The sequence below is a fragment of the Eulemur rufifrons genome, chromosome 19 (genome assembly GCF_041146395.1).
Source record: "Eulemur rufifrons isolate Redbay chromosome 19, OSU_ERuf_1, whole genome shotgun sequence".
Lineage (NCBI taxonomy): Eukaryota > Metazoa > Chordata > Mammalia > Primates > Lemuridae > Eulemur > Eulemur rufifrons.
Genome location: NC_091001.1, coordinates 51,594,155 through 51,666,243, shown reverse-complemented (window position 1 = coordinate 51,666,243; position 72,089 = coordinate 51,594,155).

Genomic DNA, 72,089 nt, shown 5'->3' with positions numbered 1-72,089 from the left:
TGGAGTTCCCTTAAGTAGGAAGAAGAGAGTATCAAACAGCATTTGAATAACTAACAATCATTACAATGGGATATAATCCTAGAGAACTGTTTATTAAATTTACTCTCTCCTCACCATCCCATTTTTTATTAAAATCTATGTAGAACATAAATAATAAGGTGTTCTGTGAGTTATGAGAGTGGGTTTCTTATTCTCACTCATTCAAAAACTATTACAAATTCATAAGGGTTATGCAACTTCAGGGATAATTTTGTATCTAATTCTTTTAAAAGAGAATATTTGGAAACTTCAGTAATTTGTAATCTGTGACTAACTTGTCTCAAACATGACAACCACTTTTCATATATTTTAGTTCCATGACATTGGAGTTGCTAAATAAGTCATTCTTCCTTTGCCAGCTATTTCTATGTAGTCTCTCCATTTTGAGTCATTTATAACTTGTATGCTCATATAAAACAGAAATATGTAATTAATATTTAAATTAGACTTTGGAGGGCTTTGACTAGTAAAATTAATTTGTAGACTATATTTGTACAAATTATATAAAATCTCTGATTTTCAGTTTCCTCACTTGTAAAATTAGGATAATGATACTGTTATGCCTACCTCAGCATATTTAAAAGGATTGATACATGATTATAATTTGTAAATTACCAAGTGTTACATAAATGCAAATTATTATTGATATAAAAATTAGCTTTTAAGCCTACTCATACTTCTGAAGAAACATGTATATTGATAAAAACTTTCCAAAGGGATATTTGATATTTTCCTCTTTAACCAAATAATACACTAATAATAATTTATTTTATAAAATTCACATGACTACGTAAACATATTTAGAACAAGTATGCTCTTCATGGGAAAAAGTCAACCAAATAATAAATCATGGCATATCTATATGATAAAAAAACTGCAGATTTTTACAATACTGATTATCATGATTATTACCATTGTGCATATGCTTATACAATAACATGAAGCTACTATAAACAGTTTTATCTCAAATTTGTTGCAAACATACAAAAAGAATATATGGACTATGTTAAACTGTTGAAAGTTCTTCCTCCTGTGTGTGCTAAATTATGAGTGTTTTCAAGTTTTCATATTTTAGGCATTTATAATTTTATACAATTAGCATGTTTTAACTTTAAATATGGAGAGAGGAAACATATCCTTTGAAAATGTTTTTTATGGTATCTTTTCAAAAACATTTGGAAAAGTCACTAAACAAATGGACTGCTATAACATTTAACAATCAAAAAGAAAACTTGATAGAGAGATAATCTGATTAACAAATTTTACATTGTTTACATTCAATTTACATTGAATACATTATAGTATTCAAATGTCTAATTTTTAACAACCACAAAAAATTTCAAAATATAAAAACCTGAAAAAAAATGACCAATGAAAGAAACAAAATAAATGGACAGAAAAGATCCCTGAGGAAGCCCAGCCCTGTGTATTACAAGACAAAAGATTCTGAAACAATTTTCTTAAGTACGTTCAAAGAAATAAAGGAAAATATGAACAAAGAACTAAAAGAAATCAAGGATATGAAGTAGAAATAAAAGGAAAATATCAGCAAAGAGATATAAATTGTACAAAAGTACCAAATATAAATATCAAGCTGAAAAAAAGTGAAATTAAAAATTTACTAGAGGTGTTCAACAGCAAATAGAAACAGTCAGAAGATATTGTCATCAAATTAAGAACATAGCACAAATGAAATCATTATATCTGAGGAGCAGAAAGAAAAAGAATGAAGAAAAATGAACTGAGTCTAAGGGAAATGTGGGAAACCCTCAAGTAGACTAAAATATGTGTTATAGTATTTCCAGGAAAAGAGAGAGAAAAAAGAGAAGAGAATCTATAAAGAACTCAAACAAATCAGCAAGTGAAAAATCAAACAGCCTCATAAAAATGTAGGCAGAAGATATGAACAGAAGCCCTTCAAAAGAAGATACATTAATGGCCAATAAACATATAAAAAATGCTCAACATCTCTAAAATCAGGGAAATGCAAATTAAAACCACAATGAGATAGCACCTAACTCCACTGAGAATGACTTTCATTAAAAAGTCCCACAACTGCAGATGCTGGCATGGATGTGGAGAGAAAGGAACACTTATACACTGCTTCTGAGACTGCAAACTAGTACAACTTCCATGGAAAGTAGTATGGAGACACCTCAAAGAACTAAAAGTATACCTACAATTTGATACAGCAATCCCATGACTGGGGATTTACCCAAAGGAAGAAAAGTCATTTTTATCAAAAAGACACTTGTGCTTGAATTTTTACTGTAGCACTCAATGCACAATTGCAAAGATGTGGAATCAACCCAAGTGCCCACCAACGCACAAGTGGATTAATAAAATGTGGTATATGCATATCATGGAATACTACTATGCCACAAAAAATGGTGAAATACATTTTGTAAAAAACTGCATGGAAGTGGAGACCATTCTTCTAGGTGAAGTATGGCAAGAATGGAAAAACAAACACCACACATACTTACTATTATATTGAAACTAATTGTTTAACACTCATGGGTACACATGAAAGTAAAACTCAACAGAAACCAAGTAGATATTAAGGGAGATGAGGAGGCAGGTAAATTCACACCTACCAGGTACAATGCACACTCTCTGGGTGATGGGCACACTTATAACTTTAACTCAAACTATATAAAAGCAATTCATGTAACCAAAACACTTATAACCTAATAATATTTTGAAATAAAAATTAAATAAAAATAAATTTTTTAAAAAAGTTTATTTGAATAAAAAAGATGGTCTAAACTTCCCAAAAATGATAAAAGACATTAATTCACATACCCAAGAAACTGAATGGGCTCCAAGAAGGGTAAACTCAAAGAATCCATAGTGCTAAACATTTAGTCAAACTATCAGAGCCCCAGGACAAAGAGAGACTCTTGAAATTAGCAAGAAAAAAGTGACTTATTACATACATGAGACCTTCAATAAGATTATCAGCTGCTATTTCATCAGAAACCATGGTGGCCAGATGGCAATAGGATAAGATATGTAAACCGCTGAAAGAACAGAAGAAACTGTCAACCAAGAATTCAATATCCAACAAAAGCCTCCTTCAAAAATAAAAAAATAAATTAAGACTTCCCCAGATAAACGACAGCTGAGTAATAGAATTACCACTAGACCACCCCTGAAAGAAATGCTAAAGGAAGCCCTTCAAGATGAAGTGATGGGACATTAGAGAGTGACTTGAAGCTACATGAAGATATAAAAATCTCCCCAAAAAATAACTACATGAGCAAACATAAAAGCCTGTATTATTGTATTTTTTGGTTTGTAACTCTACTTTTCATATACTATAGGATATAAAACAAATGTATTATATACACACACATATAAATTGATGTTATTTGGTACTTAATGTATAAAGATTTAATTTGTGACAGAAACAACATAAAGGGGAGATAGAGCTGTATAGGAGTTCTTTTTGTATGCTTTTGAAGATATTTGCTATCAATTTGGACTAGATTGCATTAATTGAGAATGTTAAATATAATCTCCATTGTAAGCAAAAGAACATATCTAAAAAAATGTACAGGGCAGAAGATGTGAAGGAATAGAAAATTGTTCCCTATTAAAAAATCAAGTAAACACAAAAGAAGGCAGTAACTAAGGAAATGAGAGGCAAAAAAAATTTATAATACATACAGGAAAAAGTAACTAAATGACAATTGTTAGTTATTTAGCTACATTTATCAGTAATTACTTTTTAGGTGAATAAATTAAACTGTCCCAATAAAAGAAAGAGATTGACAGAATTAATTTTAAAAAACACCACAAAAAGCAAAATCCAAAAACCTATATTATATGAATAAGAGGCTTAACTTAGATCCAAGACACAAGTAATTTTAAAGTCAAAGGATGAAGAAAGATATTTCACATAAGTAGTAACCACAAGAGATCTGGGTTGCTATACTAATATCAGAATAAAGAGACTATATCAAAATTGTTATAAGAGACAAGGAAAATAAGGGTCAAGAAGATATAAATTATGAATATATATACACAAAATGGAGCCATAAATATATGAAAATGCATTATTATAATACATTTTAATACATACTAAAATACATTATAAAGGGGAAAAGGCAATCCTACAATCACAATTGGAGACTTCAATATGCCAATTTCTTTTTCTTTTTTAATTTCAAAATATTAAGGGTTACAAATGTTTTTGTTACATAGATAGCTTTTATAAATCTTAAGTCAGAGCTATGAGTGTGTTCATCACCTGAATAGTGTTCATTGTAGCTGTTAGGTAGGTGTTTACCCTTTCTCTCCTGCACTCTCCCCCTTCTTGATTTCCAGTGACTTTTACTTCTCTCTGTGCCCATGTGTTCCCATTGATTACTGCAGATTGTTAGAGAGTATATGTGGTGTTTGAGTGATAGAATTGATATGTGGGATGCTATTCTGTTCATCATGGTGCATAGTACCTTATTGCTTTGTTTTCCCTCTTGTGGTATTGTTTTAAATGAGTGGTGAGCTTTAGCTTTGGGGTGATTTTACACTGGAGGGTATCTATTGCGTTGATCCATGTATAATGCAGTTCTGCATATATGCTGCAGGGCAAGTCTGGTCATGAGTAATTCCCTCGGTGTTCACTTGTCTGGAAAGGTCTTTATTTCTTTTTGATTTGTGAAACTTAGTTTTGCAGGATACAAAATTTTATGCTGGCAGTTGATTTGTTTAAGAAGACTGAACGTGGGTCTCCAATCCCTCTGGCTTGTAAGATCTCCATGAGAAGTCTGCAGTTAGTCTGATGGGTTTTCCTTTGTAAATTACTTGATGTTTTCCCCTCACAGCTCATAGGAGTTTCTTCTTTGTGTTTACTTTGGCCAGTCTGATGACTATATGTCTTGGTAATTCCCTCTTTGCAATGAATCTCCCAGGTGTTTGCTGAGCTTCTAGTAAGAACAGATAAGTTTTCCTCAATTATTCCCTCAAACAGGTTTTTCAGATCATGTGCTTTTTCTTCTTCACTCTCAGGGATGCCTATATATTTCATATTTGGCCATTTTACATAATCTCATATTTCTACTATGCTTTATTTGTTCCTTTGATTCTTTGTTCTTTATTTTTGACTGGCTAGGTTAATTGAAAAGAGTTGTCTTCAAGCTCTGAAATTGTTTCTTTTGCCTGGTCTAGTCTGTTATTTAAGCTTTCCACTATGTTTTGTATTTCCTTAAATGAATTTTTAATTTCCAGAAGGTCTACTTGTTTTTTTTTTAAATATGTTTATCCCTTTAGTAAATTTTTCATTCATTTCCATTTTTTTGTTGTTGCTTTCTTTGAGTTGATTTTCCATTTTCTCTTGGATTTACTTGAGCTTGCTTATAATCCATATTTGGAATTCTTTATCTGTCATTTCAAAATTTTAATTTTATTTGGGATTTATTACCAGAGAACTGATGTGCTCCATTAGGGGTGGCCTTTCACTCTGATTTTTCATACTTCTGGAGTACTTGTGCTGATTCCTTCTCATCTGAAGCAGCTGTTGCTTCTTCTTTTTGGATTTTCTATGGGACTTCTTTTCCTTTCTTGCTCTTAAGTATGTATCTGTAGCATATATAGGGTAAAGAACTTTGGTTTCCTTGTGGGTGATTGGATGGGCCTAAGTTCTGGATGGATGTCTTGGTTATAGTTATTCTTAGTGTGGGTGGTTTTCTCAGTTGCTAGTTGTTTGTAGGCTGTAGTGGTGGTCAGCAATGTGTTTGTGAAGATTCCCTGTCTCTTGTTGATGAGGGAGGATGCAGGTCTTTGAAATCCTTTCTCATTCCCAAGCCCTATGGTCTTCTTAAAAGTGTGAATCATATTAGGATGTCCAGTTTAATCTCTGAGACAGTAGGTAGCCATGCCCTGTATGATTGAGTCAGTAAATGTGATGAGATGTACAAGTTGTCCTCCTGTACAAGTAGGTGGTGTTGCTGGAAAAAACCAGCTGCAGTATTGTTTTCTGGGAACCATGACCAACTCCAATCTCTGAGGAGAAGCATTCAAATACCCCAGGAAGTGGACAGGGCCCTGAAACTTCCAGGTGTGTCCTTATTCTCCACCGTAGAAGAGGAGGATAAAGGAGTGATGCTGGGAGAGGCTAGGTTGGCTGATCTTGCCTCAGGCTCCACAAGGCAAGCACAATAGCTGCTCAGCAGGGGTTAAGGGTCCACTCCCAGGCCACTAGGGAAAGCCACCAGAGAGGGGCTAAAGTGGCCCCACCAGGCCAGAAAGTCTGCTCATGGTGGAGGGGCCATCTTAGATTCACAGAAGGGCTGTCTGGAGTGGGTTTCACTTTTCTCCCTCCTTTCCTTCCCTGAGGTCTCCTTCTCATGTCTGGTCACAGGCAGGATCTCAAACTAGCTGAGCTCACCAGAAATGGTACTATAATCTGGCAGCTTCCCTGTCTAAGATTCTACCCTGGAGCAAAAGCACAGCTTTCCTTTAGTGGGAGGGTTGCTTTGTGAGTATACTGTGGCTTGGACCCACACTGCACTCTTAGATCTCCCCACATGGGTTCCCTTTCCTCCCAAAATTAGTTCACAAATCTCCCCTCTGTACCCCTGAACAGCACAAACAAGTCTTGGGTGTTTGGGATTTGGCCTGTGGACCTGTCCTCTGGTCCCTCAAGTTCAATCCCTGACCATGCCAGGGAGAAGCATGCTGGTCTCGAGTTGCCCATGGAGTGCTCAAAGCAGGTTTAATATTCCACTGCTCTGGGGTATGCCCTGCTCTGCTGGAGCAGCCAGGTGAGCAGCACCAGGGTGAACCAGCAGGCAAAGAGCTCACAACCTGAGTGCCCTTTGGTCCACTGCTGGTCTTGAAGAGGAAAGATGTGAGTCCTACTCTTTGTGGGAACCTTTAATTAGTAGACGTACCAACAGAGGGGAAGCAGCTGCTCCTGACAGTCTCAGCTCAATCATCCTTTGTGTCACCTGTGCCATTCAGCAGCAGTGGGCAGTGGAGGAGAGGGGGAAGAAAATAGTCTGTATGGAGGAGAGGTGGCACTCTTGTCATTTCTATCTCTATGGCCAGAAGGCAGCTTGCTCAGAATGTCCAAGCTCTGGCATCACACAGATCCCTGGGACCTGCCGGCCCCAGTGGCTACTACAGTCTTGGCTGGAGTTGGGAAATGTTTGTTTGCGAACAAGTAATATGAAAACTAAAAGGCTGAAGCTCCCTGGGGAGAACAAAGGCATACAATGGGTGCAGAAGCAGTATGACATGCGCCTTCTCGCCTTGGGTCTGTGGTGATGGGAAGTGACCCCAAGGGGGCTGGCAGCCTGGTGCTTTGTTTTCAAGAAGCTGCCTGTTCACTGGCCACAGCAGCTTTTAGGTTTGTGAGGATAGAAAAATCTCTCTAGCAGCTTGGGAGCCTGCTGACTTCCAGAGATGTGAGGGAATGAGAAATAAAATCCCCACCTACCCTTTCCATGGTGCCCCAATTTTATCAGGGCTTGATCTCTGCTGATATCTTGCTCCTTCTTATTCTGCTCCACACTTTCTTCCAGTGGACTCTCTGGTAGGTTCTGTCACTTTTCCCTTAGAATTATATATTTTATCTATATACACACATACACACACACTATATATATACTATATATGGTATATTATATAGAGAGTATATAGTATAATATTGTATACATACTATTATACTATAAATATAGTATAATAAACAAAAAAAATCATACTTCCCAATTTCAAAACTTACTACAGTGCTACTCTAAGTAAAACAGTGTGGTACTGGCAAAAGGATAAACATATAAACCAGCAGAATAAAACAGAGTCCAGAAATCACCCCATATGACTACAGACAATTGATTCTTGACAAGAGTGCTAAGTCCATTTAGTGGGAAAAGTATAGTCTTTTCAGAAATGTGGTGAGGCAACTGGATTTTCACAAGCCAAGCAAGAAGTTTACCCTTTACCTTCTACCATATACAAATATTAACACTAAATGAATAAATGAGATAAATCTAAGAGCTGTTAATAAAACCATGAAACTCTTAGAAGAAAACATAGGAATAAATCTTCATGACTTTGAATCTGGCAACGTATTTTAAATATTATCCCAAAATTATGAATCATAAAAGAAAAATAGATAAATTGGACCTCATCCAAATTTAAATCTTTTGTTCATCAATGCACATTATCAAGAAAATAAAAACACGACTAACAGTTGAAAGAATTATTTGAAAATTATGTATCTGATGTCTTTTTATATTCAGAATATATGTAATCTCTATTAGTTTGCTAAGATTGTTATACCACATATTGGGTGGCTTAACAAAGAGATATTTATTTTCTAATAGTTTTGGAGAACAGTCCAAGATTTGGTGTCAACAGGTTTGGTTTTTCCTGAGGCCTCTCTTTGGTTTGTAGATGGCCACCTTCTGATTGTGTCTTTATGGTCTTTCCTCTGCACATGTGCATAAGAAGAGGTGTCTCTTCCTCTTTTTATGAGAAGACAAGTCATATTGGATTACAGTTTACCCTTATCACCTTATTTAACCTTCATTATTTCTTTAAAGGCCTTATCTCTAAATATAGTAACATTGAAGGTTAGTATGACATAAAAGGGTTTCAACATATGCATTTTGGGAAGACTCAATTAGTCTATAATGAATTCCTACAACTCAACAACAAAAAGTCAAACGGAATTAAAAAATTGGCAAAAGACTTGAATAAACATATTTCCAGGAAATATGTACAATGACCAATGAGCCCACAAAAAAGGCTCAAAAGTCCCTAGGGAAATATGCAAATCAAACTATAATAAGATGTCACTTAACACCAAGTAGGATGGATGTAATATTTTTTTTCAAGTGGTCAGTACAAGTATGACAAGGAAATGGAAATACTGAAATCCTCATGCATTGCTGGTGGAAATATACAATGGTGAAGCAGCTGTGGAATACAGTTTAGTGGTTTTTCATAAAGATAAACTTAGAATATATAAATGATCTAGCATTTCTCTTCCTAAGTACATACTCCAAAGAATTGAAAACAGGGACTCAAATAGATAATTGTATAGCAATGTTCATAGTAGCATTATTCACAAGAGCCAAAAGGTGGAAACAAACCAAATGACCGTCAACAGCTGAATGGATAAAAATATATAGTAAATACACACAATAAAATATTATTCAGCCATAAAAAAGGATAAAATTTGGATACATGTTACAACACAGATGAACCTTGACAACATTATGCTAAGTAAACTATCAGCCACAAATGAGCACATATTGTATGATCTTACTTATATGGAATAACTAGAATAGGCAAATTATAGAGAGCAGACTTGAGGTTACTAAGGACTGAGAGGTGGGGGAAGTGGAAAGTTACTATTTAATGGTTACAGAGTTTCTGTTTGGAATGACAAAAAAGTTTTGAAAATTGATAGCAGTGTTTGTACAACATTATGAAAGTAATTAATGCCACCAAATGTACACTTAAAATTTTTAAGATGACAACTTTTATGTCTCATATATTTTACTATAATAAAGAAGTTGTTTCAAGATATTTATATATCCCTCTGTGAAAATGCTCACTGTTTTCTTTTATCATGGTTTTTGTCTTTTAAAAATTATGTTATCACAGAATGTCATACAGAGAAAGAATGTATGTCATCTGCTCCAACTCCTGCATTTTACAGAAGTGGAAATTGAGCCCCAGATGGGCTTAATGCCGTAAATCATGCTACCATTTACCTGAAAGGAATGCTTTAGAATCAAGTTCTACTAATATGTTGGGCATTTCATTAACTAACAATTTATTACTTATTATGTAATGAATGATTCGTTTTTACTACAGGACTTCTAGAGTTTATCAATCAGATAAGGGTTATATAATTTTTTGGAAAAAGTCTAGGGTAGAATAAAGGAGTTTGCAGAAGGCTTGAAATAATACTTCATAAACAACTGCCTCCTTGGCACAGTGTGCAGCCCCGGGGTTAGGAGAGGACAGCAGGCAAGGAGTGAGAAATCCAATTAAGGAGCATGTATAGGAAACTGATGGATTGGGGCCTAAGGTGCACAACACTGGTCTTAGCAGCACTCAGACCTAATTCCTAGACCAACTCCCTTAGAGTCTAGGGTTGCTACAGCTTCAAACAATTCCTTCTGGGCTAATGATGTGGCCTGGAAGTCAGAGTTGAGCTGGATACTTGAACCAGGCAAATTAAGAAAGAAGTCAGTCCCAGTAACACCATGCATGCATGATCGATGCTGAAAAGGAATAGCCTGAATATTTAAGCTATTCCTGTGTTAAAAAGAAGTGAGACCAAATCATCTGTAACACAAGATCTTGGTGTCTGTCCTCTCTTTAATAACAACTCTGAAAAGTGCATGCTGGCTGCTATAAGCTGCTGAATAAATTGACATTCATAAGAACATTCAGTAAGAGTGCTGTGGAATATAGTTGTAGGAGTACTTAATTCAGATTCAGCAGGTCTAAACCCTAATTCAACTAATATCCTTAACCTATGTTGTGATTGAAGACAACAACAGTAAGACATCACTTTCTACCTCTAAAAACTTTCTCATTAGACACAGAGATAATTATACCAACATACCCCAGTAAGGTTTGAGACCCAAATGCTTGTAATGGTGTCTTTTAGGAAGTAGTCGTCAATAGTACCTACCTAAATGGCTGCCACTGTGTTGAAGAAATTATTTGTAAAATTCAGCAAGGTTATATAATGGAATTTTTAAGATGCATCTAGTAGTTGTGATTGGATTGACAAAATCTTACCCAACTTACAAATAGACTATATAAATCTCAAGTGCATTTTTGCATTTTCCGTGGCAAACTCAAGGACCAATATAAAAATGGAAAAATAAAATATTTACATTTGGTGATTGGAAAGGTTAGTTTTGGCTGATACCTGCCTTTGTATGGAGACTTTTGTGACACCCTGTAGATTTGCTGTGTAGGATAAGAGCTTGTGAAAGGCCTGCTCTATTGCTGGCAGAGTGAACATGAAATTCAGTTCTTTTACAAATCTCCATCTCTTTATCTACAAAATCAGGAAAACAATAGCTGTCTTGACTGTTGTGATGACAATGATGAGATAATCCACTTGAAAGCAAAGTTTTAAAGGATGTATAAATGGTGACTGACTGACCTGTCAGTGCCTACGATGTCCTTCTAGCCTAGTGAAGAAATCTATAGTGGGATGATATGGGTGGGAGTCCGAGATGGTAAATATTACTGTTAGATTTTAGTGTATTGGGAAGAACTTAAGACACAGAAAAAACCTAAGCCCATGGGCTGATTTAGAGTAACTTGAGGTAATTTTTGAATACATTTATTCCAAGTATACATGGTTGATTTTCAAGATTTATGCCATTGAATTTGGGCAGGGATCACTAGACTAGGAACTGTCTCTTGATTATTTATGTGCATTTTGTTCTTGATCTTCACTTGTAGGATAGCTAACTTACCTCACTTGGTCTCTTAGGCCCATACACCATGTCTTAAATCAGTCTGTACTTCTCTCTTTCCTAATGCCAACTGCATAAGCCTCCGCCAGGCAAGAGCTCCACAGACTTCCTTGATATGGATGAAAGTCAGGTCAAGTTCTGGTAGATTTCAGTTTTTCTCTCTTAGAAATTAGCTGGATGAATAGGGGAAGTATTCTTTGTTTTTCAGTTACCTACTGATTTTGTGTTTCCTAAACCTTCAGTTTACAACTGGAAAAGCAGTGTCAACTTGAAAAAGTTACTTAATCTTTCTATGTCTAATTTTCTTTATATGTAAAATGGGAATAATATAATAATAGTATTTACTTCATACAGTTGTTTTAAGTAGTAAATTGTTTATAATATAGCGTTAGAATAACATTTAGAACCTAGTAAGAACTACAGAAGTGTCAATAGTTATTATTACCAACCTGTGTACTTCCTGAGATATTCTCTTCTCCAATTGCAGCCACCTGTCTTTATACATTGTGTGTGTGTTTGTGTGTGTGCCTCTCTCTCAAAACCACTAGATACAAATAGGAAAAAAATCTACTTTTCAATAACTTATTTGAGAATAGCTTCATCAACCCTGACCAAATGAAGAAAGATAATGAAGGCTATTCAAAATCAGTGTGAATGTCAACACACTTAGACAGATGGCCAAACTGTCTTGTGAGATGCACAATGAACAAATCAATGAAACCTATTAGAAGGTACTTAGGAATAATAAATTGCAAAGGAATAAACAATACTTTAGCCATGGTTTGGCTCTGAGATCTTCAATTGAAGGTGTCAGAATTGGAAACTACCTGAATATTTCCTGTATAACTTAAGGCAAAATATACAAATTATTTTTGAAAGGTCAAAACTTCTCTGTGTGAACAAAGCGTCTTGGTCAATTTGCATGTTTAAGTGTTCTCCTCCATAAACTGGCCTGGGCATACAACAAGAACACATGTTTCTTTCTGCCAGTGTGGTTACCCTCTATCCCACCTCCTATTTATAGTTATAAGTGAGAAAACAATTATAAGTGAGAAAACATTGGATCAGAAGACCCAAACCATCAATATCACAGATGCATAAGCAACACAGAAAATTGTCCTGAGCTAGTGGCTGAGAAAAAAGCCACTATTTTATTTTAGCATTATATCATGTAGCTGTTTAACCCTAGTTTTTTTCTCATGTTGTTTACTGTTAGTATGCTTGTGATAAAGGATCTGTTTGAGTCTGGGGTAAATGGAGGACCTACTACAACATTAGCTGATTGGAAAAGACATAAATAGTCATTTGTATTTAACTGGTTAAAACCTTTAGGGAAAGTTTCATTTCAACAAGGAATAAAACTTATGTCATAGAAATGAAACTATAATGTTATTTATTGAGGCAACAGTGAGCAAATGGAGGACGAATTGGGGCTATAGAAGTCCAGCCACTTTCCCTGAAATCATATATTCTATTCAGGTAGCACTTTTCTTCCCAACATTAATGCTAGAGTCACCCTGGGTTTTGGACAAAAATGCTGTCAATCTATACATTGCCTTCTGGAATTTCGAATCCAATTAAACCATCTGTTGGTGCCCTGGAGCACACCCACCTACAAGTTTCTCAGCTAATGAGTTGCTCTGTGGTTTGAGTAAAAGAATTTCTCCACAAGGACCATCCCTTATCCAGTTAAAAAGCCTGTAAGAAATTGCTAGAGAAGAGAGAAGTACAAGAATATGTGCTTTTTATACAGTTAAAGAGTCAGTGTCAAACAAGTGTGTGAAAAGGGGATATGATCACTTCAGCAACTGGATGTTCTCTTCATGGTTTCTCTAAATTTACCACTCTTTAGGAAGAAATTAACTTAGTCCTGAAGTAATATCCTCCATTTAATCGAAGAAGTTGCCTTCTCTGACAGTAATGAAGAATATGCCACTATAAGCTATCTTCAAAAATGGTCAGATTCTGCTTACTGGTAAAAATTTACCTATGATCCTCCATAGGAACCAAGTGTATGATGGAGAAATGCTTTCCTCATGTTTCATATGTGTCAGGGACCTACTAATAGTTACTAATGTATTACAGTAACATATTACTGGGAGAAATTGTGAGGAAGAAGAGAGAGAAACAAAAAATAATGTGGAGAGAGAGAAAGAGAAGCAGAGAGGGAGAGGAAAAAAAGAGTAGAAAGAGAAGGGAGGTAAAAGTTAAAAAAAGGAAGTAGAAGAAACAAGAAGACTAAAAGAAATGAATCTCCCCTAAAATTGTTAATCGAAGCTTTTGTTATCCTAACAGTTTTAATATATTTGATCAGAAAACATTCACCTTACATTTAGTCTTAATAATAATGCAATTAATTATTCTATTGTACAGGACTGTTCAAGAACATCAACTCAAATGATATTTTTGCTGATCATGAATCAAAAAGATATTAAGCCAATATCCCTTCAATTTTTTTGATATTAATCCTATACTATAATAGAAATAAATTTTGACTTCTTTGTGCTAAGAAGATCTGATTACAGAATATAAATAAAAATAGCTAACATTTACTAAGTATTTATTAATATAGTATCCTATGAAGTATGTACTATAATCCCATTTTATAGATGATGAAATGAAGAATAGTGTGATTAAGGAATTGACCAAAGTTGACAATCTGGAAAGCAGTGGAATTGTGCTTTAAATCCTTATAGTCTGATTTAACTACTGTTTTATACTCTCTGCCTTAGGCTCATCAGCTATGTAATGTGTTTAAGATTATAATTGATTCTAGAGAATCCTTAATTAAACACCTCAAAATAGCCAAAACTCAGGTAAATCATGATTCCCTTCTTGTGGAATATGAGTTGCAAAAAACTTTAGGACATCATGTAAATGATCGGTTCTCAGAGGATATGCACTTTCTCCGGGGAATTCCTGGTGATCCTTGTGTTCATTTGTTACTTATGAGCAGAAGAACGGTAGCTGACGGGAACTGCTGTGAAGAAAAACAGGGGAAATATAGCTCCCTAATGATTCCGGGTGAGTGCAGGCCTCTGTGTTTATTAGCACTGTGTAAGAATAAGTGTCACAGACATAGTTTGTATCTCGTTTGTTCAAACCTGTTGAGAATTGAATATGATATGTAATTTATGCTATAGTCTAAGAATGAAAGTCTTTCTATTTTAACCTTTTCTCCCCAAAATTAATCCCTAATTTTTCCCCTTTGCTGTGGTCTAAATATTTATGTCCACCCCAAATGCATATGTTGAAACGAGCTCCCCAACATGACAGTGTTAAGAGGTGGGCCTTTGGGAGGTGATTAGGCCATGAAAGAAGAACCCTCATGAAAGGGATTAGTACCCGTTCTGGAAAAACTCTCAAAGTGTGTTTTTTCCAACTGCTCTCACACCACAACAATCATCAACACAGAAGAAGTCTTCTGTGACCAGAGGTGGGGGATTTATTCCCACCAACAAACAAGGAATCAGTTCTGCAGTGGATATACCTGGGTATCTTTCAATTCAATTCTGACACTGTCTACGTAGAGATAGTATCAGATCCTATAGGTTCAAGGCTCAGTTCCCAAGACTGACCCCTCTTCACACCAATCACAGTCTGGGCCTCCAGGACTTCTGACCAAATGTCTTCAAATTGGGGTTCCTCAACTCCCTCTTTGGGTTCAATTAATTTGACAGAGTGTCTCACAGAACTCAGGGAAACATTTATTACATTTACCAGTTTATTTATAAAGAATATTTTAAAGGATTTAAATCAACAGCCAAATGAAGAGATATATAGGGCAAGGTCTGGAAGGGTCCCGAGAGCAGGAGCTTCTTTCCCCAGGGAGTTGGGATGCACCATTTTCCTGACACTTATATAAGTTCTTATTTACCTTCCTGTCTGCCTGCTTGTGTTCAGCTCTCCAGAAGCTCTCCAAACCCTATCCCCTTGGATTTTTGTGGAGGCTTCATTACATAGACACAATTGATTAAAACATTGGGCATAGAAGATCAACTTGACCTTCAGCTCCTCTCCCTTCTCTGGAGGTTGGGTGGGGCTGAACATTTCGACCATCTAATCTTGCCTTTGTCTTTCCAGTGACTGGCCCCATCCTGAAGCTATCAATTAACATTAATATACAGAAACACAGTACTTTGGAGATTCCAAAGATTTTAGGTGTTGTATGCCAGGAAACAGGGATGAAGAGCAAATATGTATTTCACAATATTGTAGTACCCTTATAAAAGAGGATCCGGAGAATGACCTTGCCCCTTCCATCATGTGAGCATGCAGTGAGTAGGCACTGCCTACGCGGAACAGACCCTCACCAAACACCAAATATACCAGCTCCTTGATCTTGGACTTTCTAGCCTCCAGAATGGTGAAAATATTTTGTTTGTTGTTTATGAGCCACCCAGTCTATGATATTTTGTTATAGAAGCCCGAATGGGCTAGGACAACCTTTAAGCATATCTCACTGAGCATAATCTCTTGATGAGTAAATTAAAACTTATAAGCATCAATTATTTATGTGTGCTTGAATGTAGCTAGACTTCAGGATAATATAAAATATATTAAAATTACCATGTTTGAGAGTGGCACCTGTTTTTGATTAAAGGTAATAGGACCGGAACAGAATAGGTTAACTTTATAACTTATTTCAATGTGATAAATTACTCTCAAAATTTCTCACCTTACCACATAGACACAGGCACACAGACACACACACACACACACATGCACATATACACAGGTCATTTCAGTTTGGGTATCCTTCTTCCTTGTTCTTGCCTTGGACTTATTATGAGATGGTAGACATATGTAGAAAAACTCACTATGCAATCAGTTTTCGATAATGGTATGTGTATGTCAAAGTGACAGTGGTTTAAACCTTATAGTAAATTGTGTAACATTCACTCTATTCACTTTGATGTAATTATGTGGAAGTCAAGCAGAGGTTGTCTTTTCAAATTGCTTATTTACTCCAGAATTAGTCACTACAGCAAAACATTATCCAATATAAAGTTACATAATCTATCTCAGAGAGACTCTTCTCACTTAGATATTAATTTGAGGTAAGGGAAGAAGGAGACAGTATCTTACCTCCTAGGTGAGGCTCCATGTGGTCCTGGTGACATGGATGCTCACCGTCTCCTAGGAAGCAGCCTAGGCCATCACTGTAGATTAGATCCAGCACTAGAGTTTTCTTCACAGGAAGATCCGTACCCTCCTTCCAGAGCATTAGGAGAGTTGGTGGGTATCACTGGAGTAGGAGTAAATGTCACAGTGCTAGGAAAGTTCAGGGACTTTATTCTTAGAAAATGCAAATGTGTCGGTCTTAAATTAAAACAGTGCACGTGTTGACTCTGCTACCCACACCAATCTGGCTATAGGTTTTACCTATATGCAAATCATGCAGCCCTAACATGTTGATCTTGATCACTCCAAATAAGAGGCTGTTACGGATGGGTACTGATAAGGTGCTATGTCTGGGGCTGTAATTTATACTCACAGTTTGTGACACAAACACTCTGAAATGTGTAGAGGTCATTAAATCCCCACCACCCAAGTCCTGTTCTAGTTGATTGTTTTCTCTCTTCTATATTTTTGCCATTTTCTGCTTTTTCTTTTCCTCATTTTTTTTCAATAGATCTCAACATATTCTTTGAACCCTTTGCTCTCTTTTAAAAATCTCTAATTTTTCTTATACAACCTTCTTTTACATTATGTGACCATCACTTAGGTTATCCCTAAAAAAACTACAAAACAAACCAAAGTAGAACAAATAATAAAACCGACTAAACCTCTGATCCCAATAGATTATTTACAACTTAGTTACTTAGTTTGAAAATGTAGAGATGGCTCCATTTCTTATTGATATCTGTTTTTTTTCAATTATCATTGCTAAAGACATTTTTGTTTATTTTTGATGTTACAGATATTCACATTTAATACTTAAGTGTCCTCAGTAAGTAGATTGCTTGAGAGTTCCACTGTAGGAAAACCAACCTCATTTTCTGTGAAACCAAACTACATTTAGATACTGTTTGATTATTAATGGGGTTTTCAGGAAGAGTTTACCAAGCTGGAGCTGACAGTTGTCTATATTGTATAGTTTGTAGTATTTAAGGAAAGATTCTTCCACCAAAAATAAATAGATAAGTAAAAAAATACCATTCAGAAATTATATCATCAGTAATTTCTACACTGTGTATTACACATTACTCTTTGTGTACTCCTATTTTGAACTAAAAAGATAATCACTTCTCAATTGGCATAAGTTCACTGTTTTCCTCAAATCAAGAAGATTATAAACTGGATGAAAGTACTGGTGCATATCAAGGGAGGAAAGAAATAGAATCCAATTTGGGAACCAAAACGAGGTTCCAGATCATTAGATGCAATTCTCTCCATTTTGCAGACAAGGCAAATAAGGACAGGAGAAAGATGATTTGCTCTACCTCATTTATTTGTCCTGCCACATGCTCAGCATACATTACTTTCTTGGGCAAATCTCTGGGTTTTTACTACCCCAAATCCTAAATAGACTGTCCAAAATGAGAATTTTAATCTAATGACACAGTTGTCAACATCACCTGTACCCTCCAGGGCCAGTATTTTTAAAAATCTTTCTAAAATATTAAATTTATAACTATCTGAAAAAAACACATCACTTTAAATTTTTTCAGTACTGTAATTTATGTTGATCAGGTACTTCCACTTGCCTTTGAATGGGCTGATTTATTCCTAACCTATGACTACCACCATCTGCTACTTTTCCTTTCGTATAACCTATTTTTATCTTCAAAGCACCCTTGCCTTATATTCAACTCCTTGGTAAATATAAAGCAGCCACTGCCCTGTTGGCTATAACCCTGCTGCCTTATTCCCTAGCACCTAAAGAATCGTTGTGGTTGTTTTCATTACCTTTCATCTCTGCTGAAAATGAGAGAGTAGGAGGGGAGACAAGGTGATGGTTCCATCATAGGCTCTACTTCAAAAGAGCCTTGATCATGAAAGGAGGTGAGGACCATGCAAGCTGGCTTTCTCTTCATGTATACAATTAGCTTATAATTAAGTAATTTACTCTGTAAGTATTATGAAATCTGATGGCCTCTAAAGTTGGGTATATTCTTAACATAAATTTATTTCACATTTCATCCCACTTATAAAAAACTATATTGAGTTCATACCAGGGATCAGACATATTATAGGCTACAATGATAAAAAAAATTCAGTGCCTTCTGTCATAGACTTCATGACCTACTCTGTAGTCCAAATATGCAAACATTTTTAGTATATTAATATCTAATACATTGAAGGAGGAAAATATATTTTTTGAATTTTATGGATAGCATACAGTGAGACAAATATTAAGGAGCAAGAATAAAATGCATGCAAGTTCAGAGCAAGGAGTCAAACAGAGCCTATATGTTTTCTCTGTGTTTTTATTTTAATTCATTAAGATTCCTTCTGATCTAGGCACTCCCATACTCCCCTTCCCACCAACACACACACATAATCTTCACTCTACAGACAGAATTAAGCTGACCATTCTACCACTGGTCATTTCACTTCACAAATTTGTTTACAAACTTGTTTATAATCCACCCAGTGTCTTGAGTAGTTTAGTGCAAATGAAATACAACTGGTTATTTAGATGAATTAGCCTTTTCTTCCCAGATCTGTGTGGTTTATATATATTTTTTTTATTTTATTTTGTAGTGATGGGGTCTCACTATGTTGCCCAGGTTGGTCTTAAATTCCTGACCTCAAGCAATCATCCTTCCTCAACCTTATGTGTATGTGTATGTGTGGGGGGGATATTATTCATGGAGACACCTGTCTTTCCTGTAGAAAACTGATGATAATCAAGGTACCTTGGACTCATCACATTTACAGTCTTTGTCTTTCTATTTACAGAAATAAAATTTGGATTAAATTTATTTGTAGTATGCTAGGTAAGTCATAAATGGCAATCAGAGTTTGCAAACCTGTTTTCACTTCCTGGGTGTGAGACTCAGCAAACATAGAGTACAAAGGCTACATGAGAAAAATATCAAGGAGAGGAGTATACACAGCTTCACAATGCCTCTCTAGCCCCCCACAGATGTGCAATCAAATTTTGTATTCAGTGAAGCCCATGCAGAATAAGAAACTTACCAATGTAAAGGAACAAAGAAACCACAGGCTCTCTCTTTAATACAATTAGTTGGAATGGGAGGTGGGATCTACTTTCAACTAAGGCAATTTCTTATGTTGTCACACCACGAAAATAGATGTTTCTGCTGAGATTCAAAGACAATTGAAAAAAATATTCAAAGGAGATTTAAGAATTCACGCTTTCTAAACTCCTTATTCATATTGAAATTGAAGGTATAAAATGGTTGAAAGTTGGAGAGGTGGAGTGGACTTATTCTTCCCCTCATCTGAAACTTAGGGAAAGGGAACTTTAAGCAACCATCTGCAAAAATATGCAATTGACCATTTCAAGGAAACTGCAGCAATATGTGAGCATATTTTTCTGAGGAACGGACAAAAACAGAAGACAGACACACACAGAGCAAGAGAGTGCTAATTTAAATATCTATAAAATTCAGAGAGAGCCTTAGAAGGTTATACTAATAGTCATAGTTGGCAGGATGTGGAAGGAGTACTAGGTGACAAAAGTAAAAAGTTGACCACTTGACCCCTCGCTAAACTCAGTCTCCTCTTTAGCGTTTTATTTATCTAGGACAATGGAGAAGTTTGAACTATAAAGCAAGTTGTAATTTCAGATTATTCTGAGAAGACATTATATTTATTGAGTTGAGATAGTGTGGCTTCTATCTTAAAGTGACCAATATACCTGCATTACCTAAGCATGAGCACTAAAGGCATGGCATCTTATCAAGTTTTCATCCAGAGAATGAGGGAAACCAAGTGCCCCAATGGTATTCAAATGGATGGAAGGAAACTATGATGCATTCCTTATGGTTATATGCCATAAGTTGAGCTGCTTAAATGTAATAGTTATGTGTTTATTACTGCATCATTAAGCCTACACCAGGCTGGCCATAGTATAACAACACTTAGTATGACTAATTTATTGAAGAGTCGTAACTCATCACAGTTTTTAGTAAGAAGCTATTTTATTTTTCTACTAACTTTTTGGAAATTCTTCTCCATAACTGCTACCCACCCCCCATCCCCACCATTGATCTATTTTTAATTTTTTTTACTGGATTCCATGCCAGTCACTTCAGTTTATTCAAACCATGTCATTTCATTTTCAAAATCCAGCCCTTTTTATTTTAAAATATCATTTAAAACACATCTCCCCTCCCTGTATTGCAGGCCAGTCCTATCTGTGGCTTTAGCAGCTTTAGTAAGTAGATCTGGGTTCACATTTTAGAGCTTACCGTGAGTAGTTAGGTGATCTTGGTGTTTGTCCCTTAACAGTGAACCTATAAATTCTCTCCTGTAGAGGTCTGCATACATGTAATTGGTTTCTATAATAAGCAGGTTCTTCTTACTTTGCTTATTTTGTAACTTCTCACGCTAACATTGAGAAACCCAGATCCCATAATCCCATCCATTTGCCCAGGACTAAATTCCAATTATATACATAGTGTTTCATATTTATTAATCCCTACCCCATCAGATAATACCTTTGCTAACGACAGTACAGTGCTTATGTGTAGTCTCTTTTGTACTTAGTCTTTTAGCCTAAACTTATTTCCTAAATTGCTTAGGTGAGTAATGTTTTCCCATTTCCTTCTTCATATATTTGTAATACAGTATGAAGATTGTCATGGAGTGTCTGAAGCCAGTTGAAATTGTATCAACTTTGTGTTGCTTTCTTTTCAGGCTGACTGCCTGATATATGTTTTCTCAACTTTTCGGGTTGGTATTTTAACAACACTATATCTCACTGGAGAGAGCTCCATGATCTCACCAACATTCAGATTTCTTTCTCTTCTTATTTCAGGGAATTTTAATTTGATTATTATTGTGTAACATGTGCCTCACACTTCATTTGCCACAAAGTATTTATTAAAATTTAGGTATTAACTGATGGTGCTAATATATTAATATTTATCACATTTCATTTAAAGAATATTCTTTGTTTAATTGCATCAATTGATAAACTTCACATCTCTAATTTTGTCCTCCTTCTCATGATTGTGTCCTTCTTATGATTGTCCATTCATATTTATACTGCTTTTTGGCTGTTGCTATGGTTTGCATGTTTTGTCCTCTCTAAAATTCATGTGTTGGAAACAGTCTCCAATGCAACAGTGTTGGGAGGTGGGGCCTCACGGGAGATGTTTAGGTGATGAGGCCTCTGCCCTCATGAATGCATTAATGCCTTCATGAAAAGGAGCTTGTAGGAATGGGTTTTTTCTGCTCTTCTGCCAAGTGTGGACATAGCATTCCTCCCCTCCAGATGGTGCTCAAGGCACCATCCTGGAAGCTGGGCCCTTACCTGTCAGCACCTTGATCTTGGATGTCCCAAACTCTAGAACTGTGAGAAATAAATTTCTGTTCTTTATGATCCAGTCTCAAGTATTCTGTGATGCAGAATAAGAGAGATGTTCTCTGTGCCAAGGTGTTAACCTTCTGGCATGATGACTTAGTAGAAATGTCTATTGTTTTAATTAAGCAATGACTTAGTGAGAATTTGGGCAGCATTGTTTCCTGAATCCTTTGCATATTTTCAATGAAGTGACTCTTATGTTATGAGTCTCATAGCACCATACCTTTTCCAGATAGAACTAAAAGCTTACACGTTCTAGGGATGACATCAAATGTTCCTATATTTCACATTCAGAGACATCCATTGTCCACCTGAAATAGTCCCAATTGTCACTCATGGTTCTACTATAGGAGTGGCTACTATTGTGCTTATACAGGAATGTATTTATACTAAATATCATTGCTTATGTCATTAATGCAGTTGGGGTGATGTCCTCAGCAGTAAAGTAGCTCACATGGAATGACGGTTGTGAATGTCTTAGCACAATGTGTGGGAATCCTTCCTAAAAGGGCCAACAATAAATAAACTATCATCTGTCACAATGCTTCAGGGGAGACTTTCCTGTTTACATACCATCTCCTCTACTGACACTCTCAGTTTAATTGACTAAGGAATATTTTGAAAAGTTACCATAAAATTAGCATCTTAAATTACTCAGTGTATATATATCACATAATGTAATTATCCAAATATATTTTAGATAATTAGGCATTAATCTTTATTCAAGAAAACCAGCAGCAATCTTCCTTTAGAGCCCTATAAGCCCTTAACATATGGTGGAGGATATAGATAGTTTAAGAAAAGAAAAATAGGATGAATAAAATGAAAAAGAAGGAAGAAGCAAAGCATATTTTAAGAGGTACAGAAAGATCAGTTTAGCTGGAGTGAAGAACCCATTAAAAAAATAATAATAATAATCCAGCCAAGTACCATGGCTCATGTTTGTAATCCCAGCACTTTAGGAGGCCGAGGTAGGAGGACTGCTTGAGGCCAGGGGTTCAAGACCAGCCTGGGCAACATAACAAGATCCTATCTCTACAAAAAATTTAAAAATTAGCCAGGCATTGTGGTATGCACCTGTAGTCCTAGCTATTTGGAAGGCTGAGGAGGAAGGATCACTTGAGCCCAGGAGCTGGAGGCTATAATGAGCTATGATCTCACCACTGCATTCCAGCCTGGTTGACAAACAGAGACCTTTCTCTAGAAATAAATAAATAACTAATAAAAATTTTAAAAAATATGACTTATGAAAAGTTTTGTGATTTCTTTTTAAGAGATTGGAACCTCTTTTAATGGGCCAAAGTATCAGTACTATTTGGATCTCTGTGGTACTGAACTAATCTTGACACTGCTATGGATTTTCTGTTTGAATTCAACACCATCCCTGAAACAATTCTGAAACCAGCATATTATAACCATATTTTTTACAAAGTGATTTTAGTTTCATAATCTGACTTGATGCTTAAAACTCTGTTAAAAAATAGGTATGAAAGACTACTTCATTCCCAATTTTGGATGAGGGATATAAGGATCAGAGATTGGCCTGTGATAGCAGAATCCTAGAGAAATGGCCTTTTCTTCCAGGTCTCCCTGGCCAGCTGTCTCAATGCGGTTCCTAAATAATGGCTCCTCTCTTTGACTATCTTTTCCAAAAGATATTGTCATGACCACAGAGTATTTTCTGGGATGTGTTCTGGAAGATTTTCTGGAAAATTGGTTCCTATAATTTACTGCTCTGGATATTTGTGCTCATACCTCCTCCTCAGTCAATTATGACATAGAATCTTCATGTAAGCGATTTTCAGTAATATTGGAAAAACCACCCTATTCTAAAAAAGTACATCCTCATGCAGAACACTAGTTCATAATTGCTGAGCATTTAACATGTGCCAGTTATCTGCACTGAGTATGTTTTATAACAACCTATCCTGCCTTCCTGACCACTCTACACCACTTGCTGGAATTGCACAATTTCCTTCTCTTTAATTCAGTTTAGGGCAGTGTCCGTAATAAAATGGTAATACCATTAGGAGAGTTAACCTATTAAACATTGGCAATCATTTAAACATTTCCATGACCCTATCTTGAAAACAGATGTAGATAAAAGGCTGCAGAAGAGAGTATGAGTGCCCTGATTTAGCCTGATTTGTCCATGCCACTCTGCCCTCTAGCCTATTAGAGGAAAGTCAGGATGATGTTAATGTATGCTTGTGTAGAAATGCAAGACTGCTCCTTCCTCTCCACAATCTGTTCCAGCTGTAGCCCAATTAAATTCAACAGTTCACAGGTGTTCTGAGAAATGCTTTCAACATAAAATCTCAGTTGTCTTTAGGGCTCTTCACTCTTTTTAGTGCTCTTTAAATTTGAAATATTCTTCCAACAAAACAAACCACATTTGCAAATGAAGAACAAAAATACAACAGATGATGATGAAGATGCTAGTAATTATAAAAATATTATGAATTACAAAAGGAAAGATTCTTTTGCCACCAGCTGGAATCCCAATACATTTAACCTAAATATAAAGAAAAATAATATTGTATTGATTGAAGAGGATGAAGGATGAGAGTGGGATTTCCTGGTGTAATATGTATAAGGAAAGTAAAAAGGAAAATATAAGAATTTATACACCATCTTTTCTGCCATATTTAAAGCATCAGCTCCTCCTCCCCATATTTTCTGCATTTAAATACCTAGATTATTTACACACACACACACACACACACACACATTTCCACATCTGGCCAATGAATGCACCAAGAACACACTCTCTCTGAGTATTTTCTGCTTCAATCCAGAGGGGAAAAAATATGACAGCCAATGATTGTCCTTCCATTTAAAATTACAAAAGATGTTAACTCATTTCTAAGTGTTTTGGAATTATTACAGATAACTAAGGTCTGAATAACATGGAACAAAAAAAGTAGTGATTTTTACATTGTAGAAGTCTGCCTACTGAGTATACATATCCAGTATTTGAAGAAATCTTTGGTAAGGTCTGATTTTGGAAGATCATTGCCATGAAGGAACTTATGAAATACGAATTTTTCAGGAGTAAGCTAGGATTAAACCAATTCATTTACTCATTCATTCAACAAATATATAGTGAGTGCTTACTACATTTCAGGCATTGTTCTATAAGCTGGGCTGGGTCAATGAGCAACACAGACTAAAGATCTTGCCTTAGGGAATCTTCAGACAGGTAATAAACATTAAACATATCAACTAACTATCATCTAGTAGTAGATGATAGATACAGTAGGAAAAAAAGAAAGAAAAGGAAAATTCTAGCAGGGAGAGGGGAATCTGAAGTTCAAAAGGAGGGGTAAGGGTAGAAACGATGGGAAATGGCAAAAAGCAAACTTTGTCTACTTCATTTATCTCAGAAATGCTTGTGCTTTGGGGGTGAATCCTGCATTGAGTATAGACTTTTATTATTTCCTAAAATTGGGACAAGGAAACTACAAGTTTCATTTGGCGATTATGTTGATGATATTAATAATTAAACTTTCTTGAGCACTTAAAATGTGGCAAACACTGTGCTAAATCACTTTATGTGAATCATTTCATACAATGCTCACAAAAACTCTGTAAGATACTTAATGCAAGCCCATGGATTTGAAAGATCAGAAAAATATGGGTAAGAGAGGCAGAATAATTCACCTGTTTCCACACAGTGATGGAGCTGAGATTCAATCTGTGTCTTTAATCCCAAATCCATGCTATTAATTATCACTTATACAAACATGTTTTACATATTAGGCACATATCACAGGCCAGGAATTTTTTAAGTGCCTCAGAAATATTAGTTCATATGAATTCTTGAAAGAATTCTTTATATAATTAAATATTTTCCAAAAATTTCTGGTAGGCTGAACAATAGCTCTGAAAATACACATGTCCTAATCCCCAAACCTGTAATTATGTTACCTTCAATGGCAAAAGGGACTTTGCAGAGGTGATGAAGTTAAAGATCTTGCAATTGAGAGTTTATCCTGAATTATCTGGGCTCAGTGTAATCCCAAGAGCTCTTATAAGAAGGCAGCGGCAGGATCAGTGTCAGAGAAGATAATATAAAGACAGAAGCACAGGTTAAAGTGAGGTGGGACCATGAGCCAAGGAATGCCAACAGTTTCTAGAAGTTAAGGCAAGAAGACAGAGTCTTCCCTAGAGCTTCCAGAAGGAACACAGCCTTGCCAACCCATTTTGGACTTCTGACTTTCATAACTATAAGATAATAAATATGTGTTGTTTTAAGCTATCAATTTAATGGGGATTTGTTACAGCCACAATATGAAATTAATGTGGACTTATTATATAAACATGGAGTGCTGCTGTCACAAATATCTAAAATGTGAAAATGGCGCTGCAATTGGGTAATGGGTAGAGGCTGGAAAACTTTTGAGGAGCATGATTAAAACTGCTTTGTCTCGCACAGACTGTTAGATATATGGATGTTAATGACTCTGCTAGTGAGGATTCCAAGTGTGAAGCACAGTAGAGAAAATTTATATTGTCCTAGAGAATTTTTCAATCATCACAAAGAGACCGATGGTAGAAATAGGAACAGTAATGGTACTGCTTGTGAGATCTCATAAAAAAGTGAAGAATATGTTATTGGAAAATAGAGGAAAAGTGATTCTTGTTATGAAAAGGTAGACAGTTAGATTGTGTCCTACAGTTACATGGAAAGCACAACTTAAAGCAACAAACCTTCAGAATCCCAAGCAAAATGTTGAAGGCAAAGCCTGATTTTTGCTACCTGTATATAAAGGGTGAGCATTCCTCACCCAAAAATAAAAAATCTGAAACTTTTGAGCACCAATATGACTCCACATGTGGAAAATTGCACATATTAGTATTTAACACAAACTTTGTTTCATGTACAAAATCACTAAAAATATTATAATAAAAATATTATATAAAATTATCTTTAGGCTATGTGTATAATGTCTATATGAAGTATAAATAAATCTTTTGTTCAAAATTGGGTCCCATCCCCAAAATGTCTCATTATGTATCTGCAAATAATAGGTTATTAAGTATGAAACTTCTAGTTTTATTTTTATTGTGAAGGTACATCCTCAGTCTTTCAAACTCACATTTTGGTTTGTGATTATCTTTCAAACTTTTTTTAGAGCAATTTTTGTGAAACCATGGATAAGTCAAATATTTGTGTTGTTTTTGAATATAAGTTCCATTGTGGAACAAATGCAGCACAGACAGCTTGAAATAATCGATGAAGTGTTTAGGAAGGATGTGGCTAATGAACACACAATATGTCAAAGGTTTGAGGATTCCATTATGGTGATTTTAATCTTGAAAATGAGCCATGTGGGTAACCTGAGATCAAGGTGGATACTGATGACCTGAAAGCTATAGTGGAAGTGAATCCATCTCAACCTACGTGTGAATTAGCAGCAAGGTTTGACGTTACTATTCCAGCAATATTGGACCATTTGGAACAAATCAGCAAGGTAAAGAAGCTGGATAGATGGATTTTGCAAGAATTAAACAAGCGTCCGAAGAGAAATCATCTTGAAGCTTCCTTTTCTTTGCTGTGACAACATATAGGTGAGCCATTTCTACACCCTATTTTTATGTGTGATGAAAAATGGCTTCTTTTTGACAATCACAAGCATTTGGCACAATAGTTAGATAAAGTGCCAAACACAGTCCAAAAGCAAATATTCATCAAAAAAAGCTAATGGTGTCTGTTTGGTGGTCCAGCACTGATATTATCCACTACAGCTTCATGAAACCTGGTCAATCCATTATAGCGGACGTCTACTGCAACGAATTGGATGAAATGATGAAGATGCTTGAGATTAAGCAGCAGAGATTGGTCAACAGAGACAGGCCGATCCTCTTGCAAGACAATGCTCAACCATGTGTTGCACAAACAGCACTGCTCAAACTACAGAAGCTGAACTTCAAAACTGTCATCCACAGTATTCACCAGACCTTGCACCAACTGACTACTACTTCTTCCAGGCTTTGTACTCCTTGCAAGGAAAAATATTCAATTCTCAACAAGCTTTGGAAAACACCTTTTGCAATTTCACCCCACTCACTTTCCAGGCTTCCTTGCTACTGGCAAACAAAAGCTACCATTAAGATGGCAAAACCATGTAAATAGTTTAGGTGCATACTTTGATTAATTGTACTGCTTCTTGTTTGAGATATAATAAACTACAATTTTGATTTGAAATCAGACATTTCATATTTAATGGCCTAATATTTCAAATTCCAAAAATTTCAAAATCTGAAATACTTCTTTCCCAAGCATTTCAACTAAGGGATGTTCAAATAGCAGCAAAATGAAGGGAAAAAGAGATAAATAGAGAAAAGAACTATTAAACAAAAAGGAACCAGGACCTAATGATTTGGGAAATTATTTTTGGCCTATCAAGATTGCAAAAGATCCTAAAATTAAGAGATTCTCTGTTAGGAAAGCATGCTCTGGCAATAAAACTAAAGACCAAATGCAAATTTTGCTAGTTCCTTGGAAGGATCAAAATCTTAGAGTATTCAGTCACTCAGAAGACTCTGAAAAAATTAGGCTTATGATTCATTGATTCCTTCTATCATCTCAACAGAAGACAAAAATAGAAATGTGGTTATCTAGGAAAGGCCTGTCTTGAATCCTCTTGTTCTTGGGCTGACATTATACATAATATCTCAATCAACAATCAATCCATCCATCAAAAAGCAAATATGTTTGAGATATTTACTTTTTGTTTTTTTCTGTGTTAAACACTTAGGAAAATAAGAAAGGAGAATAAGTTTGATGATTGCTTCCAAGGAAATTACAAATTATTTGGGAATTTTTAAAAAATTAAATATAAGAGAAAAATTGAGAGAATAAATTATAATTAAATGATTAACTGTGTAGTCTAACATTACAGTAGGAGTTGAGAGGAGATGGATATATGTAGAGTGTTTGAGCCTTCCAGCAGGGAGGTAATATTTAAGTTGGACTTTTAAGGATCAATGTTATTTTCATGTTGAGCAGAGTGGGAGATAAGTAACCAAAAAAAGAACTTCAGGGTATTAAAAATTAACATTGGCTTAAATTAGATAAAATACCTATTTGGGGGCTGGGGGGATTATGTTGGATAAATTGTGATCAGAATTTATTGAAGGATCATTGAAAGAATCAACTTACTGGAGGCTTTAATCAATCACAAGTGTGTTTGTTTTTAAGTTAAAAATGCCTATCCTTATTCCAGCTTTCTTCTGAATAAGTAATAAATAAATAGCCTATCTTTTATATTTCACAATGTACCATGTTAAGTAGATTAATATGTGAATTATTAGATTGACAAAAGTATAAAAAGAAGAATTCAGTTTTCTTTCATAATCAGAAACATAAATTTAATTATTTTATGTGATACAAATTTATATTTGAGTGCATATGTATTTGTGCACATAATACATTAACTGTGTAAAAATTCCAGATCTATTTATGAAGGAGTTCCACTAACTGTGTTGAAAGCTCTTGTACAGTAAATTAGCTGTCATGACAGTATCTACCTAGAAGTGGAGTGTCTCATAATTACAGGTTTTATTTGCTTTTGTTAAATTCCAATTAATTTTGTCCCTATTATTTTCTGTTTTTGAAAAAAATTCTTTTATCAAATTATTTGCTTTCTGGGAGATTTATATTTGCCTAATGATTTTATAATTACTCTGATTTGTTATTTTAAAGAAGACAGCATCTTAGATTCATAGACATTTTGAAGTATATGAGACCCAACTTGCTAAAAAGAGACAAATAATAAGATCATTAAATTTTGTTTCCCATTTGGGGTAAAGGCATTATTATAGCTTTAAAATGTACTAATTAAGCTTGTTTCAGATCCTTAAGGAGTTGAAATCTGAATAATCTGATTTCATGGTCTTTAGTTTTTTTTTTTTTGTTTGTTTGTTTTTTTTTTTTTTTTTTGCTTTTTAGCCCACTTCTCTATAATACAAAGCAGATCAGGTTAAGCTTCATCTGCTGGCTTTTACCTAATATAGAGACTTTGTTACAACACTGTAGTTTTTTCATTGTCACACATTTATTGCCCTTCCTATTCCCATCTCTTTCTGCCAGTTTCACTCAGCCTGAAATATCCTCTGCTTCCTCAATTCTACTCTATGTTCTTCACTAGAATAATGTTTTGAAAAGTATCTTTCTGAAACTACTCTCACCACTTTCTGTGTGCTCTTTTAATCTGTATATGGAAAATGCTCAGGCATATTGAGGAATTTCTAAATAGTGAGTTTTGTTATATTTTTTAATGTGGCCTACAGTTCAAAATTTCCAGAAAGTTACCTCAATCTGCCTACATAATCTTCGAATAATATTCTCTGTAGACAATCAACATACACAGCAAGTAAAGCAATTTGAAAAAATGAAGAAAATAGCAACTACAACAGTCAGAGATAATTTGTATTTTCCCCTTTCCCCTTCACTATGATCTCATATAATGCTGGAAAAAAAGACATATTTATTTATTTTAATAGATCAGCTTTAAACAAAGATAGGAAATCTTATCCTTTTTTTAATTTCATTTTATTATTATGGGGGATATAGAACTGCAGGTTACATACGTTGCCCATGTACCGCCTTTCCTCCCAAGTCAAAGCTCCAGGCGTGTCTGTTCCCCAGACTGTGCACGTTGCACCCATCATGTAGGTATATATCCCTCCGTTCCCCATCCCCCCCTTCCCAAGTCAGCATCTTCAAGCGTGATCATTGCCCAAACGGTGCGCAATGCACTCATTATGTAGGCATACACCCATCCCCTCCCCCCACCCCCCACCTCAGTCTGATATCCGATTGGTGTCGTTCCCAGATGTGTATTTAGGTGATGATCAGGGAAACCAATTTTCTGGTGAGTACATGTGATGCTTGTTTTTCCATCCTTGGGATATTTCACTTAATATAATGGGTTCCAACTCTCTCCAGGAGAACCATAGAGATGTCGTATCTTCATTATTTCTTATAGCTGAGTAATATTCCATGGTATACATATACCACAGCTTACTAATCCAGTCATGTATTGATGGGCATTTGGGTTGTTTCCACATCTTTGCAATTGTCAATTGTGCTGCTATAAACATTCGTGTACATATGTCTTTGTTATAGAATGACCTTTGTTCCTTTGGGTATATGCCCAATAATGGGATTGCTGGATCGAATGGTAGGCCTACTTGAATCTGTTTAAGATATCTCCATAATGCTTTCCACAGGGGTTGCACTAGTTTGCAGTCCCACCAGCAGTGTATGAGTGTTCCTGTCTCTCCACATCCACGACAACATGTGTTGTTTTGGGACTTTTTGATAAAGGCCATTCTCACTGGGGTTAAGTGATATCTCATTGTGGTTTTGATTTGCATTTCCCTGATGATTAGGGATGTTGAGCATTTTTTTCATATGTTTGTTAGCCATTCTTATATCTTCTTTTGAGAAATTTCTATTCATGTCATTTGCCCACTTTTTGATAGGGTTGTTTGATTTTTTCTTGCTGATTTTCCTGAGTTCTAAATAGATTCTTGTTATCAGTCCTTTATCTGATGTGTAGTATGCAAAAATTTTTTCCCATTCTGTAGGTGGTCTGTTTATTCTCGTGACTGTTTCTTTGGCTGTGCAGAAGCTTTTTAATTTAATCAGGTCCCATTAATTTATTTTTGTTGCTGTTGTGATTGCCTTAGGGGTCTTCTTCATAAATTCTGTGCCTAGGCCAATGTCTGTAAGAGTCTTTCCTACATTTTCTTCTAGAATTCTAATTGTATCACGCCTAAGGTTTAAGTCTGTTATCCACCGTGATTTGATTTTTGTGAGAGGTGAAAGGTGTGGGTCCTGTTTCAGTCTTCTACATGTGGCTAACCAATTCTCCCAGCACCATTTATTGAATAGGGATTCTTGTCCCCAGAGTATATTCTTTGAGAAATCACAACCGATGCTACAGAGATACAAGATATCATCTATGAATTCTACAAAAATCTTTAGTCTTCCCAGGCTCAACCAGGAAGAAATAGAGTACCTGAACAGACCAATATCAAGAAATGAAATCGAAACAGCAATAAAAAACCTTCCCAAAAAGAAAAGCCCTGGTCCAGATGGGTTCACACCTGAATTTTACCATACATACAAAGAAGAACTGGTGCCCATCCTACATAAACTATTCTCCAATATTGAGAAGGATGGAATTCTCCCCAACACGTTCTACCAAGCCAATATAACATTGATACCAAAACCAGGAAAGGACGCAACAAAAATAGAGAACTACAGACCAATTTCTCTCATGAATATAGATGCAAAAATTTTCAATAAAATACTAGCAAATTGAATCCAAGTACTTATCAAAAAAATAATCCACCACAACCAAGTGGGCTTCATCCCAGAGATGCAGGGGTGGTTCAACATATGTAAATCTATAAATGTAATTCACCACATAAATAGAAGCAAAAACAAAAACCATATGATACTCTCATTAGATGCAGAAAAAGCATTTGACAAAATTCAACACTCTTTTATGATAAAAACGCTTAACAAAATAGGCGTAGATGGAACCTACCTAAAAATGATACGAGCCATATATGACAAACCCACAGCCAACATCATTCTGAACAGGGAAAAATTGAAAGCACTCCCACTTAGAACTGGAACCAGACAGGGCTGCCCACTGTCCCCATTACTTTTCAACATAGTATTGGAAGTCCTTGCGAGAGCTATCAGGCAAGAGAGCAGAATCAAGGGAGTCCAAAGAGGGAAAGAAGAGATCAAACTCTCACTTTTTGCTGATGATATGATGTTATATCTGGAAAACCCCCAGGATTCAACCATGAGACTCCTGGAATTGATTAACGAATATAGCAAAGTCTCAGGCTATAAAATTAATATACACAAATCAGAGGCATTTATATATGCCAATAACAGTCAATCAGAAAACCAAATTAAAGACTCAATACCCTTCAAAATAGCAACAAAGAAAATAAAATATCTAGGTATATACCTAACTAAAGAGGTAAAGGACCTCTATAAGGAAAACTATGAAACACTGAGAAAAGAAATAGCAGAACTTGCAAATAGATGAAAAAATATACCATGCTCGTGGATCGGAAGAATCAACATTGTTAAAATGTCTATACTACCCAAAGTGATCTACAGATTCAATGCAATCCCTATTAAATTACCAACATCATTCTTCACAGACGGTAGAGAAAATAATTATACACTTTGTATGGAATCAGAGAAGACCCCGTATAGCAAAAGCAATTTTAAGCAATAAAAACAAAATGGGAGGTATTAATTTGCCAGACTTCAAACTATACTACAAGGCTGTGGTTCTTAAAACTGCCTAGTACTGGCACAAGTACAGGGACACAGACCAGTGGAACACAACAGAAAATCCAAATATAGAACCATCCTCATATAATCACCTAATTTTTGACAAAGCAGGAAATCTTATCTTTTTTAAAAAATAAACAAGTGTTAAAAATAAAGTATATTAAAGACAGAAAGGTAAATATATTAGTTCATGGTGTGCTAATTTAGCTAATAGACTCAGTTTGTGGGCCTGGATATTTGAGGCTGTGGATATATTATTGCCCATCTGAATAAAGAAATTAGTTCTTATCGCCATGGGAAAAGGCAAAGTGGAACTGGGGCAACTATCATAATTTCTGGCTGTGAAATTACTCTCCCCACATTAAAAGGAATCAAGAGAAAATATACCTTTCCTGTTGTCCAAGGAATTTTAAAAGACACTGTTAGCCTTTTTGATACAATTATGAAAATGTATTTTCTATGAGGAATGAAAACTGCTACTTGTGACCAAGATGGAATAACCAGGACTGAATTTGCTTCCTGCTACTAACAACTAAAATAAAGAAACAGGCAAAATATATGAAACAATAAATTTTAGACATTGAGCATCAGGCAGCAAATGGTAGTGAACAGGGAAAGAGAGGAAACAAATGAGGTGAGCCATCTGATTGCTCTAGCTTCCTGACTCAAGAGTGTTTCTAAACTGCAGTGCAAGAAGTGGAAAACCAGTTGGAGCCTGGCAGTCTCTCTAAGTTGTGAAGACAGATAGTCTCAGTAGACGACAAGTAGTTAGAACTCACAGGGTAAAAAAAAATGAAGAAAAGGGAGCAGTGAAGAGTCAGAGGCTTTGAGATTTCCAGAAGGTCCCCCTTTGATACTGAAGCTGAGCTCGATAAGCACATGTATATTTTTTTAAGTTCCCCCAAAACTGAGAAATACCTAGCTAAAAGAATCATACAAAACAATTCCCAGAAATTAAATAACATGGGGACTATTTTATGTTCACACCAGCCAGAGAAGGCCTTTTAAATCACTGGACATTGGATAGAATAATAATTACAAAGTAATGCCTCAGTAGTAGGGCAATGACATTCCTAGATTAAATTAGCTCTGATTCTGCCTAATAAAGCAATCTTGAAAAAGAAGTCAAGATGTTTCCAAGTAACTTAACTACATCCCAAAACAAAGCTCAATGATTTTTATAGGAATGCAAAATTATCTAGGACCCAAGATAAAGTTCATAATATCTGGAACCCAATCAAATATTACCAAGCATGAAAAGAGGTTGGAAACTGTGATCCATACTGATAAAAAAAAAGAAATCAATATGAAAAGACACAGAAATGACACAAACTTTAGAATTAGTATACAAGGTCATTAAAACAGTTATCACACAATTTTCATTTTTAATTATCTATTTTTAATAAGATAGATAAAAAATGATGCATGCTCAGTAGGACACAGAAGAAATTTAAGGAGACCTGGATTGAACTTCTAGTTTATAAATATCACAGTGTTTGATACAGATACACTGGATGGTTTGAATCACAGATTAGAGGTTGCAGAAGAAAAGATTAGTGAATGTGAAAACATGGCAGGAGAACTATCCAGAAAAACAAATTGAGAAAAAAACAAAATTATTAAAAGGATGAAGGGAGCATAAATGAAATGTGGAAAAACCTCAAGAAGCCTAATATATGTATAATAGAAGTCATTGAAAAGGAGAAGAGGGAGGGAGGTCAGATGAAATATTTTGAATAATAATCAATTTAAAAATTCTCAAATTTGATTAAAACTATAAACCCTCATTTCAGGTAAACAATGAATATTTTTTAAAAGACAACTATAAATGCACAGATCCAAGAAATTCAAAAAATCTCAAGTACATTCTTGAAGAAAAATTACAGAAAAGAAACATGATATTCAATTGCTTAAAACCTGGGAAAAAGTAAATAATTCAGAAACAGCTAGAGGAAAAAGATATTAAACAGACAGCAGAACAAATGTAAGAATGAAAATATACTTCTATCTTAAACAAGTCCAAAGACGATGAAACATTATCTTTCAAGTATGAAAGAGAAAAGGCAATTTAGCAAAAATAGCTTTCTTAGTGAAAATATTTTTCAAAAGCAAATAAAGACATTTCAACATAGTAAACCTGAAAGAATTTGTCACCAGCATGCCTGTGCTATGAAAATGTTAAAGCAATTCCTCCAGGCAGAATGAAAATAATACTAGCTGGAAATTGACAGCTAGCCAAAAGAATTAAGAATAGCAAAAAAAAAAAAAAAAGCTAAATAAGTGTATAAATAAAAAGTGATATTTTATCTTGATTTTGAAATCACTTCAAAGACATTATTTAAACCAAAAACAATAATAAGGCAATGTAAAGCTCATTAAAGTGTCTGGCAATAATATAACAAATGGTAGAAGAGAGAATAGTATTGCATTAATGTGAGGTGGTTATATTGTACATGAAATAGTACAGTAAGTCATTACTTGAAAGTTATAAACCCAAAGTAACCCTTAAAGGAAAAAAAGAGTTATAGCTAATAAATCAACTAAGAACATTGAATTATTAAAATATGCACAGCTAATACAAAGGATGACAGAAAAGAAGAAATGGGGGAAAAGAACATATGGAACTAATAGTAAAAAATAGCAATATAGTATATTTAAAGGCAACTATATCAATAGCTACCTCCAAACACTCCAATGAAAAGTTAGAAATAGACTAAACAAAATATAAGATATTAAAATTTGCTTTCTTGAAAAAATCCACTCTAAGTATGATGTCATAATAGTTTAAAGTAAAAATATGGGAAAATATATACCATGCTAACACTAATAAACAGATGGAATAGTTATATAAATGTCAGACAAATATAATTTCGTAGCAAAGAATATTACCAGGGATTAAGAGGATTATTTCTTATTGATAATGGCATCAGTTTACCAAGAAAATTAATAGAAATCTAAGTATATTAGGTCAAGCTTCAGAAGTTTTTATGTTGTGAACCAAAGCATACACACATACCCCCAAAACTGGATTTTTTATTTATAATGGGCCCCTATTGAGAGACCAAAAAAAAAAAAATATATATATATATATGTGTGTGTGTGTGTATATATATATATATATATATATAAAAGGAGCTACAGATAAATAACCACACTCTTTAATTATATGTGTATATATAATATATACACAATTATATATGTATATGTAGTCAAAATCTATAGTATAATAGAGCAGCTCTAGAGAATAAAAAACATACATATATTTTATAATACTAAGTTCTATATAATCAAATGCAATGGGGAATTGGAAATGCATGATGCTTATTTAGATGCTGGTATAAATGTAAGTGATGTTCTTGTTAAAGTCAGATTCCTCTAACCATCTCAGAGTTAATATTTAAGAATTATAATGAAGTTGAAATGTAATACACTCCATGTGTTCTGTTCTGATAAGGCTTATTATTTTTAATAAATGGAGTTCATTTTTAATAAATGGATCAAAAAAGAAAAATAGCAATCCTAAAAATTTATGTACCTAATAAAAAGACTTTAAAATATGTGAAGCAAAAATGTATTAAATGAAGAAATATACAAATCTATAATTTTATTCAGGCTTTTTATGTTATATTGTCAATAATTGAGCCAAGTAAACAGAATGTCAGTAAAATATTGAAGACTTGAAAACCACTATCAAACATAAAACAATCCTCAATAGATTTAAAAGGATGAAATCATAGATAAGATATTATCTGATCACAATATAACTAAATTAAAATTAATGACAGAAAGATCTCTAAAAAATCCCCAAATATTTAAAGACTAAATCACATACTTCTAAATAACAAGTAGGGAAAATAAGAAATCAAACAGAAACCAGAAACTACCATGAACCAGAATGAAAATGAAACCAAACATACCAACATTTGTGACAGCCAAGAAAAGAAATGACTTGGAAATTTGTGGCCACAAAAACTTATATTAGAATACATATAAGAAAAGTCTCAAATTAAGGACTTAAATTTCCACTTCAAGAAATTAGATTTATCATCATACACGTGGTGGTAAATGAATAAAAAAAAAAACAAAGAAATCAGGTAAAGAGGAGCAAATTAACACAAAATAATAAGAAAAAATTAAACAATGAAGATAAGATGATAAATTAATAAAATAAAAAACAAAATAATAAAATCAAACCATCCAAAGACTGATTCTTTGAAAAGATCAATAAGATTCTAGCAAGTCTTAGAAAGAGGGAGCAAAAACAAGAGAAATAGAAAAATTATGGATATCAGGGATGAGAGAGTTTATAAGGGAATATTACGTATAACTCTAGGATAATAAAATTGACAATTTAATTAGAGGAATACCTAGAAAGAAAAAAACTACCAAATCTCACTCAATGAGAAATAAACAACTTAAAGAACTTACAAGTATTAAATGAAATAATTTGTTGTTAAATACCTTTCCAGAATGAAAATTCCAGACCCAGATGGCTTCATTGTTTCTATTAAACAATTAAAAATAGCAATAATATACTAAATACTAAAATATTAAAATACAGATATAAAAATATTAACTTCAAATAATGTATATTTGAGACTGTACAGAACCTCCACTAATAGAATAAGTATGGAAGACTTTAGGACATAAAGTCTCATATATATTGAATACAGAAATACTATAATAAATTAATTAATAGATATTAGTTCACACATCTAAATGCTCACTGTCACTGTTCAAATTAATTTACTTATATTAATAATTTAATATTTTTCCCAAAGAAATTCTATAAAACATCCTTGCAAGATAAAGATAAAATACAGTTGTTAATAATTTAATCTACATTAATCAAATTATCATCTTCATGAACAAAGTACATACATTCAAATTGCTCAATTCTACTGCCATCATAGTGGATGATTTTCTAATGAATTCCTTTTTTCTAAGATATATGAAAAAAATCATAAGTATACTGGGATTGTTGTAAATTCCTTAAATAGAATCCATATTGAACAGCAAGATTTGACTTTGAAATCAAGAGAAAGAAGCAAGAAAGTGATAACTGGGATGCACATTCATTTTCAAAGATGAAATGACCTTGCTTATTCCAATTTTTACTTTCTTGTGGAGTCCATAGGCACAGACACTTTGTGTATGTCACTAGACCTTTCTGTTGTGCAGTCTTGAGTAATGGCATCTAGTTTATTCAAATATGTCATCTTTAGCCTGTCAGGGCTTAAATCTTGATTTTCCCTAATCTTGTGTATTTGGACAAAAATATTCACCTTTCTGAGCCTCCATTACCTTGTTAATAAAATAGAGATGAAAATAGAAATTGCCTCAAAGGTAAATTGTATTGTCTAAAAAACAAGTGTGTAAATAACTTAGAAAAGTTACTGGAACATCTAAGCATTCAAAAAATACTAGCTGTGATTATTTTCATCATCTCAGTGAAGTACATTTGTACCCTGATTCAAGCTTTGAGCCTATGCTTCTGTTTTACTAATCACTAGTCTACTTAGGCTCATCTAGTTAAATTAATAATCTCAAAAAATTACAGTCAAAAACCAGTATTCCTAATCAAATTTTTGAAATGATCATTTAAAAAAGTAAATATGCTTAAAACATTGAAAGAAAATTCAAATGTAGGCTTCATATTGCATATTGATTGCGACAGTCACATGGGGTTTCTCAAAGCTATCAGCACTCTTTTAGCTAATTCCCATCAAAATCAGAAGTTTATTATGATTTTGGTAAGTGTGAATCAGATGGGAGAAAATCAAATGAAAGCCTTGCTCAAGAGATTTACAAATTTATTTGATTCAGAAGCAGCACACATTGAAACCTTTCTATTAAATATTTGAGAAAATCTAGGTCAACAAATATATTTACACATATGTTTTAATGTAACTTTATCTATTTGAGGATTGAATAGTGTGTATAATATATTTTATTATTATTTAATTTTTTATAATTACCTAAAAATCCCTTTGGACTATTATTGCTGCTTTACTCTATGCTTTGCATGTAATTGGGGATAGATATGTAACTTGCATTAAGTACTAAGTCAATTCCAAATATCTATGTTTTTGGACTCATTTTTTCATTAAACAGATATTTAAATGATGTTAGGCACTTTATTTAAAAAGAAAGAACAATCACAATAGTGTAAATAGTACTAGACTTGTCCTCTTACTCTAAACAACCAAACTCAGAATCTATGAAACAACTATTTTAGATAGTGTATATCAGGCAGCACAGACTGTGAACCCTGAGAGAAAGCAAATAAATTAGATGAGCCTTGTTGTCATATGTTTCTTTGGCATAGCAGTATTTCAAGACCATGGAGAAATAAGTATGGAGGTCTCATTGGGTCAGGAAGAGAGATAATAGCATTGAGAAAAGTTGAAGTGGATAGAATTTACAGTATAGATTATCAGGGCTCAAAAAAAATCTGTTTCAGGGTCCCCTGGAGTCTTTGGTTGAATACTAAGGTGTACATGTTTAAGTTCAACCCCATGGGGCCAGGAAAATAACAATTACCAGAGAAAGAATAACTACCAGGGAGCTGTAAATGGACAAATTTTCAGAGCTCAGCAATTTGTATTTCCACTATTAGGATATGACAATCATGTTGCTGCACATCTCTGACAATTGTTATTTTGACAATTGAAAACTTATGCTTCAAGCGTGTCCATTCCCCAGACAGTGCACATCGCACTCATGTAGGTATACACCCATCCCCTCCCCCCACCCCCCACATCTGTCTGACACCCAATTGGTGTTATTCCCAAATGTGCACTTAGGTGATGATCAGGGAAACCAATTTGCTGGTGAGTACATGTGGTGCTTATTTTTCCATTCTTGGGATACTTCACTTAATAGAATGGGTTCCAACTCTCTCCAGGAGAACAAAAAAGATTCTATATCACCATTATTTCTTATAGCTGAATAATACTTCATGGTATACATATGCCACATTTTACTAATCCACTCATGTATTGATGGGCATTTGGGTTGTTTCCACATCTTTGCGATTGTGAATTGTGCTGCTATAAACATTCGGGTGCAGATGTCTTTGTAATAGAATGTCTTTTGTTCTTTTGGGTAGATGCCCAATAATGGGATTGCTGGATCAAATGGTAGGCCTACTTGAATCTGTTTAAGGTATCTCCATATTGCTTTCTACAGGGGTTGCACTAGTTTGCAGTCTCACCAGCAGTATATGAGTGTTCCTGTCTCTCTGTCTCCACGCCAACATGTATTGTTTTGGGACTTTTTGATAAAGGCCATTCTCACTGGAGTTAAGTGATATCTCATTGTGGTTTTGATTTGCATTTCCGTGAGGATTAGAGATGTTGAGCATTTTTTCATATGTTTGTTAACCATTTTTATATCTTCTTTTGAAAAATTTCTATTCATGTCGTTTGCCCACTTTTTGATAGGGTTGTTTGATTTTTTTCTTACTGATTTTCCTGAGTTCTAAATAGAATCTTGTAATTAGTCCTTTATCGGATGGGTAGCATGCAAAAATTTTTTCCCATTCTGTAGGTTGTCTGTCTGCTCTCGTGACTGTTTCTTTGGCTGTGCAGAAGCCTTTTAATTTAATCAGGTCCCATTTATTTATTTTTGTTGTTGCTGTGATTGCCTTGGGGGGGTGGGGGGCATGGACAATATACATAATCTAAACTTTTGTACCCCCATAATAAGCTGAAATAACAAAAAAGAAAACTTGTGGTTATCTGATGGGTATAATATAGACACATTGTGTTACCATCTAGAGCAGAAAGATCCCACTAATACCTATGTCATTCAATAGAATCTCCAGAAGAGCCATGCCTTAGTAGACGAATTAGAAGAAAAATACTTTTAAAAATCTATTATAAATATATTCAATGATTTCATAAACAATGTGGAAAGAAATAGAAATTATTAAAAAGAACCTAAAGTAGTGCCAAGATCTAAGAGCAATGCAAAAACTAAAATAAAATAAATTCACAGTATGGGCTTATCAGTAGATTTGACACTAAAGAATGAAAGATGATGAGTAAACTTGAAGACACAGTATAAAATACTAAATATGAAATACACGGAAAAAAAAAAGTTTAGTGTAGGGGAGGAGGAAGAGACCTCAGCAATAAGTGGTCTAACATTCTTTTTCTTAGATTTCCAGTAGGGAGAAAAAAAAAGAAAGAAAATGGAAAGGAAGAAAAAAAATTGAACAAATGTGTTCACACATACACACTTTTTCATGAAGTATAGTATTTTATTAGATCATTATGAAATGTTCGTTTTAAATCAAAAGTTTAGTTTATTATATCTCAAACAAGAATCAGTACAATTAATCAAAGTATGTGCCTAAACTGTCCACACAGTTTTGCCATCTTAACAGTAGCTTGTTTATGCCAGCAGCCAAGAAGCCTGGAGAGTGAGTGGCGATGAAATCATGAAAGGCACTTTCCACAGCTTGTTGAGGATTATTAGTTTGGCAGACAGTACAGAGTGAGTTAATTTGTAAGAGGCCTACGAGGCTGGGTTCCTCCTGAGAGTAGGCAAAAAACCCACACTGGCAGTTTAGAAAGTAAGTTGCATATTAGCAGGTTGACAGGACAAGATCACATCCTCCCACAAAGAAAGCAAAGGTAGAATAAAGAATTGTTGGAGAGAGACCCCGGACTCTCTGGTGACCATACAGGATTTAGTGCACAGTTTTTCAGAGCAGATGGGGAGGACAGAGTAGGTAGCCACGGTATCAAGAGAATTTACTGGCCTTCCTGCCACCAGGAGGGTTAGCCTTGGCTCTAGTCCACTGATCATTATCTGCCACAAGGCTGACGGGAGAGGCAGATTCATTGCTGTACCACGATCCGGTCTGAGGTTCGATTCCCCTCCTGGGATAATCCCATAGGAAAGAGTATGGTGCAGTGACCTGTCTGATGGCAGCTTGGGTGGCCCATCCCTGTTGGGGCAGTTTTGGGGCTAATGCCGTTCCCGATGGCAGATGCGACACGAGAGTTCCCTTCCTTTGGTGGAGGCTTTGGTGATGGATCCAAATGTGGGTGCTAATGCTGCCATCACCTGGGCATGCCTGGCCTCCTTCCTTTGCTCCTTTCCCTTCTCCTTCTCCTGAGACTCAGGCTCAGAAGTTGTGTTATAGAAAACAGAATTAGAGGAAGCCATAATGTCATCCAGGGAGGTGGTAGGGTCCTCAACAAGCTTCTGAAGCTTTTTCCTAATATCTGATGTTGCTTGGGTCAAGAATTTGTTTTATAATATTACTTGTCTCTCATAGAAGTTAAGATCAAGAGTGGTATATCTCTCTATTGCCTCCCAGAGCCAATCCAGGAAGGCTATGGGGTTTTCCTTGGGCCCTTGGGTTATAACAGTGACCTTACATTAAATGACCACCTTTTGCCTGGCAGCCTTGAGGCCAGCCTGGACACATACTAGAAAATGTTCTCTCTCCCACCTCTCTTCTGAGGAATTATTATTCCACTCTGAGTCAGTCACAGGCACTGCTGTTTCACCCACTAGATAACTAGGATCTGAAAGATATAATCCAGTGGCAAACTTTTGTGCCCCTGTTAACACTCTGGATTTCTAAAAAACAATTTAAAGTCTGGCTTAGAATAACATGTACATCGCTCCAAGCCAAGTCATAGACTAGGCACAAATGCTGAAATGTCTCTACATACTTATACGGGTGATTGGTATAGCTTCCAAGATTCTATTTTATTTGTTTTAATTCTACTAAAGGGCTTGTGGACCAGGGTTGGTTCAAACTCTCCAGCTGTTTCCACCAAGGCCAGGAATGGAGTTGCATTTCCTCCTGGTGGAGGTAGAGACAGCACCACCTTCCATTTGCAGGGTCCCCTTCAGGCCTCCCTGAGTACAGAGGCAGCTCAGAACAGGTAGGGACCTAGGAGAACTTCTTAATAGTCTTACTTGGCTCTGTACATACCTTGTACCACCGAAGATTTTCCTGTAAATAAAAGAAAACTTATACAAATGGTATTTGGGCCCATTTTCCTTCCCTTCTACAAAAAAGTCCAATTATAAGATGGTGGGGTGATTTAGTGGCCCATGTGGTGGCCGCTATTCTCTGCTGTCCAGCTTGCTTGTAATGTGGCCAGGCGGTTGGCAGAAGATTAAACATTATTTTTTTGTTTTGTTTTGTTTTCTGTTTTTTTTTTTTTCCCCCCAAAGGTGTCTGGATCAAACTTGTTCCAGTTTGAAGGAAAATGTGGGGTAAAGAAAAAGGGAGAAACTGGGGTCAGTTAGAGCTTGGGTCTCCCCAGGTAATGACCCAGACTACATGGCCTAGGGACAAAGGAGGGAAAGGGGAGCAACCAGGGTCATTTAGAGATGGGACTCCTCGAGTGATGACCCGGACCATGTGACCAAGAGACAAAGGGGGAAAAAGGAAGAGGCCATACCCACTGGGGTCTGTTAGAGCTGGGCGTCCCCAGGTAACAGTCCAGGCCATGTAGCTGAAGTACCTGTCCAGATGTCTCTTTTCTGATTCATAGGAAGAGGGCCTGTGTACGAGCTCTCAAACCTAGGAGCCTCTCATTTTTAAGTGCCAGAGCAAAGATATCTGTTGGTATAATGACCTGGTTCATTTGTAAAAGCACCAGCAATTGGGTGGCCAGCCACAACAAGGAAGGCACTTTCTGGGACAGAGTGAAAGAAGCAGCTTGAAGGTAAAGGAGAAATGCCCAATAAAACCAGGGGTATAAGTATTTAACTGTGCCCCATGCAGGAGAGACATGACGGGGATAGACACAGAAGTGATGCCTCAAGGCAACCCAGACCTATTCATGTATGGGCATATCCACAGGCTGTATAAACCCTCGGGTTCTAAAAGGACCCTATGAATGTAGGCACTAAGTCCCACTTTCCTTGTTACCAGGCATAATACTCACTTCAAATGAGTGAGCCGGGCACTAGATGACTTAGTGCCAATAAAACCAGGGGAGGAAACATGTTAGCCTTAACATGGGAAGGGGTCATAAGCACCTCATCAGATGAGAAAGTAAAGTACATTTTCAAAACCAATGCAAAGCCTGGAAACACAGAAGTTACAGCATAAAGCCCTCTTCCCTAAAGAGAAACAAAATGAAAGACTTCTCCCCTACCATAACGGACACACTCCCAAACTCCTTATCACAAAACCATGTTTAGCCAAGAACTCAATCATGCAGCCTGAGAAATGGCAAGGGTGAAGAAGTGAAAGCAAGCACCAGCACCCCCTCTAGCACTGGCTGCAAGACAGGAAAACCAAAAGCAAGGGTGTTATCATGGAGAAAGGTGAACTGGCTTGCCTACATAGAATCATCCAAGTCATGGCACCAAATATGTTAAGTTTTGCAGTTTGAAAGGTTGGTTCTTGGTGTGTTCATGGCCAAAGAATGACCAGATGCACCAGAGTAAGACAAGCATGAAAATGAGGTTTATTGAGGAGAGAAAGACAGGATTATAGAGAAAGATACAGGTTTACAGAGCATGATACATATGCCACAGATGAATGACCAGACTAACTGTCACAGCAAAGAGAGAGCAAAAGGAAGGGTCTGGTTATGGTTTGCATCTTGTTTCATAGTTCCTGGATTGGGACCTCCCTTATGGTTCAGAGGTTACCTTGGAACTACTTTGATTGGACGGTTAGGAGTTGCATGATCTGAGTCTTACCATTTGTTCTAGGTCACTTTCCAGACTCTATTGTACCTATGCTGCTTGGTCTATGGGCTAGAGGGTCTTCTGCATTCTTTTGTAGTTGGTGCACTAAGTTCTGAAGGGCAGATTCATAGGGTGTTCCCTCCTACCTCAGGTATGGCAGTCGCTCCAGATAGGATTAAGGTGGGTCAGCACCAGGATAGGGGCCCATTTTCATCCCTGGGAGACCCAGAATCCCTTGCTATCTACCTCACTATCTATCTATAGATTTTTTTAAACTGAGCATCACTTTTCTTTTGTGGGCTGTTCCAAGTTAATGTCTTTCTGGGTGTATCCATGATTATGCAAAGAAAATAAATGCAAACCACAAAACTACACATACATTTGAGGACAAGTAAGTTGCTTCTTTACTCTCCATAGATACTGTTTGAACCCAAAGCCCATTTCAGGATAGTTAATGAATACTGTCTGTTTTGACAATATGATGATTTTTCCACCTTATCCTTTCAGTGAGAATTTTACTGGTGGGTTCCAGTTTTAAGAGAATACCCCAATTCTGTTCTTTGCAGGGGGCACAACTGTGTCATCTGCTGCCTGAACAAACTATAAAATATTCTCTTAATTTATCAACATATGCATAGACTCCAGAGCATCATCAAGCTTACACTGCCTTACCTCTCTGGTTTCCAGCTTTTTCTTTTTTTTTTAATCAATTACTTTCTGGAAATTAAAGAGTGACAAACCAAACCAAACAAAATCAAATAAACCATAACTAACTAAACAAACAAAAACAAATATTTCACATAATACATTCAATATTAATGGTTTTTATATATTGGGAGTTTTTTCCCCCTGAGGGCATCTTGTTTACTGTGATACTAGAATTGAAAGTCCAGACAAGTGTTTCTAGGAGTTTTGATATAATGGATAGCAGAAAAGGGAGCAGTCACCGGGAAGCATTCTTTTCCACACAATGCATTATTATTTTTTTATAATGAAATATAAATCCCTTCAGATAAGCATGTGCTCTTCAGTTCTCTTCAGTTACACACTCTCCCCATCTTTTTATATTCTTTTGTGCCTCTTTAATTTATGTTATCTTTCCACTTCCTACAGGCATTAAAGTTTGCAATAACTGATATAAGCATTTAATGCTCTCTTTTATATATTTATCCCACTCTTAAGTTTTAAGAGCTTTCTACTTGCTGGTGGTAGTAGAAGAAAAAACTAGAGTACTATAGCCTTTTTCTTTCTTTGACTTCTGTTAAAATAATAGTCCCTGCCTCAAGCAGTTGACCTTCTTTCCGGTTCATCCTCCCGCTTAAAACATTGCCTGGCAAACCACTTTTGTAATGTTTATTACCCTCATAAGCCACAGTTCATTGTGGGCTCATATCATCCTGACACCCTTCTGCAGTTTTGTCACTTTCTGTCCTTCTAATTTCTTACAATTAAAAGGAAAAGAAAGAAAAAGAGAGAGGGGAGAAGGAGAGAGAGAGAAGGAAAGAAAGGAAGGAAGGAGGGAGGGAGAGAGGAGGGGAAGAGAAGGGGAGGGAAGGGAAGAATAGGGAGGGAAGGGAAGAAGGGAGGAAAAGAATCCTGAAAAAGGTCTTTGGGCTTGCTTACTATGCATTTTATATAGTTCTCATTTAATCTGTACTTTTAGGTTATTTATAGGTTATGACTAAAATTTCATTTTTGAGGTACCAGTTAATTATGAATCATATTACTTCCTGAAGTTTCTGGTCATTGGATCATTGCTATACTTTCTAAGTCAAAATCTACTTTCCAAAAGTTTCTGAGAACTGGCAAACTCTGCTGAAGATTCCCTTCCTTTATCATCCTAAGTTCTCAAAGGATCGAGTCACATCTATATTATGAATATATCACTCTTGTTGGCATTTTATTTCCCCTACATAGTTTTGAGTGATTAAATATATCAGAAAGTCTTGTGTAAGCAAAGTAATACTACCAAAACTACTTGGATCAGTGAAAGTTCTCAAATTACTGTTGAGGCTCAGAGAATAATGCCCCAAAGTACAGTGTTTTGGCATGCTGAGCACTTTTGAATTAAAGGAAATTGGGAGTCCTTAGAACCTGCCTCAGAAGCAGGGACTTTCTAACCTTTCTTTTGTTTCTCCCACCAAGCACAGGGAGGGGCTCTCTCTGGCGTTCTCTGACCGGACTGAGAATAACTTCTTCCAAAAGAAATGCATTTTGTTTTAAAACCCCCTCCTTATGAGTCTTATCAAATAACCAAGATATGTTAACCACCTGAGAAGAGAAAAGACTAAAAGTCTTCAGCACTCCAGACAGACTTTTTATCTATTCCTTTGAGGGCAGCTCTGAGAGATTACCTGGGGGACTGGATCTGTGTAATAAAACATTGGTTCACAATGAAGTTCCAACCATTTATTAATACCTTCCAGTAATTTGTTACCACCTCCCCCAGAGCTCAGAGAAACTTGGTCCTGGGCTATCGTCTGTTCTTTAGGTTCCAAATAAACTCTCCTAAAAATCATTTAATACCTTTCAAAATTGTCTACATTCCCCCATATCTATGTCCCCTATGAAGAGGGTGCTATTTAGGCTTCAACTGTCTGGCCTCTTTGAGTCCCTTCTTTTATATGGCTCATAGGCACACTTGCCCATTAATAAATTTGTATACCTTTTCTCCTGTTAAACTATTGTTGCAGGGTTTCAGCAGACTCAAAATTTCAAAGCGGTGGGAAAAATTCCCTTCATTCCTATATAGCCTAATATTTTCTACATGACAATAAAGCTTTTAGAAAATAGTAGATGTTTGATAAATATCTGTCAATATTGAATTAAAACTAATTGAGATGGGAGATTTTTTCAGAGATATTCTTGTCCTACAAGAACAGTATCTTATACCCCTTTTTGCCATATTTCCAACTGTTTAGTAAATAGGTGTTCAGAATTAGCATTCACAATGATAATGCTAAGGACTTGCAGGACCTGAGTTTGATAAGTAATTTCATTGCAAAGAAGCCACTAATTCTTCCCATGGCCTTAAGCATGTTAGGAAAATGTCCTATCATAAAGCCTGATTTGCATGTGTGTGGTGGGTCACCCTTTTGTTAACCAGAGAATTCCTGCTCCTGCCTAGTTGGATTTTCCAGACATTTGACTAACCATTATTTTATCATCATCATTATATATGATAATGACATTCATGTAAGGTTTAGGTTGCACCGATATGAAACACACACGCACACACGCACATACACACATTTCTGTTTTTGTGTCAAGAAAGTTCAAGGGGAACTGAATCAACTATAGAGCTTTCTTTATAAACTAAATTACAAGGTAAATTCTTTAACCCTTCAAATTTCCCACTTAACCCTTAGTAAAAGACATTTTTATTTTTATTTATTTTTATTTTTTTTAGAAACGGAGTCTCACTCTTGCTTATGCTGGTCTTGAACTCCTGACCTCAAGTGATCCTCCCACCTTGGCCTCCCAGAATGCTAGGATTACAGGTATAAGCCACTGTGCCTGGCCTTCAAAGACATTTTTAAAACATCACTTCATATCCAAATAATTTTAGTATTAACATTTCTTTTTAATGTGAAGTTGAAAGGCTACCTTTCACTAGTCTCTCAGATTTTATTTTCCTAACTTTTGAGCCCTATGTCATTAATTTGTTACTCAAAATAAAAGTCACTGGGAAAGTGGTAGCAACTTGTTTATGATTTTTTTTATGCCAAAGACTGAAGCTTTTTGCAGTTTCTTAGGTGAGTTAAATAAGCCATGCTTTTTCACTCAATTGCTTAGGTAAAGTGCCTAAAAAAAAAAAAAAAAAAAAAAAAAGAATATTTTACATTACATACTTTGAAGAATATTCTAATTTAGTTGGAAGGATAGGACATTCTTATCTGAAGAAATACCTCTGAATACACCTTACAAAACAATGTGTATGTTAGTTTTGGAGGGTATAACATATTTCACTAAAAAGCAATCAAGAACATAATTTAATAAATTATGAGGTTAAACTCAACTGGTACCTCTCCAAGTGTCAAGGAATAGGTAATCTGAGAAATAAACATTACATAGCCAGCAGTCAGCCACAAAAAAAAAAAAAAAAAAGAAAAGAAAAAAAAACCCCTCTTACCTGAAGCAGAACTTCACAATAGGGCAATTAGGAACCTTTTGCTTATTACATTTCTCACCATGTCGTATTTTCATTTCAAGGTCAGTCTTTAGGGAGCTTTGTTTACTTGGGCAAGGATGTGAAGTTATTTCAGATCTGGAGGATGGTTCTCTAGTAGAAATATTTGTAGAAATTTTTCAAGCAAGGATTTGTGATTGGTCTAGATAGTCTTTAAAGTTAAAAAACACCCTTAAGTTTTATGACTTAATGAGTTTGACTACCACTAGCCAGCTTTCCAATGGAAGATTCAATGCCTATATTGTTGGATCAGCAGACTGTTCTTGGTTCTTGGTGTGATCTGGCCCAAGAATGACCAGACACACAAAAGGCAAGGTAAGCATGAGGCAAAATTTATTGAGCAAAGTAAGACACGTTCACCATAGACGGTACACAGGCCTGCTGTCATAAGAAGAGGGCCCTGATAATGGTCTGGGGTCTTGTTTTATATTGCTTAGGCTGGGCCCTCCTCATGCTTTAAACAGCACCATTAAACCACTCTGACAGACAGTTGGGAGTTATATAACCTGTCTTATTACACATGAAGATCTCCCACGAGCCACTCTGAAAGCCCATTGCAGGAATAAACTGCAATGCAGATTTAAGATAATGACATGATAATTAGCTTTAGGTTGCTGTAGGTCACCTGCCAGACTCTACTATGGACCGCACTGCTTAACCTGTGGGCTGGGGAATCCTCTGCCTTCTTTTGCAGTTGGAGCTCTAAGTTCCCATTGGCAGATGGCAGGGCATTCCTTCCTCCCCCAGGTGTGGCAATTGCTCAGGGCACCCGCCTTTTTCTCCAAGAGAGCCAGATGTCCCTCACTACCTAACAATATGACTAAAAAACCTAAATTGCAGGATACAGACAGATAAAACGGGTGTATCACATCTCTTCCTATAAAACCTGCTCACTCTTATATAATCTTCATCTTGGTGAATAACATGAACATGTATTGTCGTTTTGTCATCTTTTTCTCCCTCTCTGTTGTAGAGGCTAAGAGATAACTTTCCGTTCACTCTTTGAGGATTCATTGAAAAATCTACTCACAAAAGACAGATTAATAAGAGAAAAGGTGTACAATTTATGAATGTGTATACAGGAAGAACCAAATAGTGTTTATCCTCTCCCCAGTAGGCTCCATAAGTTTATATAACATCTTGAGGTTACAGAAAGAATGGGGGCTCAGAGCCTGGCCCCAAACAGGTTATGGTGATAAATCAGGCCACAGTGGCAAGAGGGGTTATAGAAGGGGAAAGAGGAGGCTCAGTAGCAAGAGTGGTCTTGTTACATAAATGAAACCTCACAGCTATCCTCAGAGAGAATAGACAGTAAATGTGGTGTTTTGTTGTTTGTTTTCAGATCTTTAACTGTCAGAGGCTCAGTTAATCTTTCCTAGATGTGGATAAGGGAAGGCCTGGCTGCATCAATGAAAGTTCTCTACATATGCAAATTTCCCCCACAAAACACAGCTTGGTAGGGCGACTTCCCTTTGCTGGCTCTCTGACAGCCATCTCAAAATATGTCAGAGAAATATATTTTGGGGTAAAATATTTTGATTTCCTTTACTGTCTATATCCAGTGCTGCCAATTCTACCTCATAGGTTGAACTCAAATTTTTTCCAGTTCTTTTAATCTAATGGTTATTATCTTAGAACAAGCTAGCATTAGTTTTTTAAATGAAAAGCCACAAATGACTAAGTCTGTCTCCAGTCTTATTTCTTCTCCATTCCTTTCTCCCCATTTAAGGCAGAGTGACCTCTTTAAGAAATATGCAGGACATTATGCCATTCACAAGCTGATAGATATATAATCATCTAAAATAAACTTTTAAGCACTTTTTTCTTTATTTAAATAAATTTAGGGGGACAATTTTTTTTTTTTTTTTTTTTTTTTTTTTTAGCGTGGCTGAAATTCCATAGTGGAGAAGTCTAGACTTTTAATATACCTGTCACCTGAATAGTGCACATTATATCCAACAGGTAACTTTTTATCCTGTTTCCCCCCGCCCCCCCACATTTCCCCTTCAGAGTCTCCAGTGTTAATTAAATCATGCTATATGACCATGCATACCCATTGCTTAGTTTCCACTTATAACTAAAAATACATCGTATTTGTTTTTTCAATCCTAGGTTACTTCATTTAGAATAATGGCCTTAAATTCTATCTATGTTGTTGCAAAAGACAGAATTGTATTCTTTTTGAATGCTGAGTACTATTCCATGTTGTGTGTGTGTGTGTGTGTGTATCACACACACACATATATATCACATTTTCCTTATCCACTCATCCATTGGTAGGTACATAAATTGATTTCATGTCTTTGCAATTGTGAATTGTACTGTGATAAACACATGGGTGTGGGTGCAGGTATCTTTTTTACAAATGACTTCTTTTCCTTTGGGTAGCTCCCTAGTTGTGCGATTCCAGGATTGAATGGTAGATCTACTTTTTGTTCTTTGAGAAATCTCCATACTGTTTTCCAGAGAGGTTGTACTAATTTACATTCCTACCAACAGTGTATAAGCATCCCCTTTTCACTACATCTACACCAGTATCTATTGTTTTTTGACTTTTTGATAATGGCCATTCTGACAGGGGTAAGATGGTTATCACATTGTGGTTTTAATATATATTTCCCTAATGATTAGCAATGTTAGCATTTTTTATATGTTTCTTGGCCATTTGTCTAACTTCTTTTGAAAAAAATCTGTTCATGTCTTTTAATGAGATGTTTGTTGTTATTGTTTTTCCTGATTTGAGTTCTTTATAGATTCTGGCTATTAGACCTTTGTCAGATGTATAGCTTGTGAATGTTCTCTCTCATTCTGTAGATTATCTATTTAATCTGTTAATTATGTCTTTTGCTGTACAGAAACTTTTTAGTTTAATTAAATCCCATTTATTTATTTTTGTTTTTGTTGTATTTGCTTTTGAGTTCTTAGTCATAAATTCTTTACCTTGGCCAATATCAAGGACATTTTTTCTAGGTTTTCTTTGAATATTTTTATGGTTTCAGGTCTTACATTTAAGTCTTTAATTCATCTTGAGTTAATTTTTGTGTATTGTAAAAGATAAGGATTAAGTTTCTTTATTTTACATGAGGCCATCTAATTTTCCCAGAATGATTTATTGAATAAGTTATCCTTTCCCCACAGTATGCGCTGGTCTGCTTTGTTGAAGATCACTTGGTTGTATTTGACTTTATTTCTGGATTCCCCCTTCTGTTCCATTAGCCTACATGTCTACTTTAATGCTGTGTTGGTTACTATTGCCTTGTAGTATAATTTGAAATCATGTAATGTAATGCCTCTAGATTTGTTCTTTTTGCTTAGGATTTCTTTGGCTATTTGGACTTGTATTTGGTTCCACATGAAGTTTAGGATTAATTTTTCTAGATCTATAAAAAATGATGTTGGTATTTTGATGGAAATTGCATTGAATCTGTAAATCACTTTGGGCAGTATATTCTTCCAATATGTGAGTATGGGATGTTTTTCCATTTGTTTGTATCCTTTATGATTTCTTTCATCAATGTTTTATAGTTCACCTTTTAGAAATCTATCACCTCCTTGGGAAAGGATATTGCTAGGAATTTTTTTTTCTATGTAACTGTTGTAAATGATATTGAGTTTTTGATTTGACTATCAGCTTGACTGTTATCAGTATATAGAAATCCCACTGATTTGTGCACATTAATTTTGTAACCTGATACTTACTGAATTTATTTATCAATTCTAAGAGTCTTTTGGTGGAGTCTTTAGTGTTTTCTAGGTATAAGATCATATCATTGGCAAACAGGGATAGTCTGACCTCTTCTTTCCCAGTCTTTTATATCTTTCTCATGACTGATTGCTCTGGCTAGGACTTCTAGTACTATGTTGAATAGAAGCAGTGAAAGTGGGCATCCTTATCTTGTTCTGGCTGTTAGGTGAATGCTTTCAACTTAACCATATTCAGTGTGATGTTAGCTATGCATTTATCACATATGGCTTTTATTATTTTGAGGTATTTCTTTTCTTGCCTAGTTTGTTGAGGGTTTTAATCATGAAGGGGTGCTGGATTTTATTGAATGCTTTTTTCTACATCTTTTGCAATTATCATATGGTTCTTGTTTTTAGTTTTATTTACATAGTGAATCATGTGTATTGATTTGCATATGTTGAACCATCCTTGTATCCCAGGGATGAAACTGACTTGACCATGGTAAATTAATTTTTATGTGCTGTTGGATTTGATTTGTTAGTATTTTGTTGAAGATTTTTGCCTCTATGTTGATGAGGAATATTTGACTATAGTTTTCTTTTTTGTTGTGTCTATTTCTGGATTTTGAATCACAGTGATATTGCCTTTGTAGAGTGAGTTACAGAGGATTTCCTCTTTCTCAATGTTATGGTACAGGTTCTGTAGTATATGTGCCAGTTCTTCTTTGTAGGTCTGGTAAAATTTGGCAGTGAATTCATCTGATCCTGGAATTTTTTTTTGTTGGGAGATTTTTTATTACTGATTCAATCTCACTACTCATTATTGGACTGTTCAAAATTTCTATTTCTTCCTGATTCAAGCTTGTAAGGTCATGTGTTTCCAAAAATTCATATCTTTCCTCTGATTTTCTAATTTGTGTGCATAGAGGGATGCATAGTAGTCTCAGATGACTTTTTGTATTTCTGTAGTGTCTGTTTTAATCTCCTTTTTTATTCCTGGTTAACCTTATTTGAATCCTCTCTCTTCTTTTCTTAGTTGATCTAGCCAGATAAAATTTTGTTTATCTTTCACAGAATGAACTTCTCATTTCATTGTTCATCTGTAATTTTTTTGTTTCAATTTCATTTAGTTCTGCTCTAATCTTTGTTATTTCTTTTCTTCTGCTAGTTTAAGCTTGATTTGGTTTTGTTTTTTGAGTTCCCTGAGGTGTAACATTAGGTTGCCAATTTGTGATCTTTCTGACTTTTTGATATAGGAATTTAGTGCTATGAACTTCCCTATTAGCACTACTTTTGATGTGTCCAAGAGATTTTGGTAGCTTTTGTCTCCATTGTCATTTAATTCAAAAATATTTTTATTTCTATCTTGATTTGGTCATTGACTCAAAGATCATTTAGAAGCAGGTGATTTAATGTGAATAGATTTTAGTTTTGACAGTTCCTCTTAGAATTAATTTCTGGTTTTATTCTACTGTGATCTGAGAAAATACATGGTAGAATTCTGATTTTTCTAAATTTGCTGAGACTTGTTCTGTGGCCTAACCTATGCTCTATCTTGGAAAATGCTCCATGTGCTGATGAGAAGAGCTTATATTCTATAGTTTTGGAGTAGAATGTTATGTAAATGCCTATTAGTTTCCTTTGTTCTAGAGTCCTGCTTAAGTCTTGTGTTTTTTTGTTGATTTTATGCCTCAATGATCTATTTCTGTCAGTCAACTATTGAAGTCTCCTACTATTATTTTGTTGCTGTTTATTTCATTGCATAGGTCTAGTAGTATTTGTTTTATGAATCTTGGAGCTCCTGTTTTAGGTGCATATATATTAAATATTTAGAATTGTATTATCTTCTTATTGAATTGATCTGTTTATCATTATATAATGACCATTTTTGTCTATTTTTACTGTAGTTGATTTAAACCTGTTTTTTTCTGACATGAGAACAGATACTCCTCCTTGCTTTCGGTTTCCATTTCCATAGAGTATTCCTCCACCCATTTACCTTGAGTCTATACAATTCTCTAGTAGTCAAATGGGTTTCTTGGAGACAGCAGATATTTGGAGGTTTTGTTGTTATTGTTGTTGTTGTTCTTATTCATTCCATCAATCTATATCTTTTAAATGAGGCATTTAGACCATTTACATTTAATATTAATATTGATAGATGAGATACTCTTCTAGTCATCATGTTGATTGTTACCTGGTTGCTTTGTATTCTCTTTTGTGTTACTGTTTTATAAGAGCTGTGAGGTTTTACTTTCAAGTGTTTTTACACTGGTGAGTATCAGCCATTCTTTTTCATGTATAGAGCACTTTATTTGTTATAGGGCAGGTCTAGTAGAGGCAATTGTCTGGGAAAAATTTTATTTCTCCTTCATTTATAAAACTTAGTTTTACAGATTAAAAATTTCTTGCCCAACAGTTATTCTGTTTAAGAAGACTAAAGATGGGACCCCAATACCTTCTGACTTGTAAGATTTCTGTCAAGAAGTCTGCTGTTAGTCAGATGGGTTTTCCTTTATAAGTTACTTAATGCTTTCATCTCACATCTTGTAGGATTTTCTAATATTGACTTTGGCCAGACTGATGACTATGTGCCTTGGTAATGTCCTATTTGAATCTTCCAGAAGTTCATTGAGCTTCTTCTATTTGGATGTCTAAATCTCTAGTCAGATCAAGGAAGTTTTCCTCTATTATTTCCTCAAATATGTTTCCAAGCTTCTTCCTTTCCCTTATTCTCCCTTGGGTATACTTGTGATTATTTTGTGTGGACATTTTACATAATCCTGTATTTCTCAGACATTTTTATTCATTCCTCTTGATTCTTTTTCTTTACTTTTGACTGGCTGGGTTAATTTGAAAGCCTTGAATTTAAGCTCTGAAATTCTTTCTTCTGCTTGATTTAGCGTGTTGTTGAGACTTTCCACCATATTTTGAAATTCCCTAAATGATTCTTTCATTTTTAGAAATGCTATTTTTAAAAAATTTTCTATCTCGTTAGTGAATTTTTCATTCATATTTTGAATTATTTATTTATTTATTTGGTCTCATTGCATTGATTTTTAACTTTCTCATCAATCCCATTGAGCTAACTTGTGATCCATATTTTGATTACATATCTGATGTTTCAAAAAAATTTTTTTTGGTTGGAGTCCATTCTTGAAGAGTTAGTGTGATCCTTTAGAGGTGTCAGGCAAGCCTGTTTGTTCATATTTCCAGAGTTCTTATGCTGGTTTTTTCTCATCTGGAACCCCTTCCCTCAGCTCAAAACAGATAGCTTTGCATTTTATCTATTTTACTCTGCTGGGAACTCTGCTGCTCAATGTAGAGAGGGAGAAGTATACTGCCTTTGAGTTCATTCAGGGAGGTATCCACTTTGGTATTGCTGGCAATTTGAGTCAGTTTGACCTCAGACCCCTGGGAGAATGTTCAGGTGCCTGTGGTGTGGACTAGCTTAAATAATCCCCAGATCCCAGGCCCCTGGATGGCATGCTTGATTATAGGGGGGATCAGACTGAGACTGGGCTGGCAAATTTGCCTTCAAGCCTTCCTGAGTTCAGGTGCTGGCTGTAATAGTGAAGGGTAGGGTGGTCTCCTGCTCTGGCAGAATGGTCAGGCAGCAGAACAGCAGATGCACTGTGAGACTGCAATAGCAGGGGTGGGCTCCTCTTGAGAAGATCAGCAGAGGCAGGCAGCTAGAGAATGCATATGCTGCTCACATCTCCCTCTCTTGGCAGTGACAATGGTCTCTGTCCTTCAGGGGCATAAAAATACTCAGATTCCCAGCTCCTACCCTGATCCAGCTGCAGCAGAGGTGGTGGGGGCAGCTCAACTCACTGTGTGCAAGGCTACCAGACTGGCTGTGGGTTGTAGCTGAATTTTTCCAACAAGGGAGGTGTGGTTGTGCCAGGGACTTGACTCCAGGGTTTGGTAGGCTCCTCCCAGAAGCAGTAGGAGGCTTGGAGAAAGGACTGCTAGCCTCACTCTCTCTCAGAAGAGGCAGTAGCTTTAGTCCTTAGGGAGCATAAAATCACTTACTGTAGCTTTTTAGAGGGAAGAGAGTATACCCCAATTTATGTGGAACCCTGGGTGTGATAGACACCCTGTCAGAGGTGGGGTAGCTGCTCCCAAGTTCCATGGCTTAAACTTCTGTTTAAAACGTTTGCAGGTCTTGGCCGGGCGTGGTGGCTCACGCCTGTAATCCTAGCACTCTGGGAGGCCGAGGCGGGTGGATCGCTCGAGGTCAGGAGTTCAAGACCAGCCTGAACAAGAGTGAGACCCCGTCTCTACTAAAAATAGAAAGAAATTATATGGACAACTAAAATATATATATATATACAAAAAATGAGCCGGGCATGGTGGCGCATGCCTGTAGTCCTAGCTACTCGGGAGGCTGAGGCAGTAGGATCGCTTGAGCTCAGGAGTTTGAGGTTGCTGTGAGCTAGGCTGACGCCACGGCACTCACTCTAGCCCGGGCAACAGAGTGAGACTCTGTCTCAAAAAAAAAAAAAAAAAAAAAAAAAAAAACGTTTGCAGGTCCTAAATGGAAACAGCTACAGCTGCCTTGGCAGCAGTGGGCACAGGAAAGAAGGAAGAAGAGGAGGGCCCCAAGTAGGGGAAGTTTGTGCTCTGGTCCTCTTTCTCCTTAGGGGTCCACTGTTGTGTTGCACTTTACTGTCAGCTGGAAGTGGCCTGCCCTTATTGCCTAACCTCTGGGAGACCCATAGTTCCCCCAGAATCCACCAGTCCCCAAAGTTGCTGCAGTTCAAGTGAGTGTTAGGCAGTGTTGGTTGTGGATCCAGCAACGTAGAGACCTCAGGGGCTGAGATTCCCATGTGGGGACAGCTCCAAAAACACTGCCTATCTGTGAAGAGAAGAAAATTAGCTGCACCCTCCATGTAAAACCCAGGTGTGGTAAGCAGAGTACTATTTGCTGTTGTAAATAGTACAACTGCTGCAAGTCTAGAACTGGTTGTCCCACACCTCACCTACACCTAAAGCTTGTTCTTGGGACAAATAGTGGCTATGTCTACAGCATTGGGTGGTTGGAGGTGGGGAGGTCCTTTTCTCCAGGTCCCTCTTGGGCTGCCCAGCTTTAAATTCCCAAAATGGTGCCTTGGGCCTGTGGCCAGAGATGGTAGGGCTTCTTCCAGGCAAACAGTGTGGGCAAGATGCTGAGTGGAATGCCACCCTCTCACTTCTCAGTCTCCCTGCAGTCTATAGCAGGGTGGTGGGAATTGTCCTGGGTGTGTAGAAGAGCTTGGGCTCCCTTGTCTCTCCTAGCTGGGCCAGGATGCATCAGTCCAAAGTCAGCCTGAGGGAGGGGCACTTCCGAGCTTCCCAGTGGCACCCTGGGCCTGTGACCAGAGGGGTAGATCCCTTCTCAGCCAGGCTGCACTTGCAGGAAACTATGGGAAATACCATTTTTTTTGAGACTCAATCTCACAGCAGCCAGCTACAGGATGGTGGGCACTATCCCAGATGTGTGCTGGGAAGCCTGGTTTCCATGCCCCTACCCAGCCAGGTTGGAGCTGTAGCCACATCAAGCCCAAACTCAGCCCAATGGTGGGGCATCACCTAGTGTCAATCTCATAAAATGGCACCTCGGTTCTGTGACTAGAAAGGCTGGGCCTCCACCTAGGCAGGTAGGATGGGTAAGAAACTGGAAAATGCTGTCTGTACCTGTCTCAGTCTCACCTGCAGCTCACAGCAAGGTGGTAGAGATCTTCTTAGGGGTGCTTGAGAATGCCTGGGCTACAGGCATGCCCATGGTTCCACGATATGTATGTAGGCTATCAGAATGGTGCCCTGCCCATGCTGCTCTAGCCTCAGATGCCTATGAGATTCTTTTTTTTTTTTTTGAGACAGAGTCTCGCTTTGTTGCCCAGGCTAGAGTGAGTGCGGTGGTGTCAGCCTAGCTCACAGCAACCTCAAACTCCTGGGCTTAAACGATCCTACTGCCTCAGCCTCCCTAGTAGCTGGGACTACAGGCATGTGCCACCATGCCCGGCTAATTTTTTCTATATATATATTTTAGTTGGCTAGATAATTTCTTTCTATTTTTAGTAGAGACGGGGTCTCGCTCTTGCTCAGGCTGGTCTCAAACTCTTGAGCTCAAACAATCCACCCGCCTCGGCCTCCCAGAGTGCTAGGATTACAGGCGTGAGCCACTGCGCCCAATGTCTCTGTGCAATCTCTAAGCAGCTCCCTATGTTAGGCCCAAGATCTGCATGAGTCAGGAAGTTCTCTTATAGCTGAGATCATAAAAGCTCATCTTGGAGAGTAGAGCCCTGGGGGCTTCTGTCATACTGTTTCATAGCACCCTGAGGCTTCTCCCAGTTGTTAGCTAGCCCCTGTCTGGGCAAGTTGCCCTGAACCCTTTCTTTACATTCTTTTGATGCCTCCCCTTGCTCCCCTGGTAAACTCTAGCATTCTCTGAGAATCTGCTTACTATTCTGGTTCCTCTCCATAAACGAGCCACAATTCTTAATGTGTGTATGTGGCCTTGTCCACTGCCACCCTGGTGTAATTCACCAACATCAACTCCTCCCATGCTCATCAAGCATTCTCACCACACAGTCATTATTTCTACTTCTAGTTTTTAAACAAGTTGTAATCTCACCTTCCTTCTGGCCTTCACACATGCTTTATCTTTGACCTAGAACATTTTCCCGCATTTTAGCATTGTAGGCCTCCATCCTCCTTCTTTTCTGCCTCCCTGGGCAGGCTCCTTCCCACTCTTCAGTCTGTAGTTTAGAAGTTGCCCCATCTAGGTATTATTTTTGGATGTTCTCAACCAGGGGGCAGACACATTTTTCTGTAAAAGACCAACAGTAAATAGTTTGGTTTTGTAGATCACGTAATGTCTCTGTTATATATTTTTCTTCATTTTATTTTGTTTTGTTTATAACTCTTTAAAAATATTAAAAGCATTCTTACCTTTCAGGCATTCCTAAATAGGTCAGGGCAATAAACCCTGCTCTACACCTTTCTTCATATGTGCTCTCAGGAGCATCCTGCTCTTTCCTTAAAATAGCACTTCTAACATTGTGATTTTTTTTAACTTTCATATTGAAATGATTTTAAATTTACAGAAGAGTTGTAAAGATAGTACTGTGAGTACCCATACACACTTTGTCTAGCTTCCCCATATGTTAACTTCTTATATAACCATGGTACAGTTATTAAAATTAAGAAACCTAGATTAGCACAACACTGGTAACTAGACTACAAACTTTATTTGGATTTCACGACTGAGTAGTTTGTCCTTTAATGTCTTTTTATGTTTGTCCTAGGATCCAATCCAGAATAAAATATTACATTTGATTATCATGCCTCCTTTGTCTCCTCCAATCTGTAACATTTTCTAAGTCTTATTTTGTTTTTCATAACCTTCGTACTTTTCAGAGCACTGGTCAGATCTTCTGCCTCAATTTGACTTTTTCTTTAATATTTTCTCATGATTAGAGTAGCTACATGGATTTTGAGGAAGAAAACACAGAGGTGAAGTTCCTTCCTCCTCACCTTGTATCAGAAGGTGCATAATATTAATAAAGTTTATTACTGCTGATCACTTGGCTAAGGTAATGTTTGCCATGTTTATCCTCTATAAAGTCACTCTTTTTCCCTTTTCATCATTTATTCTGTGGAAAAGAGTCACTAGTCTCACTTACCAATGGTCTCTCAAGGATAGAGAAATTAAGCTCCACCAACAGAAGTGAGGAATAGCAAAGGATTGGCCAATACTTGACTTCAACTGAATGTTTTATTTGACACTATAACTAGACCTAAATGTCAGCAAGAGCAGGGACCATTTTTTTTTTTGTCTTATTTATTTGTATGTACTCAGCATATTTGCAGGCACTAGTTTATTAATTTATGTGGAAAAAATAACTTGTTATGACCATCATACTCCTCTCCCTAAAGTTTATCGTAATTTATGTGGAAGTAGGGTATAAAATAAAAAAGAAAACAAGGAAAAATAAATACTAAGCGCATAAAGAAACATACAAAAAATGCTAGTTCAGTGTCAGAAGTCATGAATTGTTAAAACTCTATCAATTTTTGTGTATTTTTGTGTAATAACTACTTTGAAACTTTGAAATTTCATTGTTATCAAAGATGGGTAACAAGACAATACTATCATGTCATTTTAAAAGCATCGATCCTGGAACTGGACTGCATGGGTTCAAATTTACTAGCTGTGCATGTTTGAATGGGTTACTTACCCTTGGATGAATCAGTTTCTTTATCTCTGAAATGAGGATTAGAATAGAACCTACTACCTAAGATTATTTTGAGGACTAACTATCCTAACATGTTTAAAACCCTCAAAATAGCACTTGAATCTATAAATTTTATTTGTTGTTTTTATTATTAGTTATGCTGTAAGCATGGAATTAGGCATCTTTGTAAATATAACTTTTAAATTTTAAAGAGTTATAGAAATATCCTTTTGAGTGAGACAAACACCATGTAATTTTGGGGGGGTGGAATTCAAACTTCAAAATAATGGCTTCCTCTGCAAATATCAGGGTCCAAGTTATAATTACAGGGAATTTAGTCCAAAGTAAGGGGTACAAACACTTAGAAAAATATTAACGTGCCTTTAGTTTTATCTAAATTTTATAGTTAAAAGAAATTTTCCCTTTAATGTGTAAGTATTATTATATAACTATTGTCTTTGACAAAAAAATATGCAGGGTGATTTCTCATGATAATATTGAGGGATCAGGAAGACTGGCCAGTTAGTAGGTGTTTAGTGGGTAAGTGAGTGCAGTGCCTAGTGCATCCTAGTATGAAAGGCCTGAAAGTCTTCCTCACTTCTAGTGAACTTTATTCCAGCCCTATTGTCTTCTGATCTATATACATTCAGATCATGTGTTATCTATCCTTCTTATCTCTAACTTATTTGTTGCTGAGTCATCTCTGGCCATAGTGAGAAAATCCTATTTCCAACAGTATACTAGACATCACAACTGAATGTTACAGAAGTGTCCAACTTAGGTTAAAATTGAACATATACAAATCCCACTTCCCAAGAATACTGGTACTCATTATTTAACTATATTCTCTCTCATAGTTAATATTATAAAAAGATTTTAAAAAACAGTTTCTTACTATTATTATTGGGGATATGATTCACTCTAGGGGGGAGTAATATTTTAATAAACCACATCAAATGAGTGTGAGAACCCGATAGGCAAAATGTAGTATATCAGCTATCACAGGAAGAGGGAGGTTTCATCCTGAACATCTTGTGAATTTCATAGATGAGTTTAGAAACAGAAGCTGGGAGCAGCTCTGAATTATTCCACATCACAACGTGTGAGTGATTAGAAGTAACTAGATGGAATATGGAAAAGAGAAGAATCTCCAGCAAGACTGGACATTCTGTGGGGGTTAGAATCATGGGCAAAATGAAATGAATTATGGTTCATCCAAGCAGATGGTTTTAGAATTTGCTTTTTAAAATTTGTTTAACAGGAGCATGTGTTCCAATCTCTCTCCTTGGTCTTCATTAAATCTTACATTTCTCAGCAATGTTTATGCAGAAGTGCATCCTTTAGAGAGAATTCACAAAAATGCTAAATTCTGTGCCCAAACAGGTGTTAAGAGACAGTGAGACATCTGAGACATCTCAGAAAGAACCAAAAAATGAAAAATAAAAAAGAGAGAATAAAGGGACAGATGACTTTTCAATTATATAATATTAAAATTCATTCAGTCTAACAGATTAAAATTTGAGAGTCAATTCTTTTCTTCTTTTCTTTTTGCCACTTCACCTGTCCTATCTAGCAAGTTATCAGAGATCATTGATATATCACCGTAAATGTTCAAATCTATTCCATCGCCACAGTCATAATGTAGAATCTCATCATCTGTCTCTTCACCTGGGCTATTGTGCAATCCTGTGGTAACCCATTTGGTATTGAGCATCAAGGTGGTTACTAACATCAGGCATGGAAAATAGTAACACAGAGAAAGAACCAATGCCATACCAAGGACTATCGAGTTCCATCTTGAAGCCCAAGTAAAAACAGATTTCTGCTTCCAAGTTTAAATCAGAACCCTTTAAACACTCTGTGCTCCCCAGTGTTGCCACAGAATATGTAGTGCTGTTGTGGTAAAAAGAATATGACTTGCAAAAAGAACTCATTAAAGTATTTATAGAAAAGAAAAATTGCAGGCAGGTTATTAAGCAAAACAGCCAGTAGCATTTTGTTGATTATATGTAGAATTAAAACCATTTTTAGAAATTAATCATTAAAAATGTTGTCCTTAAGCATAATATTTATAAGAAGTATAAACTATAAAGTATCTATTTTGTACTGGTCACTTTAAGAGCTTAACATCCACTCTTTTCCCTAATTTTTATAAAATTTTATGAAATAACTTTTATTATCTATCCTTATTTCATGGATGAACACTAGGGCACAAGAGGTTAAATAATTTGTCTCATGTCTTACAAATGGTATTTTCTAAAGCTGGAATCTTAATGTAGGCCTATCAGGCTCTAAGGTTTAGGCTACACCACCTGTCATAAAGTAGTCAAAGTAAAAAATCCATATATCTTACATAATTTTATCTTACCAAGACTTATGTTTGATTGAATGCACTTCATTCAATCAACATATACTCGTGACTCTTTGAAACATCTCCCAATCTAGTGAGTCTTCTATAGTGTTACCTGAGTCATCTTGTAAATAACAAATGTCATCACCTTATTTTCCTGTTTAAAAACTTTCCATTGACTGTTGCATAAAAGCCATACTTCCAGTTGGGCATTCACAATCTTTGATAATGTGACTCCAACATTTCTTTAAATTATTACCTGCATTCGCTTCCATGTCATAGTTGTTTAGCCATAGTCAATTTCTCATACTTTCTCCTCAGAGCATGTCTTTTCATAACTCTGTGACTTTATGCATGCTGCAGAATTTTCATTTGGACTAGATTTGCCCATTCACAAATTATTTAGGAATCATCATTGTGCTAAGCATTTGGTAGAAAGTGATGGACTCAACAAAGGTGGGCAAAAACTTGGAGGTAGAATGGGTGGTCCCAACAATAATACAAGAATATAAACAAGGGGCAGATAACAGATTACCTTCTAAGCCACAGTAAAGAAATTAACCTTCATAGTAAGAAAATGCTAAATCATTTAAATTTGGAGTAGGGGAGTGAGGTGTCATATTTATTACACTCTGACTGCATTATACAGACAAGCCTGGAGAGTAGCAAGCCTGGACTCTGAAAGACAAGTTAAAGAATGATGCAAAAATTTTAGGAGAAATGGTGGTGGTTTGGACCATAATGATAATAGGGATGGTCAGAAGCATTTAGAAGGCAGAGTCAATAAGACTTTGTAATAGATGGTTTGTGAAAGTGGGCATTTGGTGTTTGGGTAGTAGAAATAATTTTCACATCTTCTATAAATAATTCATATTTACATTCAGATTTTCCTGAATCAGCATTTCAATAAAAACAATTGTGGCCATTTTCTGAAGCATTGTATGCATGTTTGTTGGAGATTCTCAGCATCTTTTTCTTTCTAAGCATTTATTTTTGCTGGTGAGGTGTCAGGCAGAAATCTCTGAGGTGCTTTATTTTTCAGATGAGTTGTGAAAAGATATGTCTTTGTTGCTTTGCTGCATGATTTTTTTCACTGAATTCATAACCAAGATAAGTAATGTTTTGCAAAGAAATTTAATGTGGTTTGGCAGTTTCAGCATTCAGTAGTTACGGAAACATGGAGTTCACTTTAATGCTGCCTTTCTATTCATTTCTAAGGTCACATGCAATCTATGAAAAGCCTCTACTGTCACTTCAGAAATTGCTCAATCTCTAAGTCCTATCTTCCATTTGTAAATATTTCTCACATCTGGCTCTTAACCTTTAATCTATTGGTCTCATACCTAAATTTTTCCTTATAGTTTAGTTCTCCTCTTTTGAAAATTTCTTGCTTATGATTTAGAATTTCAAAAAGTTATCTTTGGAGTCCCCTTCTTAGATTTTTATTATGAACAAGAAATTCTAAGCCCTTATGATGAAGTTGTGTTTCTGGAATATGTCTCTTTATTTTGGACCTCACTAACATCAACTTATATTGCTTTTACCTAAATTTACTACTAAGGGAAGATTAGTAATGATTTTGTATTAGCATGTTGATAAACAGTAGAGGAACCCAGTCTTGCTACAGTTCAAGATTAGCTTTGAGTTATAGAGGTAAAGTAAAATTAAGAAACATCCTGAGAAAGTCATGCTTAAAAAAATAGGGTGACAAGAATGATGGAATGTATGCCCTGCAGATATATCCCTTTTCTGTTCTCCATTTTGCTTTTAAGAGATGGTACAAGGTGGAAAAAATTAAGAATTTAGATTTTAGGAGGACAGGCAGACAGGTCTGTATTTGAATGTGCTCATAAAAGAAACTAAAGGAGAATCCATACAGCATCAATTGCTATTAGCACGGACACACATGCACACACACACACACACACACTCTCATACAATGATGCAAATGCCTTTCAAGACCCATGTGACCTAGGAATTTTTAATATTTAAAATCATGTAGAGCATGATATACTTTATAATAAAAAGCAAAAATTTAATTCCTAAAAATATAAAAGCAGAAAGTAAAATAAAGACATTATTCCCTTTAAAATATCATTTGACCCTTGGAAATTTCTCAAACACCTAAGAATACACAGAAAAAATGAAAGCATTTTACAACAGTGACAACCAACATGGATTTGCTCAGCCATCGTCTCAAGCATGCTCAAACTTGGTCTCAGGAACAGACAGTAAAAGCTGTGGAAGACTTTGTATCACTTCATCTATATATCATCCTCTCCCTACAGACCCAGAATCCCTTAGAATCTGAAAGTAGGTGGTGATTTTGGACTTGATACACTACAACCTCCCTCATCTTTTCAGTCTATTGAGAGAGAGAGAGAAAGAAAAAAAAAGTCTCTGAGAAAACAGTTAACCAGAAAAATAAGCAGATGATTAGTGGTGGAGATTTACATCCAGAAAAAAAGGGAACTCACTGTTAAATTCCTTCAGATAGAAACTGTGACAAAATGAACTCAAATCCCAGACCATATTGTAATGTTTTAGAAATCTCATGCTTTCAAAGTATCAGTGAACTTATTAAGAAGGGGAAGGTATAATTTTAGCTTTTAAGCAAAACTGCAATAAACAAAGTATAAAATAATTTGAAGCAGTTGAATATTTACAAAAAATGAACAAAAAGACTACAAGGGAAACAATGATAATTTAAAATGTAGAGATATTGAAGTTCAAATTCTGAAATCTCAGACTATAAGAAAACAGTGGAAGCAAGATACTTCAAAATCCAGAAACCTACCCCTTCCTTCAGCTTTTTAAGCACTTATTTGTTTTCTGGCACTAAAAGGTTGCCCAGGGCTTATCTGGGGCATTCTCTAAAATCAGCCATTTCTACAAGAAGTCTTTGTTTCTTGCTTTGGATTTAGAAAGCAAAAACTCAGTGATAGTTGTGCTCATAGCTACTCAATTGTTATTGGTTCTAGAATCTCTTAGTGAACTACCTAGAATATGCATATGCATGTATGCTATTAACACACATATATAAAAATATCATTTCTGTAAATATTCATCTGTATCTACATTAAACTCAACAAATTTCTACTGATATATCTTATACATATCTGGTAACTATCATTCATTTTAGCCTTCTCTCTTGCTTTTCTGTAATTCGCTTTCCAACGTCGAGAAACCTGGACTTCCCAAACCACTGTCCATTTACTTATTTGACCCCAGTATACGTATAATGCAGATTTAGAATCGTTACACCACTCCTCAATATGGAATAGCTTTACCACGTAAAGTACAGTGTTTATGCACAGTTCTTTTTGCCTTTAGGTTTACAGTTTCCAGTGTAAACATCACTTTATACTGTTAATTAGGTCAACTCCTTTATATCTCCACCCTACACAGTGAGATTATGTTACATTTTTTATTCAGTTAAATTCATTTATCACAGTCTACATTCCATCCTAGGATATTAACTACATGGTAGATTTTTTTCTTTACTTTATATACATTGAAGTTTATCCTTTGTTATGTACAATCTTATGAGTTTTGATAAATGCATAAAGCCATGTATCCACCACGCCAATACCGTACAGAACAGTCCATTACCTTAAAGATTCTCCTGTGTATCACTTTATAGTCAGGCATCATTTTTCTCACAACTGAAAAACATTGCTCTGTTTTCCATTCCTTAGTTTTGCCTTTTTAGAATGTTACATGACTGGAATAATATGATATTTAGTTTTTTGAGTCTGGCTTTTGTCAGTCAACGAAATACATTTCATCTATGAATTCCAACACTGGGTCAGAAGAGTGCCAAATAAGTCTGGGATATCTTGTTTTCATAAAGAAAGAATACTTAAAAAAATGCCTGGCTCACAAAAAGTATTAAGAGGTTACCATCAAAGAAAGGCCAAGTAGTGACAATTTAAATGTTAAATATAATGAATATTTATAATTACTTAGAATGAGTAAAATTTGTGAGGAACCATTAGATGGTGCTCAAAATAAACAAATAATATAAAATATAGTAGAGAAAAATCATACTGACAATGGAAGCCTAATTATTTGTGCTTATTCTTTGCTAAAAACAAGTTACTGAGTTTTTTTAAATGAAATATGCCAGTTTGTTTAATTCACATACCCCATACTCCCCAATAAATCATTCAAATGCCTATAATAGTAATGATAATTAAAACTTGTTTCTGCTGTTTTTGCCTGATATATGTAGACCTATGCAGTTTATGTTTCAATTAAAATGATTCATTGGCAAATAAATGAACTACAGAATAGAATCCAACCAGCTTGGGCCTGCTGGAGTATACTGTATACGAAATACTGCTGTTTGATTCATCTAGTCTTAATACCTATGCTGGAAATATTTTATAGAGTTAGCTGTACCTAGTGAGCTCAGAGCCAAATAGTCATAGCCTTTAGAACGTTTGGGAACTAGTTTAGGAAGGAAAAAGAAAACACATTTGAGCATGGGATAGAAAGAGTGTGGCCCTGAGTGTAATCCTTACCCCTACTAGTTGTGTCAGCACCTGTGTATCTCTGGAATGGGCTCTGAAGTACATAGGGCATCAGTATCTCTGCATAGGTTTGTTCTATGTGGCTTCTTCCTCTAGAGAATCATCTCCATATGTTTCCACACCCTTTATAATTAAAGTAACTTTATATCATCTTCACATTTTTGCCTTGTTTATTTTTTCTTTTTTTAAAAAAACTTAGTATCCTATCAGACATCAATTTTGATCACCACACAAATATTATATTCAAGAAGCAAGGTAATAAACATAAAATAAAAATAAAGAAAAGTAAAATAATGAGGTCCCCAAAAGATATCAAGGGCTTAGAAAAGAAACAACAGGTGAATTGATAATCTAATGCAGCAGCTGATATTTTAAAAATCACAAAATTGATTAGCCACTAGATAGCCTAATAAATCCCCCCCAAAAGGAAAAAAACCTGGATATCCAACAGAAAGTTAACTTGAAGATATAGAGCATATACAAATAATTTTTCTTTTTCATTAAGAGATAGAAAATCCAGATCTACCAAACATATTTTAGGAATTTGAAGCAATTATCTAAGGACAAGATTCCTCCATATACTATATAGCCATATTGATTCACAGGTAAGTTACTTTTAACTTTTAAGAGCCTAATAAATTTTACCTTTTTTACCACTAAAAAGAAGATTTAAAAAAATTTTTAAAACAGCATAACATGTATAAAAATAAATAACAAAGATTGAAAAAAAGAAAATTTTACACCTATCACCTACTGAAAAATCATATAAAATCTTATTAGAAAATGAAATCAAATACACATTGAAGAATAATTTTCTGTGATGTTAATTTTGTCAAAATAAGAATAGGATTTATTTTTTTTATTTTATTTATTTTTTTTCATTTTAACCTCTTGATCAATTTGCAAGGAATAGAATTTAAAGAAGTCTGTTAATATAACTCAAAATTGAAAATAACAGTTTCTTCAACATATGCTAAATTTTTAATACATAAGATCTATTTCTGACTTTTTTTAGAAAAATAAGTTTACATCAGTATAGATAGATATTTACTTAAAATCTTTAAGTAATATCAATATAGAGATAAATTGCAAACTACAAGATGTGTTTTCATTAATATCAGGAAGAAAAATCTGTCCCACCTTTGATATAAGTAGTTCATGTTCTTCTGGCAGTGAATCAGTCAACGGCACATAGTAAGTGTCAAGAAATATAAACGAATAAATCAATGAACTATTCTATCATATTTTAGAGCCACTTGTCCATCTATTTAGAGAAAGTAAATTTCATTTCTTATTTCATTCCATACTCCAAAATGCATTCTACATGAATAAATAAGTGTAATATAAAAATAATATATATTAATAAAAAAGCACAAGTTTTTGGAATAAAGATTTTTCTAAATAAGAAACCACATCTAAAATGCCCAAAAGAAATGCTTTTTCCTTGAAAATAGCAATATTAATATTAATTACAATAATAAAAACAATACCTCAAAGATTTAAAAAATAAAAAATGCAAGGTAAATATGAAGCAAAGCATTATTCAACAAAGAATTTTCATTAAAAATATAGAAAGAAAAGATTAACCAGAAGAAAAATGGAAGTTTATAGAACATAATAATAAATGACAAATTTGCATAAGAAAATATGTCATAACTTTTTAATAAATAAGGAAATAGGATTTGTAATAACAATGAGACACCATCTTTACAGATGTGATTAAAATAAGATTAATATTTTGATGATATTTTATTTAGAAACGGATGTGAACAAACAGGCACTCCCATACAGTCATGATAAGAGGATAAACTGGCTAAAATTTTTGATGGCAATTTGTTAATGTTTATCAATATTTAAATGCATAGCCCTTTTAGCACTACAATTTCACTTATTAAAATTTATCTTAAAGATATATATTTGCATAAGCGTAAAGATATAGGACTTATATTAAGAATTATCTAGAAATAATTGAAATGTATAATCAGAAAATGACTAATTTGTTTAAATATGGCACATCCTCACAATAAAATTCAATATGTTGTCTTTTATTGTGAGGATGCATCATAATTAATTATTAATTTTTCTTAATTCTTTTTTAATGAAGAAAACAAAGATAATATAATTGGGAACTAATATATAGTTTAAAAATTATGCACATATATGTTTAATGATGCATAGAGAGAATCTGGAACACAATAGATATTTACATAAAACTTTAACTCCTATAAAGGGTAGAATTAAACAGGTTGCAGAGGAGTATTTTATTTTTCCCCTTAGGAAAGATCAGATTTATACTTCAGGGAAATCAGTCTTGGAAATATATATGGGACATATTGGGGACTAAGACTTCAGCTGGTGAAGAGGCCTGTGGAATGCTGCTATACAAAGAAGGGAGAAAAATTCAGGCTCATATATAATTTTAATTTATTTCTGGAATGTCCTCAGTAATCTGCCTTAAAATTAAAAGTTTTGCTTTCATGATTTAATTTGAGTGCCCCCATTTCATTTATTTTGACACACTATTTAAAGTTCCCCAAAAATAATGAGCTAAAAAAAAAAATGATTACTAAAATGCCTAGATCCGCAGTTTTATTTGGGTTTTTTTTTTTGGCATTTATACCAGGAAAAAAGAATACTAGCTTGGCTGTTAACTTCCCTCATTAGCTACAGAGTTTAGCAAAAGAATGTCAAGTAAATTCAAACTGGCCACTATCTTTTTTTATCGCTTTGGCATTCTGACCCCATTTTGGTTGTCCTTTGTATATTCTTTAGATGTAAATTTCATTTTGATCATTTTTAGCATTTTTTAAAAAGTACAACTCTCTCCACTTTCTGCAAAACTATGTCAGCCATAGAATTCTTGGGTATGATCTGCAACTAAACATGTGCTTGCTCATTTGTAAATATCTGGACTAGTCCTACCCTCTACTGGTATCATAAGAATTATGAAATCTAACAACCAAAGGAAAAAACACATTGAAAGACTTCTTCCCAGATAGAAAGTGGCAACTAGTTCAGACACATTTCACAATCAATTAGTTATTTCTTGAGGCCCAAATTCACAAGGGTCACTTTTATTTCCTTTTGTTCGTTCACTTATCTAAAACAAACCACACAAAAAATGAACAAAAAATAATACTCCTGCCAAAGAATATTAATAATAAAATTGGTTTTGGATGATTATATAGAAGATGCTTAGGAAGTTTTATTAGGCTACTAAAACAAGGAGATTTGTAAACAAAACAAAGCAAAACAAAACAAAATGCCTCCTTTTCATTCAAATTTCAATTCCATCTCTTCAACTTTGACCTCAAGATGTTTTGGCAAAAGGACTAAAGAGCCATTGGAGAGTTTTAAATTGGTGGAAGAACTGATTATATTTAAATTTTATAAAGGTGTAGGACACAGCACAAGTGAGTGTGAGAGAAAAGTCCTAGAGGAAGTAGGAGAAATGAGTTAAGGACACAAGTGGGTCCAAAGGAGAAGTAGATAGGATTTCCTCACATGTCCTTTACAGAACTTTGAGAAAATAGAAATGATACTTAAGAATATAAAGCAGATTATAATCTCGGTAGTATTACTGAAAGTACAATACTTGTTCCCAAGGCCGAATCAGTGAATACGAACAAGGAGAAGTGGTTTGAGGAAAAGGAAACAGAAGTTTAATAACTGGCCAGCAAATGAGGATGGCAGCAGACTAGAGTCTGAAAAGACCACCATCCGCCTTTAAGCAGCAATACAGGGCTTTTTAAAAGTGGGTTTTCAGAGGTTGGGCTTGGGTCTATGTACCAGTGTCACATGTTGTGGCCTTGGGCTATTGTTCTTTAACTGTAGTTGGTGGGTTTGTTGGATCTTATCTCCAGTGAAGACCTTGTGACTTCTGGACCATTCTGTTGAGCCATCTCCTGTGGTTTAAGATACTAGAAAACAAAGAACTGCCCCTTTGATTACTAGCCTTGGGCAGGAATGCAGGTTTTAATTCTCCAAAAAAGGTAGGGGTTTTAAAGAGACAACTCGTAACACATTTTATCCTTCTTTAGACCTTTACCTCTGTTACAGTAGGAGACAGGGAATGCTTAGAGAA